We start from the raw sequence: 71,375 nt of genomic DNA on the forward strand, positions 1-71,375 counted from the left end.
TTAGCTGAACAACCTATCAGGAGTGGACACATGGGCAACATGCTCTACGTCAGCTCGGAATCCTTGATTGCCTCACATTCACACATGATGAGACGTCTGCCCATGCCTTGTAGCTACTTAAACAGTCAAACATTAAGGATCTTCAATTCCATGCCTCAAGGGACGATGTTTCATCATTCTCCATTCAGTTGCATTCTCTTTTTTACTTCTTGTATTTTCACAGCTAAACCATTATACAGTGTAATTGACCGTATTGATTTCGATCATAGTGAAACCACTAGCAAGCTACCGTGACGTAGCCCTAAGCTCTAGGCTCTAGCTGAGTTTTGGGTGAACACGTAATTCTCTAGTGTTATTTTGTGTGATTGTCTTTTAATTGTAGTTAATATTTCAGCAAACCATTCTTTAACATCAGTGTAGTGATTCTCATTGGCATGATGATCATTTTTGCTACGTATATTTACAAATTAGAAAATTTTGGAAATTTAGTCAAAGTAAATTGGGTGAATTCTCCCATACTCACAATAGCCAGAACGAAAACATGATTTGCTTGACAACTAATTTGAGTTGATCAAGTTTGTTACCGTAACAGACACTACCTCCTTTCTGCTAATTGCATCTTTATCGAAGTAGGAGTAAGTTTCCCTCCACACGTTTTGTCCTTAGGTTAGGTCGTAAATTGCAATGATTTTGTTGGTCCAGCTTTTTTTTATTTTTTAATAATTAACTAAAATTGCGTTCTGTCACTAAGCAAAAGTATCCCAGTTTATTATTTATTCTATTCTTTATAAGAAAAAGACTAGAACAATGCTTGCTAAATACAAAAGCCAGAGCATATCTCTTTGGTTTTACTACCTAAAAGCAAAAGCATCTCTCTTTATTAGCTAAAATTGCACTATGTCACAGAGCAAAAGCATCTCTTTTTTTATTATGAGTTTTTATCACCAACGGTGTCTAAATTTTTTTGTACAAGACAGAATGATACCCAACTTTCAAAAATGATCAAAATGATACCTAAACTTTTAAAAACAAATCAACTTAATACATTTTCCATCACTTCTTTGTTAAAATTGATCACGTGCGGTGCATGTGAGGTGTTTTTTGGGGTCATAATAGTATTTTCACACAAAAATTAATTTTTAATTTAATTTTATTGATTCTCTTCTTTTTTCAGAAGGTGGGAAACATCCCAACCTTATTTGTTTCTAGCGAAAATCGTCCGTACAGTAACTGACGTTTGCCCCATTCTAAACTTCAGTACCTCACGTTCAGAAAATATCAGAACGGCACCTGATGTTTTGACCACGACTGAAAATTGGTACCTGGAGCCGTTAGCTCAGTTACAAAAACTGACAGATGGCATTTTTTTATCACTAAATGACCAATTTACCCTTTAAACCCTAAGAATAAATAAATAAAGCAAAAGCAAATTTTTTTTTTCACTGAAATTTTTGCCTTCTGCTTTCATATTGATCATCATCTCTCTTCACTTAAGAGTAAGCTCCAAAACTGGTTCTCAATGGCCTCTGTAGCTTTCTTCACTCCACCGGCTCTGAAACTGGTCACCTGAAATGGGTCTCCTCGGAATCAGAGTTCTTGCTCGGAATTCTCAAATGGGTACCCTTCCTTTTCTTCTTCTTGTAGACTATTTAAAGCTGGTCAGAAGCTCCGATCCAGCGGAGCAAGCTGGTCAGGACTATCCACAAGGTCATCAGCCTCCAAGTCGCAACCAAAATCGCTTCCAACAATGGCATTTGCAAGCTCAAGCCCAACGCCAAACGTGGACGAGCTGAAAGCCATTTCAGAGCTCAAACGCAGCTTCTTGAAGAAAGAGCTCGATCTCTCGCCGCAAGTGACCCTAATGCTGGAGGAGATTCAAGAACAACATGGCCTAATGAAGACATACGAGATCACGATCAAGGAGCCCAAAGCTCACCGCAAAGGTTTAGGCATTTCCACACTCAAATTCGAACTCGAAGAGGTACCTAATTCATGAGAAGCATGCTGAAGAGGTGGGGAGTGTGAAGGAGAAAATTGAAGCTTTTCTAGGGGAGAAGAGAGCCAGGATATGGAGAATTGGGGATTGAGGATATGTGGATTTGGTTTTCGGGAGGATTTGGTTTCGATGAAGCAAGAGTCGAAAGTGGAGATTGATTTGGATGACGATGATGAGGAAGAAGAGGAAGAGGATGGTAGTGGGGATGTGAAAATCGATGATGTTCAAGGAGGAATTGCGTACTGTTCCTCTCTCTCTCTCTCTCTCTCTCTCTCTCTAAAACCCATAAACCTCCCAACCTCAACAACACCCAGTTCATTCTTCAAGCTGTTGTCTTTCATTGGCGGTAAGGATTCTGGGTGCATGTTGATGATGCAAGAATTTTCTTCTTGATGAAATTATCCTCAGTCTACATTTGAACTGGAAATTTTATTGATTTGATGCTTGCTAAACCAATCAAGATTGTATAATTTTTTTTTCCTCTTTTTGATCAGTTATGGGTGATTGTATTTGAATATGATTAGAATGTGTAGCAATTTTGGGTGATGATTCAGACGTGTTATTATGTGTAGGTAAATATCAAGCATCATGGTAAAGCTGGAAACCATGGTGTTTCTGGGTTTTAATGGGGACGAGAGAGAGAGAGAGAGAGAGAGAGAGAGAGAGAGAGAGAGAGAGAGAGAGAGAGAGAGAGAGAGAGAGAGTATGAATTAGATAAAAAAAAAATAGGGAAATGGACAAGACTAGGGTAACAGGATACGGTTAAGGGTTAGGGGTTCTGTTTAGGTGAATGGACCAGACTACCCGTCAAAATTTGAATTTAGATACGCTCCGTAACGAAGCTAACGGCCCTAGTTACCAATCTTCGGTCAGGGTCAAAACATCGAGTACCGTTCTGATATTTTCTGAATGTGAGATACTGAAGTTTAGAATGGGCCAAAAGTCAGGTACTGTACGGATGATTTTCCCTTGTTTCTAAGATGGTGGAATTGAAATTGAATAAAGTATTTTAATTTTATAGAAGAAGAAGATTGAGTTATTAATGGTCGATTACTCCTTTGACCACAAATCACTTCAATTTATGGGTTTGATGTTGCATCTCTATATTCAGTCTCGGATTCCAATTCTACAAAACTTTCGAATTCGAATTACAATTTTGTGGTGTCATCGGCGGTGGCAAGACCATTGTATTTTCACATAGTTTTATTGCTTAATAACCATAGATCCAACTACTTTCACATAAACAAGAAAAAAGAGTGAAAGGTTGTATATACCCTTAGTTTGAACTGAGATGTGGCGGAAAATGGACGGAGGTATGAAATTGATCAATTTCTAAAAGTCTAGGTCCTTTTGGATCACTTTTGAAAGTTGGGAATAAAATTGATCAATTTTTATAGGTCTAGGTACCTCTTTGATTACTTTTAAAAGTTGGGTATCATTCTGTTCAGTGCAAGAAAGTTTTGCCCCTAGTGGTGATAAAGACCCTTTTAATATTATTATTATTTCTTCTTTATAAGAAAAAGACTAGAACAATGCTTGCTACATACAAAAGCCAGAGGATATCTCTTCTCTTTGTTATGTTATCGCATAGAGAAAAAAAATTTCCAGAGCTCCCCAACATATATCATTTCAATTGAAAGCACTTCAAATTTTGCTCATTCAAATGTTTAAAAGATCCTCCAACATGTACAATTTGATTATAGGAAGCCCCATTATGAGTACTAACTACTATTTATCAAAAAAAAAAAAAAAGAGTACTGACTACTGAAAAATTCTTTTTTAGGAGGAAAAAGAATTTCGAATTTGGCACTTCACTATATCTTCTACTTTTCTTGTTATGTCCAACTATACAAAATTTCAAGGCTTATTTTTTAGGGAAAAAAATATCACTTTGGTACCTCAAGTTCGGACCACGACCCAACATTAGTACCTGGAACATTGTTGGCCGTTACGGCGTTTGCAAACTTTGAGGGGTATTATCATCCCTTCACTCAATCTCTTCTTCTTCCTCACGCTCTCTTCGTCTTCTTCTTCCTCACAACTCTCCCATCATCTTTTCCAAACCATTGCCAAAAGAATGAAACCCGAAACCCAGAATTGGGGCAAATTAACGTCATTCCTTTGATGTCTGGATAATGGCATCGTTTAAGTAAATAAGCTATTTGGAATAGCTAGCAAACAAAACAGATAGCTGGATCACAAGGGAGACTAAAATATCTCTAGCTAACAATTTGTTGTTAGACTAACACAACATGCCAGAATGCAAAAGAAATAGAGGCAATGCAACTATGCTCCTTGGATCTCATTGCTGCAAGCTCAAAAGCATATGAAGGATCACAAAGTTCTCTCTCTCTCTCTCTCTCTCTCTCTCTCTCTGATACCTATCTCTCTCCCCCCTTATGTGATTAATTTTGATACGATATTATAGCGAAGCTGACAAATCTATTGTGAATATACATGAACATCATGATGATTACCATCTACAAGAGCTACCTACCCCTTTTTCGATCTGTCAGGAAGATGATTTTATATATAACATTGAACAGTGCTTTCATCTCCTCCATGGCCGACCCTCCAAAAAACCCAAACCAGAGAGAAACACTTGCCCAGCCACAAAAACCAAACACCAGAATTTCAAAACATACCACAATTCCAGAATCAAAACTAGCTAAATGAACCTTAAAGTCTCAATCTTTGTTTCTTCTTCTTCCTCCTTGTTCGGTTTCATGTGTTGGGTCTGTTTCACATATGTGATGCAAAAGAAGAAATTAGAAGCTCAGATTGGATAAGAAAGCACCGGCCTCTCTTCCGATTTCAAAGCCATAATCTCAGCCCCACCTTCCTCCCACCCTTCGTCTCTCGCTTGAATCTCCCACCAATTCTTCCATTTCGCTCACTACCCATCTCTAAATGATGCTCCTATTCCTTAGACCATACCCAACAAGCGACCCCTTCTGACTCAAACTCACTGCTCTCTAGTCAAATCCCTGACTCTTTTGCAAACTCCAACATGCCCCTCAAAACCCACCTCTCTTTTCCCCCTCCTTGGCCGCTAAGTCCGCCTTCTTCTTACTCCTCTCTCTCTCTCCCTTCTTCTATTTTCACGTCTCTTACCCAAGTCAAATTCTATTTTGCTGAAAAATGATGAGATGGGTGCCCATAGCAAATTTCTGGGTGGATTTGGACCAGAGAGTGGAGGAAAAAAAAACAAATAACATTAAATACTCAAATTACCCATTTATCCTTTATTATATATCAGTTTACTAACGCTGTAATGGCCAACAATGTTCTAGGTACTAGTGTTGGGTCGTGGTTCGAACTTGAGGTACCAAAGTGATATTTGTTTTTTGTCAGGTACTAAAGTTACTAATGGGTCAAATGTCAAGTACTGTTTGCATTTTTGTTTTTTTTTTTTTTTTTTTTTCATTTTTTAACTATTTTAAATCTCAAGTTGGTCCATGCCCCTATTTGACTCTGACGCGTAATCGGGCTCTCCAAACCATGGTTGGAGGGGGGTGCCAAATGTTAGCTGTTATAACAAAAGAGTAGACCAATAGTGTAGGGCATGGTAATGGTGATGGTGCTAAAGACATCGGCTCATTGCCCCCTTTTATGAACTCGGCCGACAAAAATCAAATACATAATTTAGAGGGAAAATTCTCATACACCCCACCAACTTATTTTTATTCCCACTTACACAAAACTTTCCACTTTTTCTCCCTACTTTTCAAAACCACTCACTATTCATCCCACTAATACCCCTCTCCATCATCTTTTTCTTCCTTTTTACATCTTTATTATTTTTGATGAAGCGTGGTGGGTCCATATTGAATTTATTTGTTTAGACTATAATTGCAGCTATATTTCATCCTCCACATTCAAAGGTAAGTAGTTAAAATTTCACTATTCAGAATTCCGATCGCTGACAGACTTGAGTTAATTGCTATTTGTAATAGTACTAGCAAAGAATTGAAAAAAGAAAAAGAAAAGTTGAAAAATTTTAGAGACAATCTTATTAGAGCAACTCCCGATTACTGGGATATCATTTATAGACTTCAAACAAGAATCTATAAAGTTGAACAAATATAGAAGATCTCTTATATACTCTTCAAGAGGAACAAAAACCTCTTGATTATTTGAGCATTTGTTAGATTCGCACATCACTGGTATCAGAGCTTGCAAAGAGCTCAAAAGGAGAATCCCCTAATGGGGACAATTTCTGATTTAATATTAGAGAAGTTAAATTCTCTACTGAAATTCTCTGATGAGAAACATCAGATCTTGCTAAAAGAACTATCTAGATGTCATGATAATCTAAAAAAATTACCTGCTATAATCTACCAATTAGAAAAATTGGAAAACAAAATCCCTAGATTATATCAAGGAACTTCCAAAAACGGAAGAAGAAAAGCTAACAAGTGTTAGTAGAAAAATCAATCAACAGCAAAAAATGCTGGGTTCTATGAAGAATATACTGAAGGAAAAGAAAGTGTCTACAGTAAAACCAAAGAAAGCTAATGGATTTAAACCATTAGAAAAATCAGAGAAGAATCCTGTTCCAAACATGATTTTTCTTGGACCATCTACTAGTCAAACTAGTATCTGATATGAAGACCCGAAAAAAAAAAGAAGAGATGTCAAAATGATGAGCATCTTCGGGAAAAAGAAAGGAGAAAGAAAGGAGTACAACTCCTCAATGCAGAAGAATTCGAATTCAACAAAATTGAACAAGAGGTAAAAAACGCCTCAATTCCAAAATTAGATTTCAAGCAAATCTATAAAAGGGGAAAGTTTGATATGTTGGATAGCCTCCACTTCAAATTTCTAGAATTTGCAACCCCCTCCACAACAAGAGAAACCGATCTTTTAATGATCACTCCTGAAGAAGTTGCCCGAGCAAGAACAAAAAATTATCAATTTATGCATATTGGAGCAGTCCAAGTAGGCATAAAACTTCTAGCTCGAGAAGGCATAAATTTTTCAGTTCTATGTGTCCTCCAAGACAATAGACTAACAGATTTTCAAGCTAGTCTGCTGGGAACCCTTGAGGCATCTTTATGCAATCAAGTGGCTCATTTCAACTGCTTCCCAAATTTCTCTACCAGCTTGAAAGATGCAGCTCACTGTCTAAGACTGAGAGTCAAGACAGATGACATATCCATGAAAAAATATATGAAAGAATTGGCTATAGTATACAGAATATACTATAAATTGATGAGTACCACAGTGGAGCCTAAAACCAGGATATCAAATATCCCAGGTCTCACTACTGGTTTCCTCACCAACAAAAAAAATCATTCACAAAAGATTCACAAGGTTACTTGGAATGAAGTAACTTTCCCAATTGAATGGAAATTGTCTGGTCCGAAAAAACCAGCAGAAAATGCCAAAGCGGCAATTTTTGAAAGCAGAAAGACTAGAGATATCAGTCTAAAATTTGACGATCACAGAAAAAGTGACGTCTGTCCTGAGAACATCAGAGTAAACAAAAATCTTCTCAGAAGAAGCTACAGCACTAGAGAAGCTAGTGTTAGTGGTACAACTTACTCTGAAGAACCAACAGAGTCCATCACTGAAGAAGAATTAGAAGCTGATTTGAACAAACCAGTCAATATGCTTAAAGCACAAAAGCTCTATGATCTCTATGATGAAGCAGAGTCCTGCGAAAATCCTGAACGATTAGAAAAACTAATCGAATAAATGAAAAAATTCAAACCAGGAAAGGAAAGAAAACTCCTTCCCTATCAGGCTATTGAAATGGAAGAATGAGATAGCTCCAGAACTTTCATCACAAGAGAAAAAGGAAAAGTAAAACTTCCTTTATAGAAGGCCCCTACGGGCAAAAATGGAGAAAGAAATTCTCAAAGATTTGTCCCAGAGGACAATATACCCAGAATACCAATTTCCACCCATGGAATTTGGCTAAATCTAGACAAAGCTCTAGACAAGAGAAAAACTCTTGACCAATGGGTTGATAGCCTGATGATGGCTTCTGCTCTAACCCTTGGAAAATTTGAAACATCAGATCTTCAGGTGTATTATGAAACTAGTCTCACTGGAGTAGCAAAAAAGTACTATTTCTCTTTCAAAGAGACTGCCAGAGGGAAAGACTGGCTTGAAGAAATCAAAATTCAAACTAATCTCCTTATGATTTTGCAGTACCCCTGTACGATCAGTTCTGTGGAGACCTCTCAACTTTGAGTGAAAAGGCTAAAGAAACGGCCAAATCAAATATCTATGCTCTCAAAATCTGTGACAGGAGATATTTTGAAGAATACTTGAATGAGTTTCAAGAATATTACTGTACAATTGGTGAACTAGAAAATACTTATCTAGTCAACCTGTTGCACAGGAAACTCCCAGAACCATGGAGAACGGCTGTAAGAGAAAGCATAGCTGAAAAACCAATTGAACGATTTTCAGTTGGAGGTATTGCCGACAGAATAAGGCAATTACTGAAAGAACAATGTAAAGCCAATCTTAGAGCAAAGATGGCTAAGAAACAACTCAAAGGAGTTGAAAATTTCTGTTATGGAATACTGGATATGCCAACCAACTGGGGATGTCATGAATCTAAGTTCCACAAAAAAAAAAAAAAATTTACTCGAAAAAATTCAAAAAGAGTAATAAGAAAAGATATTGGAAATTCAAGAAAAGTCCCAATTTCAAGAAACAACAGGATGAAGATCCAAAAAAGAAATTCTTCAAGAAAAAGAAGAATACTCATCAGCATAAACCACAACCAAGCAAAAAAGCTTGCAGATGTTGGTTCTGTAAAGCTGAAGGGCACTATGCCAATGAATGCCTGGAAAAGGGTAAAAGATCTACTAAAGCTCTATTTGAAGAATACGAGCCTATAGTAGAAACAGCAAACCTGAAAGGCTACGAAATAGCCTATTCTGATGATGAAGAAGACAACAGGTCAGTTTACTCTGCCTGGTCTGAAGAAGAAAATTCATTTGAGTCTGAAACAGATTCTGAAGTAGAGTACTTAGAATCTAGACAGATGAATGTTCTGAGAATCAAAAATTGTGAAGAAAGTAAGACAGAAGCAAAAATGTCTTCTTACCAGGTGAACCCTGGTACATTCGTTTGTGACTACTGCTTGTGTCACGAAAAGAATGGTCTCCCCATGTTTTGTGAAGAGTCGAAAAAGACTTATCACAAAGAATGCTTCATAGCTGAAGCAAGAAGAAAAACCAAGAATGACCTTGTAAGCCAATTGGTAGAACAAGAATATGAAGAATATTTCTCTGAACAAAAAGAGAGAGAAGAAGAAAAAGAGGTAGAAACTCTGTTCCAAAAAATCATTGAACCTTCTCCTCCATCCTCCTAAAAAATAAAGGAAGAAAAAATCGATGAAGAAAAAGTCGATAAAAATATAGAACTGGTAGAACCACCAGAACATGTTCCAAAAGAATGCAAACCATTCATACCATAGGAACAAGCTCAAGAAAATGAGCCACATCAATTGAAAGTCGTCTCTACTAGTAGATACAGCAACTGCATAGAGATTGGACTCAAATTCCCTGATCACAAAAAATATCATCTACATGCATTTGTAGATAATAGATCGGGATTTACAATTGTAAAGAGATTTGCAATTCCAGAAGAACTCTGGAAAGAAGATAAGAAAAGAACAGCTATTGGAGTTACGTTTGATGGAAGCCATCTTACAATGAATAAAGTAGCACAAAATGTTCATATCACCATTGGTGGAGGAACATTTATAATCCACAATGTTTGGCAATCTGAAGGCCAAGGATCAGATTTCTTGTTGGGAAATGATTTTATTCTCCAACAAAGATTCATCCAAGATGAAGAAGCGATAGGCTTCAGAAAAGGAGAACTGGTGTTCTGGGCGGACAGGCTTACTCAAGACAAAAGTGTAGTCGATCCAAATTTTACTACACAATATCATAGATAGCAACCGAATAGTGGTGATCTTACCTACAAACCCAAATTTGAAACCATACTCCAAATCAAACAACAAGAAGAACTACTTGTTGAAGAATCTTCTGAAGAAGAAGAAGAAGAAACTAGTGAAGAAGAAGAAGCTAGTTTTATCCATGAACATAACCTCAAGCACTTTCAGAATAAGCTTGAGTTTCAGAAAATTCCCACTCTTGACAAAATCAAGAAACTACTCAAGCAGAACATCGATGTAGATCCCCAGAAGTTTTGGGAAAAAGACCTAGTGGTCTGTGAATTAAGATTACATGATATGAATGCCAGCTGTCATGTCAAAGTTATTCCTCAGTACAAAGAGGAAGACCAGAAGGAATTCAGAAAAGACATTGAAGATCTCTTGAACAAGAGATTAATTCAACCATCCACTAGCCCTCATCATGCTCCAGCATTCTACGCGAGAAACCACGCAGAAAACCTCAGAGGAAAAGCTAGAATGGTAATTGACAGAGATGTCAATAAGAAGACTGTCAAAGACGGTTATCAAATTGCTCAAGTAAGAGTACTGATCAACCAGCTCAGAGGAGCTAAAGTCTTTTCGAAATTCGATGCAAAGTCGAGTTTCTGGCAAGTCAAGATGCATCCTGAGAGCGTTCCTCTCACTGCATTTGGAACACCACAAGGCTATTACGAATGGTTAGTAATGTCTTTTGGTCTAAAGCAAGCTCCCTCAATCTTCCAAAGAAAGATGGACAACATCTTCAAACATGTTGCGGAGTTCTGCGTTGTCTATATTGATGACATCCTTGTCTTCTCCAAGAACAGAGAAGAACACATGAAACACCTCTACGAGGTTGTAAAGCTGATAGTTCAGCATGGAATTATCCTAGGAGAAAAGAAAATCTTCTTTATCCTCGATGAAGTTGATTTCCTAGGAATAAACATCAAGAATGGAGTAATAAAACTCCAGCCTCACATCCTCGAGAAGATCTGGAATTCCCAGATAGAATTCCTGATGCCAAGAGTCTAAAGAGATTCTTAGGAGTCATAAACTATGGGAGAGATTTCATTCCCAAAATCTCAGGACTAACAGAAATGTTATCTCCTAAAACTAGTTCCAAAAGAAATGGAACTTCATAGAAGATGATGAAAAACTTGTGAAGCAGATAAAAAATCTCTACAAAAATCTCCCTCCTCTACAACAACCAGAGGAAAATGATGAAATTATCATCCAAACAGATGCGAGTGATAATTACTGGTCCGGTGTTGTTCTGGCAAGAACGCCTGGAACTAACATTGAAAAGATCTGCAAATTTTGTAGCGGCAAGTTCAGCCCTGCAGAACTGAATTATCCCACAGGGGAAAAAGAAATTTTGGCAGTCAAGAAAACAATTTTAAATTCTCCAGCTTTTCTTGGAAAACCCTTTACTATTCGCACCGATTGTGCTAGAATAAAGAATTTTAAAAATTTTAAACTTGATAAAGCTACTGATATAGGAAGATTAGCCAACTGGCAATTGTTTCTTAACCAATATGATTATATTGTTGAACTAATTGCAGGAAACAAGAACTATCTTCTAGATGCCCTAACCAGGGAAATGGCGATGTTCAGCCGATAAGATGACGACGAAGGTCGTAATCCCAGAAGCAGAAGACCTGGGAAAGAACATGAACCTGCTGAGGATCCTAAAGAAAAAATCCTCAAAAGATTCCTGCTAGGTCAAAAAGGACTAGCTTCAACTGATCAATCCTAGGGTAAAGGATTGACTAGCCAGTCTCAAACGGCAGACGATAAAGGCTCATCAAGACCGTTGATGGCTGCTGCTTTGCCAAAAAGCAGACCAACTCCAACTGGAGTTATAAATGTTTTTAATTATGAATTAAGAACCTTTGTTGATCCTGTGTTCAGAACTGGCAGGAGGCTAGCTTATCACCAGAAGGTAATCCTGGATAATCTCTTATTTGTCCTTCAAGAAAGAAATAGTCGTATCATGTTCCCTGCTTTGTTCGCCTTAGCTGAAGAACTCTATGAAAATGCTAGACCACAGCATAGAGAAAATAAAACACATCAGAGTGTTGTTAGAAGTGAAAAAATTCACTATCTTGAAGATCCAGAAAGTGCTCGAATTCCTATCATAGCACTAAAAGAATCAGATTGGTTCGATTTTCATAATCTGATAGGAAAGCATAATTCCGAGGCCTGTATTCCTCCAACGCTCTTCATTATTACTGGACCTTATGTTGGAAGATACTTAGTCAATGTTCAGAGTGAACATCCTCAAGAACACAAGCTTTGGCTTGTTGAAAATGGTTTTGTCCATAATCTATGGACTAAAACAAATGATAATCTCAAGGGACTGCCCCTATCATTGTCAACACAGTCAAGAATGTCAGAAAAAATGAATGTATGCTGAGACTAAAGTTCAGATCTACTCCTCCAGAATGGATTCAGAAAACGAACGGTGAAGTTGAATATATTTCCCCATATCATTATGTAAGAATCATTCAAAGAAGATATCTTCAGCCCGCCTGTGTTGCTTATAATGGCCAGCCAAACTCAAGCATTCCATGGATGAAGGCCATGTCACTGGAGTACATCAAGAAGATCATCTCTGAAGATACCAAGAACACTTTCCTGGCAGTAGGAGAAAAAACAATTATCACTGCTTACGATCATCCTGACGTAGTCAGTATTGACCTGTTCCTATCTCTTACCATAAAGGAGATAGATTCGACACTGGCATGCTTACAGTGGGTTGAAAAGCTTGAAACAGACAACCACTACAAGATGTAAGTTGATACAGATGTCGAAGACAATGCAACAACTGCTCGTATGGCCCAGGCAGACAACAACTCGTTTGTCCTTAGTCACAATTCAAAAACAGACGAGAACATGTGAAGCAGCAGGTGTAGAAAGCACCGAAAGTACTTTTGGACTTTTTCCAAAAGTTGCTTTTTGCTTTTCAAAAAGAAAGGAGAAAAACATTTCACCAAAAGAAATCTGCTTTTCCCCCGTCCGACCTCCACCAGCAGGAGCACTCAGGAAAGCAGGAAATCACGGGGTCGTCCTGTACATTTTGTTATTTTGAATTGTAATTTGAGGTCCGCTTCCTATAAAAGGAGCTTTAGCTTCCCTTAGAAGATATTCGAAAAATTTCCATATCAGTTCTAGATTAGAAAATTGAGAAGAATGAGATTCTCTCAAGAAATAAGAAAGCTATAGTAGCAGTGTGCTCTTTCCTTCTTGTCTAAGAGTGAAGTGTGCTTTCATTACAAGTAAGTAACTATAATCATTCTTATGGATAGCTAAACAGCTTCTTAGCGGTTTACCTGAGAATGAGGCTCTGAATTTTAGTCTGTAAATTATGTTTGAATAAATAATTTCAGATTGCTCATCCACCTTGTCAATTATGTTTTAAATTTTACTTTGATATTTTAAAATGTTTATAAAAGTTTCTGCCTTAGTCCTGTACTATTTTTTAGGCTTGGACTTTCTTTTCCCTAAGAAAAAATGGACTCAACTTAAGATCGAAGCAAGCAGCAGTGATTCCGCCTGTTAAAGTAACCGTTAGGCAAGGAGCCGTTTGGTGAAAATTGGGCATGTTGAAGGCTAGTTTTGTTTTTCTCAAAAGTATGAACAGTTTTTCTAAAGGAAAAGCAAAGGTTAAACCCAAAAGTCAGCATAGGACATATTAGGCACTAGTTTAAAAAAGACTACCCCTATAGGTCTTTTCCTCCAAGATTTGTGTAAATGGGCACAATACAAACTTGTTGGTGTAAGTGAGCAAAATACATGTGATTTCTGAGTAAACAGGAATTAACCCTAATTTAGATAGCATGTGGAAAAATTCACATCTAAATCCAAGTTATGGAATTGGGTTCAGCGTGATGTGTACAGGTACTAGTTTTGCCATTGTCGTCAGCCAAATGACGCTTACATATTCACAGATATGTAAGTATTCCATTTAAAATTCACACAATCACAAAATAACCATATAATGTAAATTTCATCCGGTCACCATCTACTCTAGCCTAAGCGCATGCTGGGAATGCTTCTAGTGTTCTTGTGATTTAACATAAATCAAAACATGCTTTGAATAGAAATAAAATTTCCAGAAAGGCCTAACCTTGAATCCTTATAATTTGCTGCATAATACTTAGCGAAAGCATGAAATTTAAACAATAAACAGCACCCAATTCATTCACCTTCTTAATCCGCAGCATGTGGAGTTTGAATTCCAAAAGATGAGTGCATCTTCTACACCTCCGAATCAAGACCAAAAAACTCTAAAACCCCAAAAAAAATTTTTTACCGTAATGAGACAACGGTCACATCCCGTAGTGAGTTATTGAATGGGTATTGGACCTGGATCAGTGCTGCTGCGGGTTTGGCCCAAAATCTCTTTTCTTAAGTGGCCCAAACATGGTCTGATTCTTAAACAAGGTTAGCGTTCAAAAGTATGTTACACAAAATAAAGCCCTAGTTCTTTCAAAACTTGATTTATCAAAATTGATTATGTTTTGTGAAAACCTGAATGCTCTTATACCAATTGTAAATTTCAATGAGCCAGTCCAAACACAAGGATCAATCCACAATAACATAAACACACATGAATCAAACAATGACAATATGAACTAGTGCTACATGGCTTAAGATCAAATACCTATTTCTTGGATAGAAGACATCTTGAACGGCTTCTTGGATAAAATTTGTACAGCTTCACAAATCAAGGTATTCTGCTCTTCTCTGATCTCAAGCTCCTTCAATAGGGCAGGAATGAATGCTACTATGTTACAGAGAGAACAGGGACCTCAAGCACCTTATTTATATTGGATGATTAATCCTAAGAGTCCTCCCATAAAAAAAGTTGTTAAGGATCAAGTCACCCTATTTAATAACAGTGTTCTAAAACTCGGCCGCCTAGGAGCTGGGCGGCAGCTCTCCGAGTCGACAAATACCAAATCGACTTTGTTGGGCAGATGTGGGTTTGGCGGCCGCTTAGGTGGCCTAGGCGGGCGACTGGGCGCCTGGGCGGTGGTAGTTGGGCTCTAGGCGGCCTTTCTAGGCGGCGGATATGCAGGTTGACGGCTCATAGAGGCAGATATAAAGGTTGTTTCATGGAGGTTGACGGCTTGCAGAAAGAGAATGGAGGAGTCGACTCTGATCATGGAGGTCAACAGGTCTTCGTTATGGTTTCCGGTTCTTCAGCGTGGTTATTGATTGAATAATGAAAAAACCGATGAAAAGAGAAGGTGGAGATGGTGGCTACTGGTTTCACAAAGGAGAGAAAGAGAGAGACCCGTGAAAATGAATGGGGTGGTTAATTGTGGAGAGTATAATTCGTGACTTGGAGAGAGAAGAGGGATAGGATGGGCATGTGTGTAGGGCAACAAGAAGCATAATTGCTGCTACTTTTGTCTGTTGGACAATTGAATACAACTTCAGTTTTTTTTTTTCATGTAAAGAGTGGCTTTTTGAAGATTAACACCAACGGTCATGATCATTAAGACCAAGCTTTAGTTAAACATGGAGATACCTCTCCCAAACACTGCCACAACACATGAACACTTTCTTAAATAGCTCTCTGCTACCTCTAGTTAATTAAATAAATATGTAGTTAGTTTTTTTGTTAGGAGGATAAATATTTAGTTTATTACATCTTTATAAGTTTATGGGGCCGTGACCACTTACCCAATTTCAGCTTCAAAATTGCTCGCTTACTCCACTAAGAGTTTTTTAACCCCATTTACCCAATTCAGTGTTAAATGACAATTTCAACCTTCAATTGATTAAAAAATTACTTGTTCACTCTCTCTCCTCTATCTCTCTCTGGAGCTGCTGACCGATCTCTCTCTCTCTCTCTCTCTCTCTCTCTCTCTCTCTCTCACATCTCTCATCTCTCTCCGGCGAGGAACATCCCCATTGATTTTGCCTGCGCAAGTTCGGATCCTAATGGCGACGGAGACAGCGACAACACTGTGAGGCTGAGTGACGCCGACGACGCTGCTCTCAATGAGGATATGACCCAAAACCAAATCAGAATCCGAATCGGATAAATGCAGGTTAGACTCTTCAACGTCCTCAAAGCTATGCGAGAATGAAATTGAAGACGACGACGAGCTTTTCCCTTGGGGCTTTCCTTTCCCGGACAGAGGCGATCTGGACAAACGACGCCGGTTTTGTTTGTGAGAGGTTCGGGAAGCTTCAAAGCTCCACGCTCCAAGTTCGGGTCTGGGCTTTGTTCAAATGACGAGTCCTTGGGGCTTTCCTTTCCCGGACAGATGACGCCGGTTTTGTTTGTCAGACGTCCGGGAAGCTTCAAAGCTCCACGCTCCAAGTTCGGGTCTGGGCTTCGCTCGGACGACGTCACTCTATTGGACGGCTTCGTTCTGTTTTTTTTTTTTTTTTTTTTTTTTCGGTATTTGGCAGAAGGCTTATACATGTCTAAGGAAAGGAGAAAGAAGAATGAAAAAAAAAGGTTTTATTGAGGAGTTATGCATGTCTATTGCGGGTCAATAATATGATTATCGGGGGGCAATAAAATGTTTATTGGGGCAATAATAAGATTATGGGCTAAATACAAATTACTATCCTATGGTTTAGGTCCAAAATCAATTCAGTCCCTGAACTTCTAATTTCATCAAAAACACCCCTACACTTTCAATTTTGATCTAATAAGTCCAATTTGTTAGTTTTCTGACAATTGAGTTATTTAACTTGTTAATGTGGCTCATATATGGCCTATGTATTATGATGTGGTGTCGAGGTGGTCTGCATAGTCAATTTAGGAGTGAGTCCTACTATTAAAAATAAATAGTTTTTCAACAAATAATCCAACTATAACTTGAACCCATAACATAATATTAACGAATTGGACCTATTAGATCAAAATTGAAAGTACAGGGGTGTTTTTGATGAAATTAGAAGTACAAGGACTGAATTGATTTTGGACCTAAACCACAGGGTACTAACTAGTATTTAGCCCTAAGATTATTTATTTGGATAAACCTACAAAAACTTTCAAAATTATAAACATTTCATTTTTCATTAATTATTGATCCCTAATAAACTTGTTACTGGGGGGCAATAATATGATTACTGGACATTATTAGGGGACAATAAAATCAGACACCGGAATCCAGTCACCAGTCTGGTAGTCGGATTCGGGATTCCGGTGACCGGTTGCAGGAGTCGGTCACCGGAGTCGACGGCCGGCCACTGGTCACCGAAGTCCGACAAGGTCACCGATGACTTCTCTCTCTAAGTGAGAAAGAATGAGAGGGCAAAAAAGTCCGAAAAATAAATAAAAAAGAATAAAAAAATAATTAATTGGGTATTAGGGAAATAATCTCTTAGAGTGTTTGGATAAGTGGGCAATCTCTTAGAGTGTTTGGGCAAGTGGGGTTAATTAACTCCAAAATTGGGTAACTGATCATTTCCCCTAAGTTTATATATTTTTAATTACATAAATAAAAGTTATAAAAATAAAATTAAAAATAAAAAATACAAAACCGCCTGGGCGCTCCTCCCGAGCTCGCCGTCCGACTAGCACCTAGCGATTTTTCGAACTTTGTATAATAATGTCCTAATGTATCACTGATTCCAGATTACCTTGTAATCTAAGTAATAGATTCCTAACCAATGAGCTTGATATACTTAGCTTATTTGGTCTCTAGGTATGTTACTCCTTTTACATCTCCTATTAACTAGAATGATGTTTTAATCAGAATTGTTTACTCATGCTTAGATAATGATAGGTCCATTATAGTCATCAAATCCATAATTTAGATAGCATATTATGGTATGACCTGTGAACAAATTCACATTCAAATCCAAGATAAGTAATTGGCTTCAGCATGATGTGTACAGCAACTAGCTTTATCATTATTGTCAGCCAAATGACATTTACAATTAAGCAAAATTATCTTCTACTTTTCGTGTTATATCCAACTATACAAAATTTCGAGGTTTATTTTTCAATAGTTTTGGATCTCAAGTTCTCAAGTTGGTCCATGCCATTATGTAAATCTGATGCATAATCGGGCTCTCAACAATGATTGGATGGGGGGTCGCAAATGCTAGTTGTTATGGCAGTAGACCAATAGTGTAGGGCATTGTAATGGTGATGGGTGCTAAACTCAGTCCTCTAAAGTCATGGCTTATGGCCCTCTTTATGAACTTAGTCGACAGAAATCAAATCCATAATTTAGATAGCATATTATGGTATGACATGTGGCAAATTCACATCCAAATCCAAGATAAGGAATTGGCTTCCGCATGATGTGTATAGCTACTAGCTTTTCCATTGTTGTCAATCAAATAAAGTTTACAATTAAGCTAAATTATCTTCTACTTTTCTTGTTAGGTCCAACTATACAAAATTTCCGTGTTTATTTCTCAACAATTTTAATCTCAAGTTGTTCCATGCCACTGTGTGACTCTGATGTGTAATCAGGCTCCCCAACCATGATTGGAGGGTGGGCAAATGCTAGCTGTTATGACAGTAGATAGAACATTGTAGGGCGTTGTAATGGTGATGGGTGCTAAACTCAGTCCTCTTAAGTCATGGGCCCATGGTCCCCTTTTACGAACTTGGCCGACAAAAATCAAATCCATATTTTAGATAGCATATTATGGTATGACATGTGGGCAAATTCACATCCAAATCCAAGATAAGGAATTGGCTTCCGCATGATGTGTATAGCTACTAGCTTTTCTATTATCGTCAGCCAAATGACATTTACAATTAAGCCAAATTAACTTCTACTTTTCTCAGTCATCTAGAGTCATGGGCTCATGGCCCACTTCTATGAACTTGGCCGACAAAAATTAAATCCATAATTTAGATAGCATATTATCGTATGACAAGTGGACAAATTCACATCCATATCCAAGATAAGGAATTGGCTTCCGCATGATGTGTATAGCTACTAGCTTTTCCATTGTCGTCAGCCAAATAAAGTTTACAATTAAGCAAAATTAACTTCTACTTTTCTTGTTATGTCCAACTATACAAAAGTTCGAGGTTTATTTTTCAACAATTTTAGATCTCAAGCTGTTCCATGCCATTATGGGACTCCGATGCGTAATCGGACTCCCCAACCATGGTTGGAGGGGGGGCGCGGCAAATGCTAGCTGTTATGACAGTAGACCAATAGTGTAGTGCATTGTAATGGTGATGGGTGCTAAACTCAGTCCTCTAAAGTCATGGGCTCATGGTCCCCTTTTATGAACTTGGCCGACAAAAATCAAATTCATAATTTAGATAGCATATTATGGTATGACATGTGGACAAATTTCACATCCATATCCAAGATAAGGAATGAACTTTAGCATGATGTGTATAGCTTCTTGTTTTACCTTTGTCGTAAGTCCAATGTCGTTTACAATTAAGCGAAATTATCTTTTACTTTTCTCAAAAGTCATCTAAAGTCATGGGCCCTTTTATGAACTTGGCCGATAGAAATCAAATCCATAATTTAGACAGCATATTATGGTTTGACAAGTGGACAAATTCACATCCATATTCAAGATAAGATATTGGCTTCAGCATGATGTGTATAGCCACTAGCTTTACCATTATCATCAGCCAAATGACGTTAACAATTAATCTAAATTCACCTCTAATAAAAGTCCTTGCCATCTGCTATGTCTCTATATATTCATAATAACTTTGAGGAGAGATACACTGCATCTTCAATTTACTTCTTGTTTCCTCAACTACCTAAAGCTCTCTTTGCTTAATTTGTCGTGAGTTCTGAAAGATATGGCAGAATTTCTCCTTACTTTTTCTGCCAAGGAAATACTGACCAAGGTTATTTCGCTTGCTACTGAAGAATTCACTCTCGTATTGGGTTTCAAAGGAGATCTAGCACAGCTGCATGCATCATTCCTCAAGATTCAAGCTATGCTACTTGATATCGACCATTCACATGGTCGAGGGGTGACTTTGGAAAATTGGGTGAAGGATCTTGAAGACATAGCTCACAAAGCCGATGATGTTTTGGATGAAATTGGGTATGAAGTTCTCCGACGCAAAGTAGAACTCCGTAATCAGATGAAGAAAAAGGTGAAATTTTTCTTTTCACACAACAATCCCATTGCATTTCGCTTTAAAATGGCACATAAAATTAAAAGAATCAACAAATCTTTGCTGGATTTGAACGATGAGGCAGCTGGCCCTATTGGGTTAGTTGCTAGGATACAAGCAGATGCAACCTCACAAGATGTTGAAGTACCCGACAGGGAAACCATCTCCAAATTTTATAATGATGAGAAGCTCATCATTGGAAGGGAGGAGGTCGTGTCAGATATAGTCAAAACCTTGACCAAGTCAAATTACAGTGCCGAAAACTATCCTCCAGTTTTGGCTATCGTGGGAATGGCAGGCTTGGGGAAGACAACTTTGGCTAAATCAATATTTCATGAATCTAAGATTGATAAACACTTCCATGTAAGAATATGGGTGTGTGTATCTACTCCTTTTGAAGTCAAGACAATCTTAAGGAGGATTTTAGAATCTCTAAAATCAGAGGAAGCTGCAGTACAAGGCAAGGAAAAGATTTGTAATCTCATTCAAAAAGAGTTGAAAAAGAAAAGATACCTTCTTGTACTTGATGATGTTTGGAGCGAAGATCCTCAAAAATGGGAAGAGTTGAAGAATTGTTTGTTAACTGTTGAAGATACTCAAGGAAGTAGCATCATTGTTACTACCCGTAGTGACAATGTTGCAAAAGTCTTGGAGACCCTTCCTAGGTGTGATTTGAGAAGACTATCAGATGATGAATGTTGGCTCATAATGAAGGATAAATCATTTTCAGTTGAGAGTGCTCCTATGTCCAAAGAGCAAGAGACAGCTGGTAAAGAGATTGCTAAGAAGTGTGGTGGTGTACCATTAATGGCAAAGGTATGTTAATTATATCATTCATTGTTATGCTTAATTGGTAATCTAATTTTCATCAATAATAATCATAAGTTATCCAACGTCGTTTGCATTGTTAGAAAACATATTTCAAAGGATCATAATATCGTACTTAGTGGGTGTAAGTTGCGTAATATGGTAGCACTATGTGTCCCTAAAAGTAATTTGGTATATTCTCATAAACATCAAACGGAAGAAAGGAACTCCTTATATATCTCTCTGTGAAACGAATGACTACAATCATCATGAACCAATAACGCAAAAACTCTAACCATAATAACTAGCATTTCGTAGGCACTACTAACAAACCACTAATCTCGGGAACCATGATACGTCCTCATAGTCAAAATCAAGAAAAACATTATCATATTCCCCAGATTGTCCCAAAACAGTCAAACCAAATGCAAGAGTAGCTCACCAACACACAAACGACAAGAAAGTACCTTGAATACAACATATGGTAAAAACCTCTGTTGATACAACATAACAATGGCACAATATCAAGACTCTAAACCATAGTTTAAGACTTTGCCAAAAAAAAAAAAAGCTCAAGAGATTAGACTTACCAAAAACCTAAAAATGAAACCCTTTCAAAATTACAAAAAATGCATATATTGCCACAACCCGCATTCTACCTCCAAAAGTCTAATAGTGACCTAACAAATTGAAGTTCCTTGTCACTAGGCAATAAATCTAGAATGTGCAAAGATCATATAAGTAGCAACTGAGCTGCTTATCAAAAGGACATTTTAAGAAAGTGTAATTGACAAATGAATCCATTTGAGAATAAATTTATAGTATTAAGTTGTTTTAATTTCAACATTTGAATTTAATACTTTTGACTAAGATTCACTTGTTTTCTTCAAAAACAAACCAATAGTTATTGATCTTGCGGCATCAGAGGCCAAAAAACCTCTGTTTCAATTGATTTTTTTTTCAAAGAAAACCAAACATGAGATAACAAATACATGCTTGCATTAAGATTTCGACCAAAAGAAAGAGGTTAATTATATGACTTCAAACTAAAATTTTTGTTAATTATCATTTTTATTTTTTTCTGCCCCCAGCTATGCAGCTCTTTTGTGTGGACCATTATTATCACTAGCTCTTCTAGTCATTAGATTTCAAAATTTTCAGAAATTGCAATAGAAAATAAAAAAAGGAAGGTTTGTGATGATTTTAAAATCTTTTATACTAGGCCATCCACTTCTTTTCTATTTATTTTATACAACAACATTTCTCCATTTTGTTGTTGTTTTTTTGGTTACTACCACAGAGATTAAGTAAAAAACCTTGCTTGATCAGAGCGAGTAAAAAAGAAAATAGTGTAACCATCTTCTTCTTTTATTTATAGAAAAGTCAATTGATGTGCACATAGTGTATGTTAAGTAGCTAGTATTGTATTAACATTACTATGTGATATAAATCTAATAGATAATCCACTGATAATAGGTTTTGGGACCTATGTTGCGCTCCAAAACAACAGACGAATGGCGGTCAATTGTAAACAGTAAGATATGGGATTTACCAGAAGGAGAAAAAAGAATTTTGTCAATTTTGAAGTTGAGTTTTGATGAATTGAAACCTTCATCCTTGAAACAATGTTTTGCATATTGCTCGATGTTCTTCAAAGATTTTGATATTGAAAAGGATGACTTGATCCAACTATGGATGGCTCAAGGATGGCTTCACCCTTGTCCTGACAAAGGCCTAGACATGGAGGAGAGAGGTAATGAATATTTTAAAATCCTATTGGCGAAGTCGTTTTTTCAAGACGCTAGAAAGGATTATGGTGGTAATGTTACCAAATGTAAGATGCACGATCTTGTGCATGATCTTGCAGAAAGTGTTTCAAAATCAAGGAACTTACACTCACTTTTTCTCAATGGAGAAGTCCTTGACCTTGAGAGCAACTTACTTAATTTTAAATCTTTACGTGTCTTAAATTTATACAATGCAGACATTATGGAGTTGCCAATTTCAATTGGGAAGATGAAACATTTGAGGTATCTGAATGTTTTGAAAACAAGAATCAAAACATTTCCCAAATCAATTGGTCAGCTTTACAACTTGCAAACATTGAAAATAGCCTATCAGCTTGAAGAGTTTCCAAGAGAAATTGCTAATTTGATCAACTTGCGGCACATTTATTTTGGTAGATATATGAAAGTTCCAAGTGGAATATTGGGACGGTTCACTAATCTTCGGTCATTACCTTTTCTCAAGGTGGGTAAAGAGACAGGTCCGAGAATTGAGGAATTGAGTGGTTTAAACCAGTTGCAGAACACCTTGTCTATTTATGGATTGGAAAATGTAAGAGATGGAGAAGAAGCACAGAAAGCAAACTTAGTTGAGAAGAAACATATACGCAAGTTAATCCTTGAATGGAAGCTTGATAGGCCAAGCCACAATGTGGAGAATGAAGACGATGTACTAAAAGGCCTACGACCACATGATAGTTTGGAATTTTTGGAGATTCATGAATTCATGGGCGTTGAATTTCCATCCTGGTTATTGCTAGCCAATAATTTGAAAGAGATTGAATTATTAGGCTGCAACAAATGTGAAGGAGTTCCAGTACTTGGCCATTTACCCAGTCTTAGTTGTGTTAAGATTAGGAGCATGGAGAATCTAACCTGTATGGGATCTGAGTTTTATGGTGATATCCATGTTAACTGTGGAAATGGATCAAGTAAGGAGGCCCGGCCTTTGTTCCCTGCTTTGAAAACATTGCATATTGAGGAGGCACAGAACCTGATTGAATGGATGGAAGCGCCAACAGAGGGAGGAAGTAGGGTGGTGTTTCCTTGCCTTGAGGAGCTGACCTTGATTCACTGTGACCAACTGACAAGTGCTCCCAGTCATTTTCCATCTCTTAAGAAGTTGGTGATTAGAGAAATGGATAGTGGAGGCATGCCAATAGCAAGTATTCTAAGCAATCAACTCACCACTCTCACTTATCTCAACTTATGGGATGTGGGGGGACTTACTTGTCTGCCGGAAGGCATGTTGGAAAACAACAAGAATCTTGCACATTTACACATATCTTCATGTTCGGAGTTGACTCATATAGCAGAAGAATTTGAGCACTACTGCGCATCTCTTTCTCATTTGGATATATATGATTGCAATAATTTGAGATATTTACCTGATGGGATACTCACATCTTCTCTTAAAACGCTGTCGTTGTGGCATTGTGACAATTTAAAGTACATCCCGGATGCTACACGCGGTGGTCTCACAACCCTTGAAACATTGGATGTGATGAGGTGCCCCAAAATAACATCCATTCCATTTTCACAAGGCCTCCCATCTCTCGGTGTATTAAGTATAGAAGACTGTCCGGAATTATCAAGTCTACCGGGTGGGCTGGAATTATGCACCTCTATTCGGAGGTTGAGAATAACAAGGTGCCCTAAGGTACCATCCATTTCAATCGAAAGTCTGAGTACATCCCTCCAACAGTTGTGTGTAAGTAATCTAGACTCTCTTCCAATTTCACGAGGAGGCTTCACATCACTCCGTGACTTGGAAATCTGTTACTGCGAAAGTGCACAATTTGGGCCAGAATTTAGTGCCTTTTTTCAAACCCTTGAATCTCTTCAAAAATTGAAGATATGGTGGTGCGATAATCTAGAAACTATTCCAAGTTCAGACAAGCTCACATCCCTCCGCAGCTTGGAGATTAGTTGGTGTCGTAAATTAAAATGTCTACCAGATGGGTTAGCAGCATCGTCACAGTCCTGCAGCCTCACCCGTTTGAAGGAATTGACAATTGGTCGTTTCTGCGAGAAGCTCCATGCATTCCCGGCTTTTCAGGCTATACCACAGCTTGAATCATTAACCATCTGTGGGTGGCGTAAGCTCAAGTCTCTCCCTGAACAAATTCAACACTTGCCTTCTTTAAGACATTTGGAAATACGGTCCTTTGGTGGAGTGCAGGCTATTCCAGAATGGTTGGGAAACCTTGCATCTCTGGAGGACCTGACTATTAGGTCGTGCAGTAGTCTGAAGTATCTACCTCCTGTGGAAGCTATGCAACGCCTCACCAAATTGAAAGAGATAAACATCTCCAACTGTCCCCGTCTAGAAGAAAGATGCACGGAGGAGAGCGGCTCAGAGTGGCCTAAGATTCGTCATATTCCATTAATCAAGAGTAAGACTTCTTTTCATCTATTACTAAACTAATTGTTAAATTGGACCATTTGATTCTTCTCTTCTCTTTTCTTCTAATTTTACTTAATCTGTCTATTAGTTCGAAAAGGCAAACTTAACTGAATAGTTTATACTTATAGTGTGTAATTGTTGCTGTGAAAATTCATATTTCTTGTTTTAATCTAGCACTGACCAAACTTCTTTTCTATTAGTTGGAGATATAAAAATCGAGAATTAACGAACATCGAGGCGAATAAGGTATGTTCTTCAAACATGCTACCACCTGCCTTTTCAATGCATTAAACCCTTCACTTTCCTTATTACTTGGCAATGAACTCATATGAATCCTTTTGTTTGTGTGGTTAATAGGATGTATGAGGAACAGATAACAGATAATACACCACATGCTGAAGAATTGTGTTGCATAACAGATTTCATTTCATTTTCTCATCTTAGTAAGTGTTTTCCATTTCTCCCACGATTCTATAATGTAGTGCATAACAGATTGATACTTCTTGTGATTGAAAAGGTGTGTAAATGGAGGCTGATATGCTTAAGACCATGAAATTTGATTTAGGCAATCCTACATTAAAGACAATTTTAAGGTACAGAGAAAGGCAATCCTTCTTGCTGTGCATTTATTATGCTGTTTGATAAAGCATTGGACTCATTTATGTTTCTTCTCATTTGGGTTTGCAGGAGATTCAATAGAGTTGCTGAAGAGAGCAAAAGAGTAAGTTAGTCTCTTTATCATTCTCTCTGTCTTTTCTATATATATGTAATCACTGTATCACGAGCAATTAAATTATATAAATAAATCCATTCAATATGTTGTTTTTGCATGGGCATCTAGTTTGTTTTTGACAAACAATTTCGGGAGGTTTTTGCTAAATTGGAGGAGTATCTGTTTTGCAAACAGAGTCCTGGCACTTCTCATGATCCATAATTTCCCTTACATGGTTTTTGTTTACTCATTCCTATTGAGAATGTATAGCATAAGTATCGAGCATAGATAGAGCATGAATACATGCATACAAATTGTGTTAATTGCGCTAAAAAGTTTATGACCGGGTGAAGTTTATAGAATCGTTTAGGTCTTTGTTATTGGGGATTGAAACTATATGTAGAAGACACACACTTCCTACAACTTGGTGAAGTCCTTGGTATTCGACATTATTACTTGAAAGCAATAGAGTAGGGTTGGGATAGTTTTCCATAGTACTATAGCATCATTCAAGAATGGAATTCTTTGATTTACTTACATCCATTTACGTTATAAGCACTAAGCAATCCCTTAACTTCATGAAGTTCCGCACCAAGGCAAGGTAAGCTTTTCAAATTATTGGTTAATTTTGTACTGTCTCTTTAACAGCTTTATAGGATTTATTCATATGTGAAAGAAAATAAATTGTTGTTGGTCTTCATTGCTTTATTGTCGAATTGTTAAGGAACATACATTCTTCTCTGTTTATACTTGAAGCCAAATAACAATTAAAACCTACAGCAAGATCTATCAACTTACTGCATGTGTTGTCTAATTTCTTGAATTGCTTGAAGGAAAATACATACAACTTAGTGAAGTTTCTATGTCATTCAATAGATTGTTGTAAATTTGAAATATTTATAGATTTTGCCCACCAAAAAATTAAAGACTTGCATAATAAAAAAATTTAGTGGAAAGCATATACTGTGAGAAAATCTATAACTTATTGACTAGCCGGCTCACCCACAGGTTTCCTGTCAGAGCTTTCAGTTTGTGCCTCCAAGTTGTCCTCCAAAGTGGTGGTGCAAGATTATTGGGCTAACTCTATTTTCCTAAACTCTTTTAAAATCGTTACTAGCATGGAAGGAGATGTATTGAAAATTCTTAATGGCTTTCACAATACAAGTATAACCCTCTGTTTAGTGTTGCACTCTTTGTAAATAGGCAAAAAAATACCAACTCTTGCTATTCTTTTGCAGCAAGCCAAGATTTTCTCCTTATTTTATTGTCAATATTGGGGATTTGGTTTCTCCAAAGCAACTGCTAGCCATCTAGTCTGAGATCTTTGGATGATAATCATGATATGGAATGGAAAAAAGCAATGTAAGATGAAGCCTGTGTTGAATTGAACTTTTAAGGTATGTAGTCCCAGCTAGTGTTCAAGGTTTTCCAGTTTTGAAAATAAATTTCGATTATGTCTGTGTTGAGTTGAACTTAATTGTCCTTTCAGATTTTAGTCTCAGATGGTGTTGGTCTTTTTAGTGCCAGCCAAGCTGAGATGTTCCACTAGAGTTGGGAGTACGTACGGATGCCATTGTTCTTTCGGTTACTGGGCAAAAGTTTGGATATAGGCTCATCTGTGCTTGTGGATACTTAGCTGAACAACCTATCAGGAGTGGACACATGGGCAACATGCTCCACGTCAGCTTAGAAAACTTATCAAGGAGCCTCACATTCACACATGATGAGAGGTCTGCCCATGCCTTGTAGCTACTTAGACAGTCAAACATTAAGGAGCTTCAATTCCATGCCTCAAGGGACGATGTTTCATCATTCTCCATTCAGTTGCATTCGCTTTTTTACTTGTATTTTCAAAGCTAAACCATTATACAGTGTAATTGACCATATTTATTTCAATCATAGTGAAACCACTAGCAAACTACCGTGACGTAGCCCTAAGCTCTAGGCTCTAGCTGAGTTTTGGGTGAACACGTAATTCTCTAGTGTTATTTTGTGTGATTGTCTTTTAATTGCAGTTAATATTTCGGCAAACCATTCTTTAACATCAGTGTAGTGATTCTCATTGGCATAATGATCTTTTTGCTACGTATATTTACAAATTAGAAAATTTTGGAAATTTAGTAAAAGTAAATTGGGTGAATTCTCCCATACTCACAATAGCCAGAACGAAACGATGATTTGCTTGACAGCTAATTTGAGTTCATCAAGTTTGTTACCGTATCAGACACTTCCTCCTTTCTGCTAATGTTGTTGTCTGCATCTTTATCAAAGTAGGAGTAGGCTTCCCTCCACACGTTTTGTCCTTAGGTTAGGTCGTGAATTGCAATGATTTTGTTGGTCCATCTTATTAACTAAAATTGCATTCTGTCACTAAGCAAAAGCATCTCTGTTTATTATTTATTATTTATAGAGAAAAATGCACCATCAGTGCCACAACTCTTGTGCATCGGCCAAGTTGATACCCGGACTCTCAATTGTATCAATGTGATACCTGAACCTATATTTTGCTATCAACGAGGTACTTCCGTCACATTTCACTGACGGCTCCGTCAGATGTCTGACGTGGCAAACATGCGGACCCCAAAAATGCCATGAAATGACTTAAATGACCCCAGACTCTACCAGACCTTGATTTCCCGCTATTTTCCATAGGGGATAAACACCATTCCCTCCATCGTCATTTTCCAGAACCGCCTGCCTCTCCGACCTCCACTACCTTAGCTCTAAGTTTAAGCATACAAAATGTTCAATGTGATTTCGATTTCAGCTCAATCCAAAGTTCCAAACTTTACTAAAGCAATGCTCCATTAAACCAAAACCCAGTTCTCTAATCACAACCAAAACTCAACAAATTGCCAAAACTCAGTTCTCCAATCACAACCAAAACCCAACAAATTGTACACAAACCTTCAACAGGGTACGAAGCAAATTAATGAGGGAAAGTGAGGTTGAAGAAGATAAAGAAAAGGGCCCATAATGCAGATGGTATAAATGCATTGCCATTGTAAACCAGACGCAAACAGATGTAGGTGTTCCACTATCCCAAAAATCTCAAAGCTTCAAATTAAATTGTAGCAATTCCACTTGCAAGTCTTGACCAAAATTAAAATTCGATAACAAACCAAAACCAAATCTGGAAAACAATATATTATCCAATCAATTGGCATTTGACATCATTCAAAATCAAAACACCATCTGTTAAACATAGACTCAAGCTTTATGCTTTCTTTCCTTCGGAGCTAGATCAAAAACCCATTAATCAATGCTTGCCCATAAATCACTTACAACGACTTGACGGTGAACTCGACGCTCTGGTGGGGCGGAAGCGGAGACGTACTGGCAACTTGTACCAGTTGAAAACGCCGACGACCGGTTCCAGATCAAGATGGAGAAGTCGATCTACGACACGGTCGACGAGGACGAGTACGACGCTATCATCGCCAAGCGCCGCGAGGAGTTTGGAGACTTCATCGAGGACGTCGACGGCCTAGGGTACTGCGACGACGGCGAGGAAGAGGACTGGACCAGCCTCGGGCTTCCGACGTCGTCGGATGAATCAAATGGCGATATGAGGCCCAGAAGGAGGAAGAAGGTGGAGAAGAAGGAGAAAGAGCCGCAGCCCAAAAAGCCCAATTCGTTGCTTACGGCGGCGGCGGTGATGATGGGGAAGCAGAGGCTTTCATCGACTGAACCACTAAACTGAGGAGGAGAGAGAAAATTATGTATAAAAAAAAAATTGGGCTGCATTTGGGCAAAAAGACGTATTTGCCCTTTTTTTTTGGGCCCATGTGATTGGCACGTGACTTTTTTAACGTTCCCGTTTGAGAAATGTGACGGAAGTACCTCGTTGATAGCAAAATATGGGTTCAGGTATCACATTGATACAATTGAGAGTCCGGGTATCAACTTGGCCAGTGCACAAGAGTAGAGGCACTGATGGTGCATTTTTCTCTTCTTTATAAGAAAATGACTAGAACAATGCTTGCTAAATGCAAAAACCAGAGCATATCTCTTTGCTTTTACTACCTAAAAGCAAAAGCATCTCTCTTTATTAGCTAAAATTGCATTCTGTCACAAAGCAAAAGCATCTCTCTTTTCATTATGAGTTTTTATCACCAACGGTGTCTAAACTTTTTTGCACCGAACAGAATGATACCCAACTTTAAAAAATGATCAAAATAATACCTAAACTTTTAAAAACAAATCAACTTGATACCTTGGCTTATTTTCCATCACTTCTCTGTCAAAATTGATCACATGTGGTGCATATGAGGTGTTTTTTTGGGTTATAATAGTATTTTCATACAAAAACTAATTTTTAATTATTTTTTATTTTATTTTATTGATTCTCTTCTTTTTTCAGAAGGTGGGAAACATCCCAACCATATTTGTTTCTAAGATGGTGGAATTGAAATTGAATGTAGTATTTTAATTCTATAGAAGAAGAAGATTGGGTTATAAATGGTCGATGACTCCTTTGACCACAAATCACGTCAATTTACGGGTTTGATGTTGCATCTGTGCATCTTTGTATTCAGTTTCGGATTCCAATCCTGCAAAACTTTCGAATTAGAGTTACAATTTTGTCGTCTCATCGGTGGCAGCAAGACCATTGTATTTTCACGTAGTTCTATTGCTTAATAACCATTGATCCAACTACTTTCACATAAACAAGAAAAAAAGTGAAAGATTGTATATACCCTTAGTTTGAACCGAGATGTGACGGAAAATGGATGGAGGTATGAAATTGATCAATTTCTAAAAGTTTAGGTACCTTTTTGATAACTTTTGAAAGTTGAGTATGAAATTGATCAATTTTTATAGGTCTAGGTACCTCTTTGATCACTTTTAAAGGTTAGGTATCATTATGTTTGGTGCAAGAAAGTTTTGACCCTAGTGGTGATAAAAACCCTTTTATTATTATTATTTCTTCTTTATAAGAAAAAGACTAGAACAATGCTTGCTACATACAAAAGCCAGAGCATATCTCTTTTCTTTGTTATGTTATAGCATAGAAAAAAAAATTCTCTAGAGCTCCCCAACATATATCATTTCCTCCAACATGTAAAATTTGATTATAGGAAGCCTCATTATGAGTACCAACTACTATTTGTCCAAAAAAAAAAAATAGAGTATTGACTACAGAAAAATTCTTTTTGGGGAGGAAAAAGAATTTTGAATTTGGCACTTCACTATATCTTCTACTTTTCTTGTTATGTCCAACTATACAAAATTTCAAGGCTTATTTTTTAGGCAGCAAAATGCAAACAGTACTTGACATTTGGCCCATTAGTAACTTTAGTACCTGACAAAAAAAATATATCATTTTGATACCTCAAGTTCGGACCACCACCCAACATTAGTACCTAGAATACTGTTAGCCGTTACAGCGTTTTCCATGTGACAAACTTTGAGGGGTATTATCGTCCCTTCACTCAATCTCTTCTTCTTCCTCACGCTCTCTTCGTCTTCTTCATCCTCCCAACTCTCCCATCATCTTCTCCAGACCATTGCCATAAGAATGAAACCCAGAATTGGGGCAGATTAACTTCATTTCTTTGATGTCTGGATAATGGGCTCGTTTTAGTAAATAAGCTATTTGGAATAGCTAGCAAACAAAACAGATAGCTGGACCACAAGGGAGACTAAAATATCTCTAGCTAACAATTTGTTGTTAGACTAACACAACATGCCAGAATGCCAAAAGAAATAGAGGCAACGCAATTATGCTCCTTGGATCTCATTGCTGCAAGCTCAAAAGTATATGAAGGATCACAAATTTTCCTCTCTCTCTCTACCATTGAAAAGTCAACTCACTTAAGTGACTTTTCTCCACTAAGAAAGCCTTCTTTTGCTTCTTCTCCATCCCTTACATGTTCTAGCTCAGAGATAATTAAGTGGCCTCTCTCTCTCTCTCTCCCCCTATATGCTTAATTTTGATACGATATTACAGCGAAGCTAGCAAATCTATTATGAATATACATGAACATCATGATGAGTACCATCTACAAGAGCTAGCTAGCCCTTTTTCGATCTGTCAGGAAGATGATTTTATATATAACATTGAACAGCGCTTTCGTCTCCTCCATCGCCGAGCCTCCAAAAAACCCAAACTAGAGAGAAACACTTGCCCAACCACAAAAACCAAACACCAGAATTTCAAAACATACCACAATCCTAGAATCAAAACTAGCTAAACGAACCTTAAAGTCTCAATCTTTGTTTCTTCTTCTTCCTCCTCGTTCGGTTTCATGTGTTGGGTCTGTTTCACATATGTAATGCATCAGAAGAAATCAGAAGCCCAAATTGGAAAAGAAAGCACCGGCCTCTCTTCCGATTTCAACCCCATAATCTCCGCCCCACCTTCCTCCCATCCTTCATCTCTCGCTTGAATCTCCCACCAATTCTCCCATTTCGCTCACTTGTTAAAGTTAATGCTTAGTTACTTTCCTAACCTTATGCTAGTTAGTTTCTTTAACTCTAGTTAAATAAGTTGTTGTAAGTTATTTAAGTGTCTTTGACTTTTTTGTCTATGGCATGGGTTTGTCATATAAGCCATGCTGCTCTGCTAGAGTCAGTAAGAGAGGAAAATCTGAACAAAGAAATATCAGAAGGAAACAGAGGACTGAGTATCAGAGTACTACAGCCCCTTTCTCAACAATATCAGCTTCTTCTTGTATCTTTGTTAATATACATCACTTCTATATCAAATATATATATATTGGTGTATGTGTGTGATTGAGTGGAAGGAGAAAAAGATCAACTGATCTAAGAAGCTAATCAAGGCAACGTACCTGATTGGAGTTGTGAAGAGCAGTTGCATGACAGGACAGCAAGCTTGGATCAAAGGAGGTGAGTAATAGCTCAACCCCAACATCTGGTATCAGAGCTTAGTCTGATCAAGGCTAAGCTGGGTGCTGTGATTTCTGAAAAAAGAAGAAGGAGAAATTAATCAAGTTTCTTGAAGAATCAACCATGGCAAGTTCAAGCTCAAGTGGTGATCTTCGAACTCCAATATTTGTTGGAGAAAAGTTCGATTTCTGGAGAATCAAGATGAGGATAATCCTCAAATCCTATGATATTTGGTATCTAGTTGAAGATGGTTTTGATAATCCTGCAAATACAGAAGGTTTGACATAAGCTCAGAAGATGGAGCTGAAATCAAACATGAAGAAGGATGCTAAAGCTCTTGCAATAATCCATGGAGCAATCTCAGAGGAAATCTTCCCTAGAATCTCAAATGAGGAGACTTCAAAATCTGCGTGGGATGTTCTAGACGAAGAGTACAGAGGTACTACTGAGGTTAGAGCTGTGAAACTTCAATCTTTACGTAGAGATTTTGAATATACTAGAATGAAAGATGGTGAATCTCTTGAAGATTATCTCACTAGGCTAACAGACATAGTGAACCAAATGAAAGCTTATGGAGAAACTCTAGATGATAAGAGAGTAGTTAAGAAAATACTTATTAGCTTATCGGAGAAGTTTGATCCCATAGTTTCTGTTATTGACATGACAAAAGATATTGAAACTTTAGGGGTTCAAAAGGTCATTGGTTCTCTAAAAGCCTACGATCAAAGGTTGAATAAGTGTGCTGAAAGTGCAATGGAGAGTGCATTTCAAACACTTAGCCTTAGTTCAAAGAACTCTAATCAACCTAGTTCTTCTCAAGGCAAAAGCAATGTGCCTAAGAAGAATTGGAAAGAAAAAAACAAGAAGTGGGAAAAGAAGAACAGCAATGAAGAAAAGGGTAGTCCAAGTTATAGTGCTATGGTGAAATGCAAAACTTGTGGAAAGTTTCACATTGGTGTTTGTTGGTTTAAAGGAAAGCCAAAATGTCAAAACTGTAATAGGTTTGGACATGTGCAAAAGGATTGCGATCTGAACAAGCATCAAGCAAACTTCACTGAAGAGCAAGACAATGATGGCAACATGTTCTTTGCTTGTCAAGCAGCAACTATACCGAAAAATGAAAATGTTTGGTTTGTTGATAGTGGCTGCAGCAATCATATGACAGCAAATCAGTCCATTCTTGTGGATATTGATAAATCTGTGATCAAAAGAGTTAAGATGGGCAATGGTGATCTAGTACAAGCAAGAGGAAGAGGAACACTTGTTGTTGAAACAAAGAAAGGAAGAAGATTCATAAGAGAAGTCTTGTTGGTTCCAGAATTGGATCAAAACCTTCTAAGTGTTGGGCAGCTGCAAGAGAATGGTTACCCAGTACTTTTTGATGATAATTTGTGCACAATCTATGAAAAGAAAAAGAAAATGCAGATTGTGGCAACCATCAAGATGGAGAAGAACAGAAGTTTTCCTATCTCTTTCAAATATCCAAGCAACATGGCTTTGAAGGTTGATGTTCTAGATGACTCTTGGCTTTGGCATAGGAGGTTTGGGCATCTAAATTTTCAGAGTTTGAAGCAACTACAACAGAGGAATATGGTGCATGGTTTACCAACAATTCAAGAAGCCAATGAAGTGTGTGAAGGTTGTGCCATTGGGAAGCATCATCGAGAATCATTTCCTAAAGGGAAAGCTTGGAGAGCATCTACACCATTAGAGCTTGTCCATACTGATGTATGTGGACCAATGAAGACAAAAACTCATGGTGGCAACAGGTACTTCATAACCTTTATTGATGATTTCTCTAGAATGACTTGGGTGTATTTCTTGAGACAAAAATCAGAAGTGTTCATTGTGTTTAAAAAGTTCCAAGTGATGGTGGAAAGGCAAAGTGGGCATCTTATCAAGGTCTTAAGAAGTGATAGAGGTGGTGACTACAACTCAAGGGAGTTTGATAAATTCTGTGGAGACATTGGGCTCCAAAGGCAACTCACAGTGGCCTATACTCCACAACAAAATGGAGTAGCAGAAAGGAAGAATAGAACCATAGTCGAAATGGCTAAGTCTATGCTGCATGAGAAGGGGATGACACATGAATTTTGGGGTGAAGCGGTGTATGCTGCTGTTTACCTAATAAATAGGTGCCCTACTAAAGCAGTGGAAGATAAAACACCATTTGAAGCATGGAGTGGCAGGAAACCATCAGTGAATCACTTCAAGGTGTTTGGTTCTGTTTGTTTTGCTTATGTTCCAAAAGAAACAAGGCAAAAACTTGATGATACAAGTGAGAAGTGCATTTTTGTGGGTTATAGCACACAAAGCAAAGGCTATAGACTCTACAATTTGAAGAAAAAGAAGGTGATAATCTGTAGAGATGTTATCTTCAATGAAAAAGCCTCTTGGGATTGGAAGCAAAATGCAGTCCAAAGTCCCAACATTGAAATGGAAGAAGAGGTAGAGAATCAAGAAAATGAAGTTGAAGTTGTTGGAGGAACTCCACAACAAGTGACTCCAATGGGTAGTCCACAATCACAATCATCCGGATCTTCATCACCAAGTTCAACTCCTAGAAGAATGAGGGATTTGAATGATGTCTATGCAAGTTGCAATTTCTGTGTCATAGAACCAGAAAACTTTGAAGAAGCAATGCAAGATGAAGCTTGGAAGAAAGCAATGGTGGAAGAGATAAATGTGATTGAGAAGAACAACACATGGGAGCTTGTGGACAGACCAAGTGACAAAGAAGTCATTGGAGTGAAGTGGATTTACAAATCAAAGTTGAATCCAGATGGTTCCATTCAAAGGAACAAAGCAAGGCTGGTTGCAAAAGGGTATGCACAACAACCCGGAATTGATTACAATGAAACATTTGCACCGGTAGCAAGGCTTGATACAATAAGGAGTGTGATCTCCTTAGCAGCTCAAAAAGGTTGGTCTCTACACCAACTTGATGTGAAATCTGCATTCCTAAATGGAGTCCTAAAGGAAGAGGTCTATGTTGATCAACCGGAGGGCTTTGTTGTTAAAGGAGAAGAGATAAAGGTGTATAAGTTGAAGAAAGCTCTTTATGGCTTGAAACAAGCACCTCGAGCATGGTATGGGGAGATTGACTCTTATTTCATTGGGAAAGGCTTTCAAAGAAGCCACAATGAACCTACTCTCTACATCAAGATTGAAGGTAAATCTAACATCCTCATTGTCTCATTATATGTTGATGATTTAGTTTTTACTGGAAGTAATGAGAGTTTGATTAAGAAGTTCAAAGAAGAGATGATGAAAAAATATGAAATGAGTGATTTGGGTCTGCTGCATTATTTTCTTGGAATTGAGATTTGTCAGAATGAAGATGGCATATTCATATCTCAAAAGAAGTATGCAAAAACTATCCTGAAAAAGTTTGGGATGGAAGGATGCAATTCTGTTCCTACACCATTGGTGATTAATGAAAAACTTCAAAAAGAAGATGGAAGCAAAGAAGTGGATGCGTCAATTTATAGAAGCTTAGTTGGAAGCTTGTTATACTTGACTGCAACAAGGCCAGATATCATGTATGCTGCAAGTTTACTATCAAGATTCATGCACAAGCCTACTCAAATTCATTTTGGGACAGAGAGGGTACTAAGGTACATTCAAGGTTCAATAGATTTTGGTATTATGTTTGAAAGAAATGTGGTGCCAAAACTATATGGATTTTGTGATAGTGATTGGGGAGGCAGTGTTGATGATTCAAAGAGTACTTCTGGCTATGCTTTCACTCTTGGAACAGGTGTGTTCTCATGGCAGTCCAAGAAGCAAAAGACAGTTGCTTTGTCTACTGCTGAAGCTGAGTATGTGTCAACATCATTGGCAACCTCTCAAGCAATATGGCTGAGAAGTATCATGGAAGATGTTGGTGAAAAGCAAGGAGAACCTACTCCTATACTTTGTGACAACAAATCTGCAATTGCGATGGCTAAGAATCCGGTGTTTCACAACCGAACCAAGCACATAGCTCGCAAACATCACTTCATCAGAGATGCTGTTGAAGACAATGAAATTGATGTGGTATATTGCAAGACGGAAGATCAAGTGGCTGGCATTTTCACCAAGGCATTGCCAAAAGAAAAGTTCCAGTATTTCAGGGAGCTACTGGGAGTCAAGAAACAAAGCATTAAGGGGGAGTGTTAAAGTTAATGCTTAGTTACTTTCCTAACCTTATGCTAGTTAGTTTCTTTAACTCTAGTTAGATAAGTTGTTGTAAGTTATTTAAGAGTCTTTGACTTTTGTGTCTATGGCATGGGTTTGTCATATAAGCCATGCTGCTCTGCTAGAGTCAGTAAGAGAGGAAAATCTGAACAAAGAAATATCAGAAGGAAACAGAGGACTGAGTATCAGAGTACTATAGCCCCTTTCTCAACAATATCAGCTTCTTCTTGTATCTTTGTTAATATACATCACTTCTATATCAAATATATATATTGGTGTATGTGTGTGATTGAGTGCAAGGAGAAAAAGATCAACTGATCTAAGAAGCTAATCAAGGCAACATACCTGATTGGAGTTGTGAAGAGCAGTTGCATAATAGGGCAGCAAGCTTGGATCAAAGGAGGTGAGTAATAGCTCAACCCCAACATCACTACCCATCTCTAAATGATGCCCTGATTCCTTAGACCATACCCTACAAGCAACCCCTTCTGACCCAAACTCACTCCTCTCTAGTCAAATCCCCGACTCTTTTGCAAACTCCAACCCGCCCCTCAAAACCCACCTTTTTTCCCCCTCCCTGGCCGCCAAGTCCTCCTTCTTACGCCTCCTCCGCCGCCTCTTGTTACTCCTCTATCTCTCTGTCCCCTTCTTCTATTTTCACATCTCTCACCCAAGTCAAATTCTATTTTGCTGAAAAATAGTGTCAAAAGAAGTAATTGTCGAGGAAATAACACTTTTCTCGTTATAAGTTTGGTGGAAAATTGTGTAAAACCCCCCAAATTCAACAGCGATAAAAGTGTGGTTTCCTCGCAAAAGTCTGTGTTCTACGAGGAACTATTTTGTCATCAAAAGAAGCCATTAGCGAGGAAATAACACTTTTATCGTTATAAGTTTGGCTGAAAATTATGTATGATCTGCCAAATTCAACGGTGAGAAAATTATTGTTTCATCACTAAAAGTTTGTGTTCTACGAGAAACCATTTCCTCATTAAAAAAAAATTAGCGAGGAAATAACTGTTGTCATTATTAGTTTGGCGCAAAATTGTGTAAGACCCACCAAATTTAATAGTGATAAATGTGAGCATTTCTCACTAAAAGTCTCATTTCGCGATAAATGATTTCCTCGCCCTTAATACATTTAGCAAGGTTATAATTATTTCGTTGTTGTAAAGAGCAACCTCTATCAATTCAAAGAAAATGAGAAAACTAACCGTTGGATGTGATCATTACAATAAATTATGAGTGTGGTAAAAAATTTAGTTAATTTCACCATATTTTTGAATCCGATCGTATTAGTCAACCGTCGTCACTTCTATGTCTTCTTGGTTGATCGATGGCGTGACAACCGCGAAACATGCTTATTTTTTTACATCACGTCTATAAGTATTTCATCGATGGATATGCGTGGACATATGATAAAATTTTCAATTTTAATTATAAAGACGTTGACCTATACCAATTTGCCTCCTAAGGTTGTATGACTTATATATTGCATTTAAATTGTTAAGGTTCACTCTAAAGTAACCATGAAGTGGAAAATGAATTTAGAGAAACCAACCGCTCGATAGAGAGATTGTAATGTTTTATGGTGGTTGTAAAAAATCCAGCCAATTTGGTTCTCGTTTTGAATTTGATCAACTAGGTCAAACTTAATTAATCTTATAAACCTATATTTATATAGCATACACTCCAAAGAACAACCCTTATCAATTCAAAGAAAATGAAAAAACCGACCGTTGGATGGGATTATTATAATAAATTATGAGTGTGGTAAAAAATTTAACCAATTTCACCATATTTTCGAATCCGATCGAATTGGTCAACCGCCGTCACTTGTATGTTTTCTTGGTTGACCAATGGCTTGACAACCGCAAAACGTTCTTATTTTTTCACATCACGTCTGTAAATATCTCATTGATGGATGTGCGTGTACATAAGATAAAAATTTCAATTTTAATTACAAAGACGTTGGCCTATATCAATTTGCTTTTTAAAGTTATATGACTTGTACATTGCATTTAAATTGTTGAGGTTCATTATGAAACAACCATGAAGTGAAAAATGAATTTAGAGAAACCAACCGCTCGAATCCAATCGAATTGGTCAACCATCATCATGATACGTAGAATATATATGCACATATTCTATATAGAAGTATGAGAACGTTGTTTCTATCTTAAGCCAGCGGATTTGTTTATTGTTTCATTTATTTATTTGATCATAACCATCGTCGGTATATTCTAGCCTCTATCTTAAGCAAATTCTTATAACATATATACATGTTTTGAATTTTTCTTATTCCTATTATATGAAGGAGATTTCAAATTGATGATCAATTTAGAACTTTCTATTCCCATTAGATTGAGGAGTTTTCACATTCCCAATAGATAAATGGTAAATGCTCTATAAGAGGCACACCAACATGTACTACAAGTAAGACTACCAATGAATGACATATGCTAGCAGTTTATATTTGTAGAAATCATTTTTCTTTTTTCTTTTTAAGTGTGCAATGCGCTATTGATGTATCTGATTTCATAATCATTATTCATAATTTCATATGCATAAGTATTATTCATATATTTACTTTTAAAATTATAATTGAATATTATGAAATTGAAAACCGTTAATATATTCACAATAATAAGATACCTAAGCCCATTTTTATTTTTATTAGTACTTTTTTATATATAAATGGCATTTTTTATTTTATCTTATTATACTTTTTTTTTATAATAAGATAAAACCTAAAGAGTTTTCATCTTTTAGCCGCTTTCTGTTTCTCACGCGTTCTCACTTCTCAGTAGAAGCTCCATCTCTGATTCTCCCATCTTTGAAGCTCTTATCTCTGTGAGTAAGATTAGATTCATCTTTCTTCCTTCCTATATATCATTCTTGTATAGCTTGATTGATCAAGAACTTATTTTCTGCTAAATCTAAATGTGAGATGTCGTAGTGTATATAATTTGGGGTAATTTCAATTGCCCTCTTATTCTGGATTTGATTATTTGTACAATTGGTAAACCCTGAATTGAAAATATTTTCCTATAATTAGTTTTCAAGAACAGAACAAACGTGTGATCAAATTGAGTCTGTTCTACCATATTTTTGGTTTTACGTTTCAGGTTGGAGTTTCAACTTACACGAGGTCAGTTCGCATTCTCACACTCTAATTTTGTGCCTGCATTTTGGGGTTTTTGATATTGGTGTGGTTTGGGTGATTTCACTTAAGTTCGAAGAGTAATTCACAAAAGGCCTCCACAAGATCTCTTTAGAATATACTGAGTAAGAGACATTGTTTCATTTATTTATTCACTCATTGTTTCTTAATCTGCTTATTTAGAATATACTGAGTAAAAGTCTGAAACTATTACCTTTTAACTATATATCTCTGGGTTGTATAATTTCCTGTAGGTTTGACTTGTGAAATAATTATACTGAGGCATTATCTACTTGATGATTTGATTTTCAAATTGACTGATATCGTAGGCTGTTGCTGCTAGAAGCCTGATCAACCTTGCAACAATCTTGTATATTAATTCCATTCGAGTAAGCTATTAAGTTTACCATTAATTTTTATGATATTATGTGACGCCAGGGTGCTAGTTTTTATTAATGTTTTCTGGTGACATGTATATCTTTTCAGCTGCCTGCTATTGCAGCATATATCTCTTGTGCATTTTTTGGTGTTCAAGTTCTTATTGGCATCATAAAGGTCAAAAAGTTTGATAAATGGGAGCGGTTGATAACAGGGAATTCTTAATCAATTAGTGAGTAAACTTATTATATTTTGTAATCTATGCTTCTGGTACTCATCCTAGATGTAGAGAAGCAAGGTTTGGTGGTGAAAATTCAAACTCAAAATAGATTAGTGAGCTGTGCATACAAACTGTTTGATTTAAGTCCTGATTGAAATTCTATTAGAATTTATCTGCATTGGTGCTGCTCTCTTGGACTGAATTCCATCTGAGAAGGACCGTATTCTGCATTCCTATTTCATTATTTAACTTACATTCTATGTCTCTATTACAAAATTGATTGTAGTTTACTCTAGCTTCAACCAAATCATGTGTATGGAATTCATTCGCTCAGATAAGAATAGTATCTTTGCATACAATTTTCAGTTTTTGAAATTTTGGTTTGGTACAAGCTTATATTTATCATTCTTCAAAGTAACAAAAAAAATATATATATATAGGAAAGAGGTTTCTTGATCTGTTCCTAGTTGTTTATTCTTCTTTTCCAAACTGCTTTGTTTTTGTTAGGTAGGTAGTAGTTGTATTCTTCAGCCTATTTACTGAAACAACCTTATGTGCCTCTGGGTCCACAATATTTAATCACTTGTGCCTGACGGTGGTGATGTATGCTTTTGCTATTCCTAAGCTTATTTGGGGTTGTCTTTATTTATTATTGCTCTTCTTTACTTTCTGCTTTCTTGTTCTTTGTACAATTTAGTCTCTTTCATAGCTGTATTTGTTTCAGTGAGTAAAATTTCTCCAATCTGCTATGAGCACTTTAGAGTGAGACGTTTTTGTCAAGCTTTTGGGTCATATGTAAAGTTCATACAGAGTATTATGTGTAGCTGAAATTTAATTCATCATCTTCACATCTTAATTGTAGAGTCTGATTCGTAAGTGGGCTCTTGTTACCATGCTCTGCAGGTGCTAAAGCTCTCTACAAAACCTTCAAAAGAAACTTTCATTTCTAGTGACAAGTTCCAAGTGCAAGAGTAGAAGAGATTCCAAGATTTGGGGAATTGATTAGGAGGATGCCAAAGGAAAAAATGTAGTTCAGCAATAACAAAGTGGTTTAGTTAGTTCTATATTGGATTTAGTACAGGAGGAACCCTAAACTCTTTTGAATTAGTATATATTATTGATCTAATTACTTTGAATTAATACTTATTGTAAGGGAATACTTTGAGTTATTACTTTAACTTTAGGGTTATTATCACAAATGGTACCTGAACTATACCTCAATCTTATCGATGGTACTTGAACTTCAATTTTGATCACAACCAGTACCCGAACTTTTCGATTTCATTTTAAATGGTACCTAGAGCCACCTCCGATCACTATTCTGACTAAAAACGGCATGGGAGGCGATCATAGTGAAGATTTTTGATGATTTCGAGGGTTGCGAACATATATAGTGATGATTTTTTGGTAATAGACTTGCCTTGAACTTGTTTTTTTATTTTTTGTTTTTTTGGATTTGGTTTTTTTGGCCGAAATAGTGATCGAATGTGGCCTTAGGTACTATTTAAAATGAAATCGAAAAGTACAAGTATTGGTTGTGATCAAAATTAAAGTTCAGGTACCATCAATAAAATAGAGGATAAGTTCAGGTACCATTTGTGATAATAATCCTTAATTTTAATATATATTTCTTTTGTCTACTATCTGTATTATTTACATTATTATTCCTTGCCATAACCAAACAACTGCAACAATAATGAATTTTCTCGTTATGGACACAAGAGAACCTACAATGACAAAACTAAAGTTCCTTGTAATTGAGTATGTTTAGGGAGGAATGGTTTTCTCGCTAAAAATATACATAGTATGAGGAAAACAAAATTTCCTCGTTGAAGATAGCTTATAGCGAGGAAAAACTTCTTCACCTAGAGCTATCTACAATGACAAAATTATTTTCGTCCCAAAAGGTATATTTTATTTTATTTTATTATTTATAATTTCTAAATTGTTACTTATCATTAGCGAGGAAATAATAGTTCAGCGATGAAAATTATTTTATCAAAAAATATATTTAACGACTATTTTCAGGGCCTTCAGAAAGTTTTACTGAGAAAAAAGTATGAGTTTAGGCGAGGAAAAAAATTGTAGCTAAAAAATAACGGCGAGAAAAAAGTATTTTCATCGTGAAAAGAGTTTGGCGAGGAAATAGTATTTTCCTCGCGGAAAATTTTCTTGACCACCCTACTATGAGGAACTAATGACCAAAATATTTTCCTCATGAAAACACTATGGCGAGGAAATTTCAATTTTTAGCGACAAACTTGTTCCTTGCAAAATAGCTTTTTTGTTGTAGTATATATAACTTATGCGCAATAAGGGCACGATCATCAAAGAAGTGGGAAATATTTTGACCTGAAATTATCATACCACGGGGATTGAAAAGCTAACTCCAATCCTTGGTTATGCCGATCACTAAGTCACCAACAATTTAACAAACAAAACCTAAAAATAGCACCAAGCTATTTACATGCTCGGCTCGGACAACCAAGCCTAAAATTGGTAAAGAGAACCACAAATAAATGTGGAAGCTCACAACCAAATGGTATGGACAGTGAAAGTGGTTTGTGAAATTTGATTTTTTTTTTTTTTAATTGCGAAGAAAATAAAATTGACAATTGAAAATTAAAATTGCAACTAAAAATTAAGATAATAGAAACATATCAAGAAGTGGAAATTAGATTACTAGAGTATCCTTCTAGCCAAATTTAATGCACAAATATATTCCGACAATGGTCATTCAATTCATAGTGGCATCAAAAACCGTACCCAAGGCTTTTCAAGTCTTATGGGTCATTATATTCCTTAAAAGGTATTCCTATTCCGGATCAAGGGTCGTAGAAACTCAATTGGGACAATGTAGAGCCTTGTTAGGGCCTCTAGTTGCACCGAAATGCGAAGAGTCCTAGAATCAAGGTTCCCAAGCTAGCCAATACGGCAATCGAAATTGGTATTGTAACTAACCATGTTCTAAACAAGTGTCCTAACCATAAATTAGAGAAGTGATTAGGTTCCATAATTTGTTCTAGACATGCTCATCTACACATTCAAGAGTTAATCAAGCTCCTAAACATGCATCTAAGCCAAATATTATAGATCATAGAACATATGCCAAACACGAAATTGAAAACCATTAAATCAAAACATATTTATTACATTAAATCCATGCTAGGGCTCAAACCCTAGCTTCCTAAATAGACTACTCACAACTCATCCACAAATCAACAACAATATACATCAATTAAAGAGGTAAAGGTGAAGAAGAGTGAGTAGTAACAAGAACAAGTCACAATTGCTATAGAGCAAATATGTCAAGCCTTGACTTATGGCTTCTCACTATACCCAATCTCAAATCTTGATGCCCCTTGAAATCCTTTGAGAAATTGATGAGGATTTGATGGAATTTTAGTGAGGTGGATTTTGGTTATTGGTGAGGAGATTCTTAGTGAGGAGGAAAATTGATCTTGGTGAGGAGATTCTTAGTGAGGAGGAATAGGGATCTTGGTGAGGAGAAGAAATGGTGTGTTGGAGAAGAAGAAGAGAGAGAGAGAGAGAGGGTAATGGGGTGGATCTTGGTGAGGAGAAGAAATGGTGTGGAGGGGTGGTTTTGGGTGTAGGGTGAGAGAGAGAGAGAGAGAATGAAGGGATTCTGGTGGCGTGTGGCCGTTCAAGAGTATAATGAATATATATGGAATGAGGTAAGGTCGGTTGCTTTCGTTTGGGTGCCGAGTGGATGGTCTATTTTGATTTGGAATTAAAGGTGGTCGAGATGTGTGGCTGTAGAATTAAACCGTGCATGCTTGCATTAATTAACCAATGTTAATTAAGCAATGCAATTTGACACTATTTTTTTTTTCTTCTCTTTCCTCTACATGCCCACAACTATGTGTAATTGCTTTATGCTTCTTTCTTGGCTTTGACGGTGGTTGATCCATCAAGAATTTTGTCTCCTTCTCGGAAACTCTATTTTTGCTTCAATTCCACATCATTTTACCTTGTTTCCGCAATTCCGCTTATTTCCTACAAAATAAATAAAAGTGGATTAATTACATTACAATTGACTCAAGGATTAACATATTTCTAGTGTTTAGAACGTAATTACGCGCATAGAAATGCGTGTAATCATATGACAAGTGGACAAATTCACATCTATATCCAAGATAAGGAATTGGCTTCCGCATGTTGTGTATAGCTACTAGCTTTTCAATTGTCGTCAGCCAAATAAAGTTTACAATTAAGCTAAATTAACTTCTACTTTTCTTGTTATGTCCAACCATACAAAAGTTCGAGGTTTATTTTTGAACAATTTTAGATCTCAAGTTGTTCCATGCCACTATGTGACTCGGATGCATAATCGGACTCCCCAACCATGGTTGGAGGCCGGGGGGAGGGGGCAAATGCTAGCTGTTATGACAGTAGACCAATAGTATAGCGCATTGTAATGGTGATGGGTGCTAAACTCAGTCCTCTAAAGTCATGGGCTCATGGTCCCCTTTTATGAACCTGGCCACAGAAATCAAATACATAATTTAGATAGAATATTATGGTATGACATGTGGACAAATTCACATCCATATCCAAGATAAAGAATTAGCTTTAGCATGATGTGTACAGCTACTAGTTTTACCTTTGTCGTAAGCCAAATGTCGTTTACAAATAAGTGAAATTATCTTCTACTTTTCTCAAATGTCATCTAAAGTCATGGGCTCATGGCCAAGGGCGTAGCCAATATAGGGTGAGAAGGGTCAGATGACCCCTCTCAACTTTTGAAAATTGTTCCTGATTGACTTAAATTTAAGCATCTTTGATATAAAACAAAACTTGATTGGCTGAGATTTTGGATTTTAGTTGACCTTTTGTGGGAAGATCGGCTCATTGGTCTAGCTGAACTTTGGGCCCACTTTCTTATGATCAGCTTCACATATTTTAATACATTTATTCTCCGAACAAAAAAGATCAAGACTAACTTACCTTATTCAAAACAAAAAAAAAAACAAAAAAAACAAAAAACCTTCACACTAGACCGAGTACAATAACACATTAGACTATTCTTTTTCTTATATTTTTGCTAGGCATCTCAAAATTTTTTGGGATAAATCAATTCAATGTAATATATTCATCTTTTAAATTGAAGCTATTTTGGTGGACAATTGTGACTAAATGAAGTATTAATTATCCGATAATTCTTTAACATATAAGGTAATTTGGCTATTAAAATTTTGACCCTCCTCAATATAATTTCTAGCTACGCCACTGCTCATGGCCCCCTTCTATGAACTTGGCCACAGAAATCAAATTCATAATTTAGATAGCATATTATGGTATGACATGTGGACAAATTCACATCCATATCCAAGATAAAGAATTAGCTTTAGCATGATGTGTACAGCTACTAGTTTTACCTTTGTCGTAAGCCAAATGTCGTATACAATTAAGCAAAATTATCTTCTACTTTTCTCAAATGTCATCTAAAGTCATGGGCTCATGGCCCCCTTTTATGAACTTGGCCACAGAAATCAAATTCATAATTTAGATATCATATTATGGTATGACATGTGGACAAATTCACATCCATATCCAAGATAAAGAATTAGCTTTAGCATGATGTGTACAGCTACTAGTTTTACCTTTGTCATAAGCCAAATGTCGTTTACAATTAAGCTAAATTATCTTCTACTTTTCTCAAATGTCATCTAAAGTCATGGGCTCATGGCCCCCTTTTATGAACTTGGCCACAGAAATCAAATTCATAATTTAGATATCATATTATAGTATGATATGTGGACAAATTCACATCCATATCCAAGATAAAGAATTAGCTAGCTTTAGCATGATGTGTACAACTACTAGTTTTACCTTTGTCGTAAGCCAAATGTCATTTATAATTAAGCAAAATTATCTTCTACTTTTCTCAAATGTCATCTAAAGTCATGGGCCCATGGCCCCCTTTTATGAACTTGGCCGGCAGAAATAAAATCCATATTCAAGATAAGGTATTGGCTTCAGCATGATGTGTACAACCACTAGCTTTACCATTGTCATAAGCCAAATGACGTTAACAATTAATCTAAATTCATCTCTAATACAAGTCCCTGCCATCTGCTATGTCTCTATATATTCATAATAACTTTGAGGAGACATACACTGCATCTTCAATTTACTTCTTGTTTCCTGAACTACCTAAAGCTCTCTTTGCTTAATTTGTTGTGAGTTCTGAAAGATATGGCAGAATTTCTCCTCACTTTTTCTGCCAAGGAAATACTGACCAAGGTGATTTCGCTTGCTGCTGAAGAATTCACTCTCGTGTTGGGTTTCAAAGGAGATCTAGCACAGTTGCATGCATCATTCCTCAAGATTCAAGCTATGCTACTGGATGTCGACCATTCACATGTTCGAGGGGTGACTTTGGAAAATTGGGTGAAGGATCTTGAAGACATAGCTCACAAAGCCGATGATGTTTTGGATGAAATTGGGTATGAAGTTCTCCGACGCAAAGTAGAACTCCGTAATCAGATGAAGAAAAAGGTGAAATCTTTCTTTTCACACAACAATCCCATTGCATTTCGCTTTAAAATGGCACATAAAATTAAAAGGATCAACAAATCTTTGCTGGATTTGAACGATGAGGCAGCTGGCCCTATTGGGTTAGTTGCTAGGATACAAGCAGATGCAACCTCACAAGATGTTGAAGTACCCGACAGGGAAACCATCTCCAAATTTTATAATGATGAGAAGCTCATCATTGGAAGGGAGGAGGTCGTGTCAGATATAGTCAAAACCTTGACCAAGTCAAATGACAGTGCCGAAAACTATCCTCCAGTTTTGGCTATCGTGGGAATGGCAGGCTTGGGGAAGACAACTTTGGCTAAATCAATATTTCATGAATCTAAGATTGATAAACACTTCCATGTAAGAATATGGGTGTGTGTATCTACTCCTTTTGAAGTCAAGACAATCTTAAGGAGGATTTTGGAATCTCTAAAATCAGAGGAAGCTGCAATACAAGGTAAGGAGAAGATTTGTAATCTCATTCAAAAAGAGTTGAAAAAGAAAAGATACCTTCTTGTACTTGATGATGTTTGGAGCGAAGATCCTCATAAATGGGAAGAGTTGAAGAATTGTTTGTCAACTGTTGAAGATACTCGAGCAAGTAGCATCATTGTTACTACCCGTAGTGACAAAGTTGCAAAAGTCATGGAGACCCTTCCTAGGTGTGATTTGAGAAGACTATCAGATGATGAATGTTGGCTCATAATGAAGGATAAAGCATTTTCAGTTGGGAGTGCTCCTATGTCCAAAGAGCAGGAGATAGCTAGTAAAGAGATTGCTAAGAAGTGCGGAGGTGTACCATTAATGGCAAAGGTATGTTAATTATATCATTCATTGTTATTCTTAATTGGTACTTTAATTTTCATCAATAATAATCATAAGTTATCCAATGTCATTTGCATTGTTAGAAAACATATTTCAAAGGATCATAACATCATACTTAGTGGTGTAAGTTGCGTAATATGGTAGCACTATGTGTCCCTAAAAGTAATTAGGTATATTCTCATAAACATCAAACGGAAGAGAGAAACTCCAACCATAATAACTAGCATTTCTTAGGCACTGCTAACAAACCACTAATCAAAAAAAAAAACCATTAATCTCGAGAGCCATGATACGTCCTCATAGTCAAAATCAAGAAAAACATTACCATATTCCCTAGATTGTCCCAAAACAGTCAAACCAAGTGCAAGAGTAGCTCACCAACACACTAACGACAAGAAAATACCTAGAATACAACATATGGTAAAAACCTTTGTTGATACGACATAACAATGGCACAATATCAAGACTCTAAACCTTAGTTCAAGACTTTGCCAAAAAAAAAAAAAAAAACCTCAAGCTTACCAAAAACCTAAAAATGAAACCCTTTCAAAATTACAAAAAATACATATACTGCCACAACCCGCATTCTACCTCCAAAAGTCTGATAGTGACCTAACAAATTGAAGTTCCTTGTCACTAGGCAATAAATCTAGAATGTGCAAAGATCATATAAGTAGCAACTGAGCTACTTATCTAAATAACATTTTAAGAAAGTGTAATTGACAAATGAATATCACATTTGAGAATAAATTTATAGTATTAAGTTGTTTTAATTTCAATATTTGAATTTAATACTTATGACTAAGATTCACTTGTTCCTCACAATTCTTCAAAAACGAACCAATAGTTATTGATCTTGCGGCATCAGAGGCCAATCATCATTGAGGTACACTTAATTATAATATTTAATAGGACTAAATTCAGTTTGCCCATTCCAACTTTGGGGCAAACATTAGTTTGGTCCCTGATATGTTTTGGTTTAATCACGATGGATCCTGCACTTCCAATTTCCATCACCCGCATCCAAATTTCAAATTTGACTCCAAACATGACGTCACAAGCCGAGTTGGCCCCGAAAGCATGGCCTACAAGAAGGGCAAAACATAAATTTTCACAATAAAAATATTATAAAAAAAAAAGGAGGACATTACTTCAATCCGTATCAAAAAAAATAAAAAATCATTAGGCTTTAATCTCTTCTTCCTCTCTCCCTTCAAATTCACCACCAAAGATGAAGGAAAAACTTCTTTGACGGTGGACGCCGTCATCAAGTATTGAGTGTGTTCCTCAGCATCTCCTTCTCCCTCTTCAACCTCGCCGTCGTGTCCTCCAACTCCAGCAAGGCCTGCTGCTCCCTCAGCACGCCTTCAGAAGTGCTTTCGAAGAAGAACGAAAATGAGGTCATAAATAGGTTCCGCTTCAAGAAGAACGGGTCATCAACGAGCTGCTTGTGCTTAACGACATCGCCAACGTAGCCGACGTCCTCCGTGGCAGAGATGACGTCGTTGTAGATGACACCGAATCAGAGATCGGTCTGGAGGAGCGAGTGCATCATCATCCAGTATAGGAACTCGAAGATCTGCAGCGGCAAAATCGCTCCAGTCTTCATTATAGGAACTCGAAGATCTGCAGCGGCAAAATCGCTCCAGTCTTCATTGATGATAGACTTAGTCCTAACCCCCAGAAGAAAAACCAAGAAATTTGAAGCATCAAGTTTTTTTTTCCTTGTTGTTTTAGCACTGGTACTACAATCATTCAACCGATGAACTCTATTGTTAGCTTCGACCAAACTCGAAAGAACAATTGAATTCAAGGATTAGATTGGAGGGTTTGGGCGATGAAGGTAAAATCACTGATATGAATCTAGTTTTAATGGTGAAGGTGAATTGAATTTTGGTTTTGATGATTTGGGTATTGAAGGTGAAGGGAAATCTGGTTTTGATGGTTTGCGTGGTGGTGGGGATGCCTCTGGGATTACAGAGAGTGTGGGTTTGGGGAGATTGGGAGATGAGGGACAGGAGAGGGACTTAGTAGTTGAAGACTGGTTTTGATGGTGAAGAGGATTGAGGGTGGAAGTGAAGTAGGAGTGGATGGTTGGGTTGTGCTCATGGTGGCGGTTGAGTGGGGAGGTTGCTCTCATGGGGGTGGTTAAGTGGAGCTGCGAAGGGATCTGGGTTTTTGGGGTTAGAGAAAGGATTGTAGGATTTAAGAGAGGAGGAGAGTAGTTTGAACATTTTGTTCAAATTGAGGGTCAAGTCTGAAAAGTGGGTCATGCTGTCGGGGCTAACTCAGCTTGTGACGTCATGTTTGGAGTCAATTTGAAATTTGGAGGCCGGTGATGGAAATTAGAAGTGCAGGGACCATTGTGATTAAAAAAAAAAATTAGAGACCAAACTGATGTTTGCCCTAAAGTTGGAGGGGACAAACTGAATTTAGTCATATTTAGTAAAATAAAGTCAAACTGAAATAACCAAAATATAAGCTTTAGTATTCAGACCACATTTGATTGAATAGTTGACCCAGCTCCTTATTGTTTGAAGAAAACCTCTGCTTCAATTGATTTTTTTTTTCAATGAAAAGCAAACATGAGATAACAAATACAGGCTTTCATTTAGATTTCGACAAAAAGAAAGTGGTTAATTATATGACTTCAAACTAAAAATTTTGTTAATTATCATTTTTATTTTTTCTCCCCCCAGCTATGCAGCTCTTTTGTGTGGATCATTATTATCACTAGCTCGTCAAGTTATTACATTTCAAAATTTTCAGAAATTGCAATAGAAAATAAAAAAAAGGAAGGTTTGTGATGATTTTAAAATCTTTTATACTAGGCCATCCACTTCTTTTCTATTTATTTTGTACAACAATTTTCTCTATTTTTGTTTTTTTTTTAATACTACCACAGAGATTAAGCAAAAAACCTTGCTTGATCAGAGCAACTAAAAAAGAAAATAGTGTAACCATCTTCTTCTTTTATTTATAGAAAAGTCAATTGATGTGCACAGTGTATGTTAAGTAGCTAGTATTGTATTAACATTACTATGCGATATAAATCTAATAGATAATCCACTGATAATAGGTTTTGGGACCTATGCTGCGCTCCAAAACAACTGACGAATGGCGGTCAATTGTAAACAATAAAATATGGGATTTACCAGAAGGAGAAAAAAGAATTTTGTCAATTTTGAAGTTGAGTTTTGATGAATTGAAACCTTCATCCTTGAAACAATGTTTTGCATATTGCTCGATGTTCTTCAAAGATTTTGATATTGAAAAGGATGACTTGATCCAACTATGGATGGCTCAGGGGTGGCTTCACCCTTGTCCTGACAAAAGCCTAGACATGGAGGAGAGAGGTAATGAATATTTTAAAATCCTATTGGCGAAGTCGTTTTTTCAAGACGCTAGAAAGGATTATGGTGGTAATGTTACAAAATGTAAGATGCACGATCTTGTGCATGATCTTGCAGAACGTGTATCAAAATCAAGGAACTTACACTCAATTTTTCCCAATGGAGAAGTCCTTGACCTTGAGAGCAACTTACTTAATTTTAAATCTTTACGTGTCTTAAATTTATACAATGCAGAAATTATGGAGTTGCCAATTTCAATTGGGAAGTTGAAACATTTGAGGTATCTGAATGTTTTGAAAACAAGAATCAAAACATTTCCCAAATCAATTGGTTAGCTTTACAACCTGCAAACATTGAAAATAGCTTATCAGCTTGAAGAGTTTCCGAGAGAAATTGCAAATTTGATCAACTTGCGGCACATTTATTTTGGTAGATATATGAAAGTTCCAAGTGGAATATTGGGACGGTTCACAAATCTTCGGTCATTACCTTTTCTCAAGGTGGGTAAAGAGACAGGTCCGAGAATTGAGGAATTGAGTGGTTTAAACCAGTTGCAGAACACCTTGTCTATTTATGAACTGGAAAATGTAAGAGATGGAGAAGAAGCGCAGAAAGCAAACTTAGTTGAGAAGAAACATATTCGCAAGTTAATCCTTGGATGGAAGCTTGATAGGCCAAGCCACAATGTGAAGAATGACGACGATGTACTAGAAGGCCTACGACCACATGATAGTTTGGAATTTTTGAAGATTCTTGAATTCATGGGTGTTGAATTTCCATCATGGTTATTGCTAGCCAAGAATTTGAAAAAGATTGAATTATTGGGCTGCAACAAATGTGAAGGAGTTCCAGTACTTGGGCACTTACCCAGTCTTAGTTGTGTGAAAATTAAGAGCATGGAGAATCTAACTTGTATGGGATCTGAGTTTTATGGTGATAACCATGTTAACTGCGGAAATGGATCAAGTAAGGAGGCCCGGCCTTTGTTCCCTGCTTTGAAAACAATGCATATTGAGGACGCACAGAACCTGATTGAATGGATGGAAGCGCCAACAGAGGGAGGAAGTAGGGTGGTGTTTCCTTGCCTTGAGGAGCTGACCTTGATTCACTGTGACCAACTGACAAGTGCTCCCAGTCATTTTCCATCTCTTAAAAAGTTGGTGATACGAGACATGGATAGTGGAGGCATGCCAATAGCAAGTATTCTAAGCAATCAACTCACCACTCTCACTTATCTCAGGTTATGGAATGTGGGGGGACTTACTTGTCTGCCGGAAGGGATGTTGGAAAATAACAAGAATCTTGCACATTTAAACATATCTTCATGTTCGGAGTTGACTCATATATCAGAAGGATTTGAGCACTGCTGCACATCTCTTTCTCATTTGTCTATAGGGAATTGCAATAATTTGAGATATTTACCTGATGGGATACTCACATCTTCTCTTAAAACGCTGTCGTTGTGGCATTGTGACAATTTAAAGTACATCCCAGATGCTACACGCGGTGGTCTTACAACCCTTGACACATTGAATGTGAGGAGGTGCCCCAAAATAACTTCCATTCCATTTTCACAAGGCCTCCCATCTCTCGGTGTATTAAGTATAGAAGACTGTCCCGAATTATCAAGTCTACCAGGTGGGCTGGAATTCTGTACCTCTATTCGGAGGTTGAGAATAACAAGGTGCCCTAAGGTACCATCCATTTCAATCGAAAGTCTGAGTACATCCCTCCAAGAGTTGTGTGTAAGTAATCTAGACTCTCTTCCAATTTCACGAGGAGGCTTCACATCACTCCGTGACTTGGAAATCTGTTACTGCGAAAGTGCACAATTTGGGCCAGAATTTAGTGCCTTTCTTCAAACCCTTGAATCTCTTCAAAAATTGAAGATATGGGATTGCGATAATCTTGAAACTATTCCAAGTTCAGACAAGCTCACATCCCTCCGCAGCTTGGAGATTCGTTGGTGTCGTAAATTAAAATGTCTACCGAATGGATTAGCAGCATCGTCACAGTCCTGCAGTCTCACCCGTTTGAAGGAATTGACAATTGGTCATTTCTGCGAGAAGCTCCATGCATTCCCGGCTTTTCAGGCTATACCACAGCTTGAATCATTAACCATCTGTGGGTGGCGTAAGCTCAAGTCTCTCCCTGAACAAATTCAACACTTGCCTTCTTTAAGACATTTGGAAATACGGTCCTTTGGTGGAGTGCAGGCTATTCCAGAATGGTTGGGAAACCTTGCATCTCTGGAGGACCTGACTATTAGGTCGTGCAGTAGTCTGAAGTATCTACCTCCTGTGGAAGCTATGCAACGCCTCACCAAATTGAAAGAGATAAACATCTCCAACTGTCCCCGTCTAGAAGAAAGATGCACGGAGGAGAGCGGCTCAGAGTGGCCTAAGATTCGTCATATTCCATTAATCAAGAGTAAGACTTCTTTTCATCTATTACTAAACTAATTGTTAAATTGGACCATTTGATTCTTCTCTTCTCTTTTCTTCTAATTTTACTTAATCTGTCTATTAGTTCGAAAAGGCAAACTTAACTGAATAGTTTATACTTATAGTGTGTAATTGTTGCTGTGAAAATTCATATTTCTTGTTTTAATCTAGCACTGACCAAACTTCTTTTCTATTAGTTGGAGATATAAAAATCGAGAATTAACCAACATCGAGGCGAATAAGGTATGTTCTTCAAACATGCTACCACCTGCCTTTTCAATGCATTAAACCCTTCACTTTCCTTATTACTTGGCAATGAACTCATATGAATCGTATTGACAATCCTTTTGTTTGTGTGGTTAATAGGATGTATGAGGAACAAATAACAGATAATACACCACATGCTGAAGAATTGTGTTGCATAACAGATAATACATACACCAAGGAAGAGGTAAGTTTCAAATTTCATTTTCTCATCTTAGTAAGTGTTTTCCATTTCTCCCACGATTCTATAATGTAGTTCATAACAGATTGATACTTCTTGTGATTGAAAGGTGTGTAAATGGAGGCTGATATGCTTAAGACCATGAAATTTGATTTAGGCAATCCTACATTAAAGACAATTTTAAGGTACAGAGAAAGGCAATCCTTCTTGCTATGCATTTATTATGCTGTTTGATAAAGCATTGGATTCATCTATGTTTCTTCTCATTTGGGTTTGCAGGAGATTCAATAGAGTTGCTGAAGAGAGCAAAAGAGTAAGTTAGTCTCTTTATCATTCTCTCTGTCTTTTCTATATATATGTAATCACTGTATCACGAGCAATTAAATTATATAAATAAATCCATTCAATATGTTGTTTTTGCATGGGCATCTAGTTTGTTTTTGACAAACAATTTCTGGAGGTTTTTGCTAAATTGGAGGAGTATTTGTTTTGCAAACAGAGTCCTGGTACTTCTCATGATCCATAATTTCCCTTACATGGTTTTTGTTTACTCATTCCTATTGAGAATGTATAGCATAAGTATCGAGCACAGATAGAGCATGAATACATGCATACAAATTGTGTTAATTGCGCTGAAAAGTTTATTACCGGGTGAAGTTTATAGAATAGTTTAGGTCTTTGTTATTGGGGATTGAAACTATAGGTAGAAGACACACACTTCCTATAACTTGGAGAGGTCCTTGGTATTCGACATTATTACTTGAAAGCAATAGAGTAGGGTTGGGATAGTTTTCCATAGTACTATATCATCATTCAAAAATACCATTTGCAGGCTGTCCAAAACACCAGATGAGGAGGAGTTGAGTCAGCTAAACTAGTAGTGCCATCTCCCAAGTTCAGTTTGTTACTCTGAATTGTCCTCCAAACCAGTGGTGTAACATTATTTGGCCATCTCTTGACATATTGCAGAGTACAGGTGGATTCTTTTGACCTATTTTTTATGTTGCTCTATTTGCCCAGATGGAACTGAATATGTAAACCAACTCTTCTTATCCTAGCTCTTTGCAGCAGGGATTGGGGGACAAGGTTTTCGTCATTTTTGGCTCTGTTGTGCTAAAAGCAATTTATGCCATCAAATTGGACGTCTTTGGATGGCAACAATGTGTGATGTCTGATGGATTATAGAAACAAACTAATTGGTGAAGCATGTAGCTTTCTTTGTCTTCTTTTTCTTCCAATTTCAAGAGTTGGTGCTCACAAAAATTGCCGATATTTTATGAACCTTTTGGTTTGTACCTTGCCAGATGCTCTGTAATATTTGAGATTATGGCTGTCATGTACCCATAAGCAGTCATTTGGTGCAGGCAAAGGCATTCTCAGAGCCCAAAAAAAATTCAAAGGTGAATTTTGAAAGGCTTTTACATCTGTAAGTTATAAGTTACTTCTCATTCTTAAGACATCTAAGTCATGAAGCTGCCATGTTCAATTTAGAAGTTTATGCAAATCCATGTCACTTGTCATATGAGGCATCAATTAGCTAAAATTTGTTTTTCTTTTTCTTCTTTCTTTTGCATTGATTAGTTCATTGACACGCACAGAAGAAGGCGAGTTTCTACGGAGGTTTACTTACATCCATTTACGTTATAAGCACTAAGCAATCCCTTAACTTTATGAAGTTCTGCACCAAGGCAAGGTAAGCTTTTTAAATTATTGGTTAATTTTGTACTGTCTCTTTAACAGCTTTATAGGATTTATTCATATGTGAAAGAAAATAAATTGTTGTTGGTCTTCATTGCTTTATTGTCCAATTGTTAAGGAACATACATTCCTCTCTGTTTATACTTGAAGCCAAGTAACAATTAAAACCTACAGCAAGATCTATCAACTTACTGCATTTGTTGTCTAATTGCTTGAATTGCTTGAAGGAAAATACATACAACTTAGTGAAGTTTCTATGTCATTCAATAGATTGTTATCAAATTTGAAATATTTATAGATTTTTCCCACCAAAAAATTAAAGACTTGCATAATAAAAAAATTTAGTGGAAAGCATATACTGTGAGAAAATATATAACTTATTGACTCGCCGGCTCACCCACAGGTTTCCTGTCAGAGCTTTCAGTTTGTGCCTCCAAGTTGTCCTCCAAAGTGGTGGTGCAAGATTATTGGGCTAACTCTGTTTTCCTAAACTCTTTTAAAATCGTTACTAGCTTGGAAGGAGATGTATTGAAAATTCTTAATGGCTTTCACAATACAGGTATAACCCTCTGTTTAGTGTTGCACTCTTTGTAAATAGGCAAAAAAATACCAACTCTTGCTATTCTTTTGCAGCAAGCCAAGATTTTCTCCTTATTTTATTGTCAATATTGGGGATTTGGTTTCTCCAAAGCAACTGTTAGCCATCTAGTCTGAGATCTTTGGATGATAATCATGATATGGAATGGAAAAAAGCAATCTAAGATGAAGCCTGTGTTGAATTGAACTTTTAAGGTATGTAGTCCCAGCTAATGTTCAAGGTTTTCCAGTTTTGAAAATAAATTTCGATTATGTCTGTGTTGAGTTGAACTTAATTGTCCTTTCAGATTTTAGTCTCAGATGGTGTTGGTCTTTTTAGTGCCAGCCAAGCTGAGATGTTCCACTAGAGTTGGGAGTACGTACGGATGCCATTGTTCTTTCGGTTACTGGGCAAAAGTTTGGATATAGGCTCATCTGTGCTTGTGGATACTTAGCTGAACAACCTATCAGGAGTGGACACATGGGCAACATGCTCCACGTCAGCTTGGAAAACTTATCAAGGGGCCTCACATTCACACATGATGAGACGTCTGCCCATGCCTTGTAGCTACTTAGACAGTCAAACATTAAGGAGCTTCAATTCCATGCCTCAAGGGACGATGTTTCATCATTCTCCATTCAGTTGCATTCACTTTTTTACTTGTATTTTCATAGCTAAACCATTATACAGTGTAATTGACCATATTTATTTCGATCATAGTGAAACCACTAGCAAACTACCGTGATGTAGCCCTAAGCTCTAGGCTCTAGCTGAGTTTTGGGTAAACACGTAATTCTCTAGTGTTATTTTGTGTGATTGTCTTTTAATTGCAATTAATATTTCAGCAAACCATTCTTTAACATCAGTGTAGTGATTCTCATTGGCATAATGATCATTTTGCTACGTATATTTACAAATGAGAAAATTTTGGAAATTTAGTAAAAGTAAATTGGGTGAATTCTCCCATACTCACAATAGCCAGAACGAAAAGATGATTTGCTTGACAGCTAATTTGAGTTCATCAAGTTTGTTACCGTATCAGACACTTCCTCCTTTCTGCTAATGTTGTTGTCTGCATCTTTATCAAAGTAGGAGTAGGCTTCCCTCCACACGTTTTTGTCCTTAGGTTAGGTCGTGAATTGCAATGATTTTGTTGGTCCATCTTATTAACTAAAATTGCATTCTGTCACTAAGCAAAAGCATCTCTGTTTATTATTTATTATTTATAGAGAAAAATGCACCATCAGTGCCACAACTCTTGTGCACCGGCCAAGTTGATACCCGGACTCTCAATTGTATCAATGTGATACCTGAACCCATATTTTGCTATCAACGAGGTACTTCCGTCACATTTCACTGACGACTCCATCAGATGTCTGACGTGGCAAACATGTGGACCCCAAAAATGCCATGAAATGACTTAAATCCCCAGACTCTACCAGACCTTGATTTCCCGCTATTTTCCATAGGGGATAAACACCATTCCCTCCATCGTCATTTTCCAGAACCGCCTGCCTCTCCGACCTCCACTACCTTAGCTCTAAGTTTAAGCATACAAAATGTTCAATGTGATTTCGATTTCAGCTCAATCCAAAGTTCCAAACTTTACTAAAGCAATGCTCCATTAAACCAAAACCCAGTTCTCTAATCACAACCAAAACTCAACAAATAGCCAAAACCCAACAAATTGTACACAAACCTTCAACCTTCAACAGGGTACGAAGCAAATTAATGAGGGAAAGTGAGGTTGAAGAAGATAAAGAAAAGGTCCCATAATGCAGATGGTATGAATGCATTGCCATTGTAAACCAGACGCAAACAGATGCAGGTGTTCCACTATCCCAAAAATCTCAAAGCTTCAAATTAAATTGTAGCAATTCCACTTGCAAGTCTTGACCAAAATTAAAATTCAATAACAAACCAAAACCAAATCTAGAAAACAATATATTATCCAATCAATTGGCATTTGACATCATTCAAAATCAAAACACCATCTATTAAACATAGACTCAAGCTTTATGCTTTCTTTCCTTCGGAGCTAGATCAAAAACCCATTAATTAATGCTTGCCCATAAATCACTTACAACAACTTGACGGTGAACTCGACGCTCTGGTGGGGCGGAGGCGGCGACGTACTGGCAACCTGTACCAGTTGAAAACGCAGACGACCGGTTCCAGATCAAGATGGAGAAGCCGATCTACGACACGGTCGACGAGGACGAGTACGACGCTATCATCGCCAAGCGCCGCGAGGAGTTCGGGGACTTCATCGAGGACATCGACGGCCTAGGCTACTGCGACGACGGCGAGGAAGTGGACAGGACCAGCCTCAGGCTTCCAACGTCGTCGGATGAATCAAATGGCGATATGAGGCCCAGTAGGAGGAAGAAGGTGGAGAAGAAGGAGAAAGAGCCGCAGCCCAAAAAGCCCAATTCTTTGCTTACGGCGGTGATGATGGAGAAGCATAGGCTTTCATCGACTGAACGACTAAACTGAGGAGGAGAGAGAAAATTATGTAAAAAAAAATAAAAAATTGGGCTGCATTTGGGCAAAAAGACGTATTTGCCCTTTTTTTTTGGGCCCATGTGACTGGCACGTGACTTTTTTAACGTTCTCGTTTGAGAAATGTGATGGAAGTACCTCATTGATAGCAAAATATGGGTTCAGGTATCACATTAATACAATTGAGAGTCCGGGTATCAACTTGGCCGGTGCACAAGAGTAGAGGCACTGATGGTGCATTTTTCTCTTCTTTATAAGAAAAAGACTAGAACAATGCTTGCTAAATGCAAAAGCCAGAGCATATCTCTTTGCTTTTACTACCTAAAAGCAAAAGCATCTCTCTTTATTAGCTAAAATTGCATTGTCACAAAGCAAAAGCATCTCTCTTTTCATTATGAGTTTTTATCACCAACGGTGTCTAAACTTTTTTGCACCTAACAGAATGATACCCAACTTTAAAAAATGATCAAAATAATACCTAAACTTTTAAAAACAAATCAACTTGATACCTGGGCTTATTTTCCATCACTTCTCTGTTAAAATTGATCACATGCGGTGCATATGAGGTGTTTTTTTGGGTTATAATAGTATTTTCATACAAAAATTAATTTTTAATTATTTTTTATTTTATTTTATTGATTTTCTTCTTTTTTCAGAAGGTGGGAAACATCCCAACCATATTTGTTTCTAAGATGGTGGAATTGAAATTGAATGTAGTATTTTAATTCTATAGAAGAAGAAGATTGGGTTATAAATGGTCGATGACTCCTTTGACCACAAATCAGTAGAAAATAAGAATTCGATGTGTTTGGAATATTTTTCAATATTATTCATCTCCAAGTAGGAGGTTTATATAGAGCTACAAGTGTAATCCTAATAGGAAAAGATCACCTACAATTATACAGAATACTTAATCTTCACATACAAGGAAAGTAAATATTTACAGAATATTCTACACTCCCCCTCAAGTTGGTGCATAGATGTCGATCATGCCCAACTTGTCAATTGAGTTGTCAAAAACTTTCCTTGACACTCCTTTCGTAAGGACATCTGCTAATTGATCTTCTGTATACACGAAAGGGAAACGGATAATCTTTCTGTCCAGGTTTTCCTTAATGAAGTGTCGATCTACCTCCACATGCTTAGTTCGATCATGCTGAACATGATTATGAGTAATTGCAATAGCAGACGAGCTATCACAATGCAAGTCCATAGGTTTCTTGAGTTTAAAACCCAAATCTTTCAACACATTACGAATCCACAACATCTCACAAACTCCATGTGCCATACGTCGGAACTCAGCTTCAGCACTCGACCTAGCAACAACCTTCTGTTTCTTACTACGCCAAGTGACAAGGTTTCCTCCAACAAATGTAAAATACCCGGATGTAGACCGTCTATCAGTCTTATCACTGGCCCAATCTGCATCAGTGTACCCCACAACTTCCAATTCATCATTCTTTTTTAACAACAAACCTCTTCCAGGTGCCATTTTAAGATATCTCATAATACCATGCACTACATTCATATGCTCTTCACTGGGACAATGCATAAATTGACTAGCCACACTCACAGCATAAGCAATATCAGGTCTAGTATGAGAAAGATAGATAAGCCTCCCTACTAGACGTTGGTACCTTCCTTTATCAGTTGGGACCTGATCCGGATAGATGGCGAGGTTGTGGTTCATCTCGATCGGTGTCTCAATAGGTCCGCAGTCAAGCATTCCGGTCTCAGCTAACAAGTCAAGTACATACTTACGTTGAGACAAAGAAATCCCCTTCTTAGACCTTGCAACTTCAATTCCAAGGAAGTACTTCAATTGCCCAAGGTCCTTCATCTCAAACTCCTTAGAAAGATACTTCTGTAGAGCCTCCATCTCTTTTAGATCATCCCCTGTGATAATCATATCAGCAACATATACTATTAGAGCGGTAATCTTACCCTGGCTACGCTTGATGAACAAGGTGTGATCCGAATTGCTCTGTCTATATCCGAACATCCTCATAGACTTAGAAAACCTTCCAAACCAAGCTCTAGGAGATTGCTTCAAACCATACACAGACTTCTTCAACTTACAAACCTTGCCAATATCACAAGGCATATTTTTGACTCCTAGCGGTATGTCCATATACACTTCCTCCTCTAAGTTTCCATTGAGGAAAGCATTCTTCACATCAAACTGATGTAGAGGCCAATCTTTAGTTGTTGCTAGTGAAATCAAGATTCGAACAGTATTGATCTTTGCTACAGGAGCAAACGTCTCTTCATAATCAATTCCATAGCGTTGAGTGTATCCTTTGGCAACTAATCTAGCTTTGTACCTGTCAATACTCCCATCAGCTTTAAGTTTTACTGTAAACACCCAACGACACCCAACCGTCTTCTTCCCAGCAGGCATAGTCATAATATCCCAAGTTGAGTTTTTCTGCAAGGCCTCCAGTTCTTCATTCATCGCTTGAGTCCATTTAGTATCCGCCAACGCATCCTGTACACTATTAGGAATAGATACAGTAGATAATTGATCAACAACAAGTGCATGTGACCCAGACAACCTATGGTTAGATATGTAATTAGCTATAGGATATTTAGTTTTGGCTTTGATGTCTGGTTCATATTGTTTCTTAGGAATACCCTTGGTGACCCTTTGTGATTTCCTAGACTCAATATTATCTACCCCAGATGATTCATTTGAAAATAAAGGTACCTGAGGAGGAACATTCGCAGCGAATTCTTCAGTTAACGATGTAGAAAGGGGAAAAAACTCTAAGAGATGAGAACCCTGAACTCGCTGGCGTGTGACATCTTCTCTGTCCAACTTGTCAAGGCCACTTTGGGAATGTGAGCTGATGTCAAGGCATGCCCCATCTGTCCCTTGGGACTGGTCACGGCAGGATGAGGGCCCCACGGGTGCTGCCTCATGTTGGAACTGGTCATGGCTGGATGAGGGACCCACGACATGTTGAAATTCATGGCTGGGTGGCAGACATTTGTCCTTGCAGTAGGTTGGGGGCCCTATGGGTCCACTGCCAACTACTTCATCTTTTCTGTTTCCTATTGTCCCAACGTCAACATCAGTTTCAGTTTCGTTCCCAATGTCAACGTCAGTTTCGTTTCTAATGCCAGTTTCGTTCCCAATGTCAGTAACGCCAATGTCGACGTCAGTTTCGTTTCTAATGCCAGTTTCGTTCTCAACCGGTGTTGGAGGATTCCCAACTCCAAATCTAGATTCCAGAGCTTCTAATTCCTCAAATTCTTCAAATGCAAATAAATCACGAGGATTTCCTTCACAACCTCTCTCCCCCTGAAGGGAAGACTTTGAATCTCCCCCTGAATAATAAGGCTCAGATTCACGAAACGCAATATCAAGAGAGACATGTATAGTGCCAGTAAGAGGATCATAACGTCGATAACCCTTCTGAAATTCAGTATAACCAACAAACATACACTTACGAGCACGAGGATCAAGCTTGCTGCGTTGAGGCTTGGGAATATGAACATAGGCTACGCATCCAAACACGCGAGGCTCCAGGTTAGGGAACGATGGAAGTGAAAGAAGTTTCTGAAGTTGCTGCTGAGGGTTGTGAAATTCAATAACCCGAGAAGGAGTATGATTAATGAGGTAGGCAGCGGACTGCACAGCTTCTCCCCAATATTCACGAGGTACATGCATGCCAAACAAAGAGTTCAAGTAACTGTCGATTCTTTCTTTCTGCCAATCCATTCTGTTGAGGAGTATACGAATTTGAAGTTTGATGTCGAATGCCATGAGATTGCATAAACTCCTGCATAGGGCCATTAATATACTCTCCGCCATTGTCAGATTGGAAGACTCGAATAACCTGTTGGTACTGTGTCGATACCATCTTGTGAAAGGTGTTGAACATGCAACACACATCACTCTTGCTCTTCAATAGAGACACCCAAGTCATACGAGTACAATCATCAATAAAAGTTACATAATATCGAGCTCCAGAGAGAGAAGGAATCTTGGCAGGACCCCAGATATCAGAATGAATTTTCATAAATGGAATAGGACTTTTATTAAAACTAGGTGAATATGAAATTCGATAACTCTTAGCCAGTTCACATACATCACAGCGAAACTCTGAATCACTAACCAATGAAAACAAATAAGGTTGCAATTTCTTAAGATAACTAAAAGATAGATGACCCAAACGACGATGCCACAGCCACACTGTTTCCTTAGCATTCTCTACTCCATTGACTTGATTTACTTGTCCTAACAACTGTTGCTCTCCACTTTCTGTCAGATCCAAGTAGTAGAGTTTCCCCCTTCTAACACCATAACCAAGAATCCGCCGAGTCAGAATGTCCTGAAACACACAGAAAGAGGGATAAAAGGTCACAATACACGCTAGTGCTAGAATAATTTGACCAACAGATAGGAGATTATATGCCAATGAAGGAACAACCAACACATAATCAAGGGTTAATGTGTCAGACAGGACAACAGATCCTTCTCCGGTAACCGGAGTTGGAGTACCATCAGCAGTAGAAACAATATTTTGAGAGGAGGGTTTCAACTTTTTCAAGAGGCTAGGGTCATTAGTCATATGGTCAGATGCACCTGTATCAATTATCCATGAACTATTCATAGATACCTTACCCTTCATACCTGACTGTGCTACATTAGCAGAGGCATTAGATGGCTGTTTTTCCTCTGTAGTAGCGACTGCTATTTTTCCAAGATTCTTCCGCGGTCTCTTAGTGAAATCCCACCAATCAGGGTAGCCAATTACTTCATAGCACCGTTGCTTGCTATGACCCAAATCTCCACAGATCAGACACTTGGTATTTGCATATGGATTTGTTTTACCCAGAGGGCGGCGTTGTGGAAGAGTTGGGAAGTTCAGGGAAGGACCCTGTTTGCGTTGGACAGCCATGACAGAGGACTCAGAGGTGTATCCCATTGCCTACCTCTCAGAATGCACCTTCCGAACATAGGCATAACTTTGCTCCAATTCAAATTTTGGGTCTTTGCGCAGAATCTCACCACGGACTTGATCATATTCTGAATCAAGTCCACTAAGAAACATGTGAACTCGCATCCTTGCCATGGCAGTAGTTTCTTGAACAACTGCCGCCACAGTGTTATTTTGAGAGGCCATACGCTGATCAATCTCCTGAAACATTCCCACCAATTCATTGTAGTAGGTAGGAAGAGTCTGACCATTCTGTTTCGCTCCAAAGCACTTCTTGTTTAATTCAAAAATCCTGGTTTCATCAGAATCATCATAGAAGGTCTTCTCAACAGCTTCCCAAACATCTTTGGCAGTTGGCAGTAGGATATACCGATTCATGAGTGATGGCTCCATAGAATCAATGAGCCAACTCTTCACTTTTTCATTGTCTGTGGCCCAAACTTCAAATTCAGCTGAGTTCTCCTTTGGTGCAACTCTAGCCCCAGTGAGATAGCCGACCTTCCCTCGTGCTCCAATTCTCATCTTCATAAGAGGTGCCCATATGGTATAGTTTGATTCATTCAAGGCAACGCCTGTTGGAAAAGCCGAATTATCTTGAGCGGTGGTGTGATAATGATTGATGATTGGAGGCATGTTGTGGAGTGCAAGAGTGGCAGTGTCGTCTTCCATTGAGCAAAGAGCTAACAACCTGTACGTGACCAAAAAATAAAACAAAAAAGGTATGCAGCAAGATTTTGTCGGCTAGTACTCAATCAAAGAAGGTGCAGCAATTTCAGTAGAGTGATGTCAGCGTGACAGCTACCCACGTGATGCTACTGTGCTACGGTGTTCGATGCTGCTGTGATGTCGGCGTGGCAGCTACCCATGTGGTGCTGCTATGCTACGATGTTCAAGGCTGAAATAGCCATGTGATGATTGTGGCAGTTTAGAGATAGCCTTGGGATGGAGGAGAAAATCAATTTGATAAGGTAGAAATTTGGGTTTCGGGTTTCAGAGGAATACAGTGCAGGTATTGAACCTGGCTCTGATACCAAGTAGAAAATAAGAATTCGATGTGTTTGGAATGTTTTTCAATATTATTCATCTCCAAGTAGGAGGTTTATATAGAGCTACAAGTGTAATCCTAATAGGAAAAGATCACCTACAATTATACAGAATACTTAATCTTCACATACAAGGAAAGTAAATATTTACAGAATATTCTACAAAATCACGTCAATTTATGGGTTTGATGTTGCATCTGTGCATCTTTGTATTCAGTTTCGGATTCCAATCCTGCAAAACTTTCGAATTCGAGTTACAATTTTGTCGTGTCATCGGCGGCAGCAAGACTATTGTATTTTCACGTAGTTCTATTGCTTAATAACCATTGATCCAACTACTTTCACATAAACAAGAAAAAAGAGTGAAAGATAGTATATACCCTTAGTTTGGACCGAGATGTGACGGAAAATGGACGGAGGTATGAAATTGATCAATTTCTAAAAGTCTAGGTACCTTTTTGATAACTTTTGAAAGTTGAGTATGAAATTGATCAATTTTTATATGTCTAGGTACCTCTTTGATCACTTTTAAAAGTTAGGTATCATTATGTTTGGTGCAAGAAAGTTTTGACCCTAGTGGTGATAAAAACCCTTTTATTATTATTATTTCTTCTTTATAAGAAAAAGACTAGAACAATGCTTGCTACATACAAAAGCCAGAGCATATCTCTTTTCTTTGTTATGTTATAGCATAGAAAAAAAATTTCTCCAGAGCTCCCCAGCATATATCATTTCCTCCAACATGTAAAATTTGATTATAGGAAGCCTCATTATGAGTACTAACTACTATTTGTCCAAAAAAAAAAAAGAGTATTGAATACTGAAAAATTCTTTTTGGGGAGGAAAAAGAATTTTGAATTTGGCACTTCACTATATCTTCTACTTTTCTTGTTCTGTCCAACTATACAAAATTTCAAGGCTTATTTTTTAGGCAGCAAAATGCAAACAGTACTTGACATTTGGCTCATTAGTAACTTTAGTACCTGACAAAAAAAAAAAAATCATTTTGGTACCTCAAGTTCGAACCACCACCCAACATTAGTACCTAGAATACTGTTGGCCGTTACAGCGTTTGCCATGTGGCAAACTTTGAGGGGTATTATCGTCCCTTCACTCAATCTCTTCTTCTTCCTCACGCTCTCTTCGTCTTCTTCATCCTCCCAACTCTCCCATCATCTTCTCCAGACCATTGCCATAAGAATGAAACCCATAATTGGGGCAGATTAACTTCATTTCTTTGATGTCTGGATAATGGGCTCGTTTTAGTAAATAAGCTATTTGGAATAGCTAGCAAACAAAACAGATAGCTGGACCACAAGGGAGACTAAAATATCTCTAACTAACAATTTGTTGTTAGACTAACACAACATGCCAGAATGCAAAAGAAATAGAGGCAATGCAATTATGCTCCTTGGATCTCATTGCTGCAAGCTCAAAAGTATATGAAGGATTACAAATTTTCCTCTCTCTCTCTACCATTGAAAAGTCAACTCACTTAAGTGACTTTTCTCCACTAAGAAAGCCTTCTTTTGCTTCTTCTCCATCCCTTACATGTTCTAGCTCAGAGATAATTAAGTGGCCTCTCTCTCTCTCTCTCTCTCTCTCTCTCTCTCTCTCTCTCTCTCTCTCTCTCTCTCCCCCCCCCCCTATATGCTTAATTTTGATACGATATTACAGCGAACACTACAACAATAATGGCATCAGACAACATGCTTCAGACAACTGCAAAATTTTTAACTGTCGTCTGATACTTTGGAACGACAGCAAAAATTATTTTGTCGTCTGAATTTTTAAATCAGACGACAGTTGTTATATTGCTGCTGTACAATTACAAATAAGACAATGCTTGTTTTTTTTATGTTGTCTGAATCAATCAATTCAGACAACAGTTATTTCATTGATGTTGTCCAAGGTTGATTAACACAATAGTTGAGAAAATATGTTGTCTGATTGTTTTTAATCACACAATAGTTATTAATTCTCTATTGTGCAACTATTATTCAAACAATTGTGGCATTTTGATGTTGTCTGAGTAATTTAATTCAGACAATAGTTTTTTCTGTGTCTGTTGTGCGATTATTATTCCCATAATGTTAGTATTTGATGTTGTTTGACTATATCTTTAGACAATAGTTTTTTTTTTGTCTGTTGTGCGATAATTATTCACATAATGTTAGTATTTGATGTTGTATAACTATATATATTCAAACAACAATTTTTCTATGTCTGTTGTACAACTCTCCTTCAGACAATGATTGTGTGTGTTTCTGTTGTCTAAGTTTTTAAACCCGTTGCACTAATTGAATTCCCACACTTAGCCAAAATTCAACTTTTCAACTCCCTCCATTTCGATGGCTGACACAGAGTTGTTTTAGCACTTGGTCAAAATTTCCACACTCATACTCGTCTCCGCTCTCTCCCTCCCTCTTAGGGATGGCATTTGTACCCATTGGGTATTACCCGCTGGGTATTACCCACCCAATAATAATTCGTGGGTAATACCCATCAAATAATTAGCAGGTGTGGGTATTTACCCACCCATTTCTAAATGGGTAAAACCCATACGCACCCATTTACCCATTTTTAAAATGGGCAGTTTTTTTTTTTTATAAATACTTGCTACTATTTTTTTTAATTTCCGTAAAATATTTTTTTAAATACTCGCCGTAGAGACCTATGGGTACATGTCAATCAAATATTTATTTCCGTAAAACAATTTTCACAACTTGGCGATTAAATGTAAAATAATAAAATTCGGATCGTAAATGAACTATCCTCACAGATCGCCTTTTCACAATTATACGATGATCCAACGGTCGGATTCTCACATATCGCCTTTTGGAATCGTCTTTTCACAATTATACAATGATCCAACGGTCGGATTCTCACAGATCGCCTTTTGGAATCGTCTTTTCACAATTATACAATGATCCAACGGTCAGATTCTCATGGATCGCCGATAATCCAACGGTCGAATTTTCAAGGATCGCCTTTTGGAATCGTCTTTTCCCAATTATACGATAATCCAACGGTCGAATTTTCACGGATCGCCTTTTGAAATCGCCTTTTGAAATCGTCTTTTCACAATTATACGATGATCCAACGGTCAGATTTTCACGAGTCGCCTTTTGGAATCGTCTTTTCCCAATTATACGATGATCCAACGGTTTGATTTTCACGGATCCCCTTTCGGAATCGTCTTTTCACAATTATACGATGATCCAACGGCCAGATCCTCAAAGATGGCCTTTTGGAATCGTCTTTTCACAATTATATGATGATCCAACGGTCAGATTCTCACGGATCTCCCTTAAGATCATCCACTCAAAATTATACGAAGATCCAACGGTCAGATCCTCATGGATCGCCCTTAGGATCATCCTCTCAAAATTATATGAAGATCCAACGGTCAGATCCTCACGGATCCCTCTTAAGATCATCCTCTCAAAATTATATGAAGATCCAACGGTCAGATCCACACAGATCGCTCTTAGGATCATCCTCTCAAAATTATACGATGATCCAACGGTCGGTTCCTGATAGATCGCCTTTTGAACCAACTTTTCACAATTATACTATGATCCAACGGTCAGATCCTCATTCGAGACCACACAAAGTCGTCAGAACACCCCATATAGGTTTTCAGTTTTTTTTTTTTTTTAGAGTAAGAAAATTATAAAAATGCCCCATATGTTGGTTGAAAAATAATGGTTCTCAATTAAAAAAAAAATTTGGGTGTGGTCTACAATTTTATATGGGTATTTGGGTAAATTTGGGTACCCACGGGTATACCCATAACCCACCCATTTTTATACGGGTATTTTGTAATTACCCATACCCATACCCATACCCATAAACTATGGGTATTACCCATTAACAAATACCCAAAAGGAATAATTACCCGCGGGTACCCGTACTCGTGGGTTTTAATGCAAGTGCTGCATAATGTACTATAATGCATGTGCATTTATCTGCCCTAACGATAAAGCATGAGTTAAGCTGTTAAGATATGCGGATCCCATTTCCAGGAATAAAAACAATTCCCTTAAAAAAATAAAAACAATAGATATAAAACTAGAAAATGGGTGTAGAATGTACTACGGAGGAAAAATTATTTCATGCATTCTCAGCTTGAGGGAGGTAAATTGCAATATACATGTTTCCTAGTTTAAGACGTGTTATACTAGTTTGATTAGGATTTCTATTCCTAATAGGATAGGATTATGTTTTGTCTATAAATACCTACCTTCAAGATAGACTAGAAGAAGATTGTACATCCGTGACCACTTGATCTCATTCACCCCAGCACCAAAATAACCCTAGATATGGATGCTTCTGGAATCACAGTGAGACCAGCAGTGGGCAAGGAGAAGGAGAAGTACTCTGAAGAAGATCTAAAGGCTGCCGCCAGAGTCATCAAAAAAGAAGGATGGCAGATTTGTGGTGATGATCACCAACACATTATTAGTTGCCCTTATTGGAGTGTGTTCCACCTGGTGCAACTGTTGGCCCTGACTATCTAGTAATATGTGACTTGTGTGGTTATGAGTTATTGCAGCCTACAGCGGCTCACTGTTGGATGTGCGGTAAGTGGGGAGGACGTGCGGTGGAGGCGTCTACCTTTGATGAGAGCTATCGTAACCACCTAGAAGAAGATTACATAGCAGAACCAATTGTGTATGCAGAGTACATAGACCTAGACAAAACTAAAAGTCAGACTCTGAAGATCACATAAAGAAACATCATATAAAAACTAAAAGTCAGACTCTGAAGAAAAACAAAACTAAAAGTCGGACACTGCAGAAAAAGAAATGATTTTATGCCAGAGCCAGAGACCTTGGCACAGAAGATCTTTGTTATTGTTTATATGTTTGCGTGGGTTCTATACTTGTATGCATACTTGTCTACAATAGCAAGTGGGATGTTAAAGAGAATAAGCAAAACTATCAGCTCCTATTTCTAGTAGCCTGGGTTTAGGGAATGAGCGCCTGGTTCCTGATTGATTTCTACCTTAACATGACAAATGACACTGGTATTCTTATTCCTGAAGATGTAAAAAAAAAAAAACAAACAAACAAACCAAGCACATTCAAAAAATGGAGCTTCAGGAGAGGGACTTTGCGAACATAATGTACAATCAAAGATCAACAGTACCATTGCAGTAAGTAGATTTATTACCAGGGGGAAAAAAGGGAGGGAAAATACATGAAAAATCCAGAAGGGGCAGCATTGAAGCAACAACTATCCAAAAATTCCAGTACTGAGCCACGCTTCAGCCAGTAAACAGCAAGCCCCACAACAAACTTTAATTGCAGCATTCTACAGCCTAAGATTCAGCCTAAGATTCACTATGTCAGGTTTCACTCTTTAATCAACAGTCGATATAAATTCCTAGTCTGAATTGCAAAGATTTTATGCAAAAAGAGATTACATATGGCAGATCAGCTAATGATCATCTTGCTGAGGAACTCAGCTTTCTCAGGAAAATATTCCATCAATTCATCCTTGGTCACCCAAACAAAATCCTCACACTTCCCAATTTTTAACTTGTTTGTTGCAATCACTTGAGACTTGAAAAAGAATTGCTGAAAGAAAGGGAAGAAAAAGATGTAATTGTCAGTACACATATAAAATTATTATCACTATCAGCACAAGCCAGTGTAAAACAGAAAATGTTGCCAAAAGCCAACCTTGAAAGATGGAGAGTCGGTCACATTCGCTGATGACTCCATTGCAATATGTCCCATAGGAGCATTTCCAACAAAATATGTGTGGGACAGATCACCTAGGACAGACAGTAATGCAGATTCTGCACACTGAAGAAAAATGGTATTTATTTAGCAAACACAAATGTGATTTATATGGAAGAACAGGAAAAATAATATATATCATGTAACAGCCATCACCTTCCGCAATGTCTCCTCAGACTCGTACACTTTTTCTGGAAAATGCCAGACTGGCTTTCCATTAGGAGATCCATGTGTGTTACCATAGATAAGAAGATAAAGTCTACTGTCAAGTGCTCTCTGCAATGACCTAAAGAACAAGACAACTAACTTCAATACTAGGAACTTTTTGTTTTTGTGTTCTGACATCAAAATCATTCACATAAGTTTTATGTATAAAAGATCTAATGAGTTATCAATTCTTCTAATTTTTCTCTCAGCAATTAAGTTTCACCCACTACAATAGTTTTTTAACCATATCATAACTCCAAGGCACAGACACACATGATCTACTAATATGATATTACATACAGACCTCTGAAACACTACAATTGCAATAAAACTTAACTCACATTACATTTAACCCATAAAGAACAGCCAACTAAGAAGTAACCACTAAAACAAATTATCAATAGTAATCACTCAATATCCAACCATTACCAGTGCAAAACATTTATCCACCTTAAATCCAAGACGACTGTAGAATAGGTTTTTTAAGAAATTCATAGGCAATATTTAGGAGCTCTTTTACTTCAAATAAAGTGAAAAGTTGAGAT

At 37.4% G+C, this 71,375-nt stretch overlaps 5 protein-coding genes and 1 long non-coding RNA gene across 47 annotated transcripts in view; 5 read left to right on the forward strand and 1 right to left on the reverse strand.

The window, feature by feature from the left end:
* Window positions 1-365, forward strand: part of LOC112191952 (putative disease resistance protein RGA3) — a 9,879-nt gene extending 9,514 nt beyond the window's left edge. For all 11 annotated transcript variants that reach the window (XM_040515978.1, XM_040515975.1, XM_040515974.1 and 8 more), the window contains one exon: window positions 1-365. This exon is cut by the window's left edge and continues 143 nt beyond it. The gene's annotated coding sequence lies outside the window, so the exon portion shown is untranslated.
* Window positions 366-19,557: 19,192 nt separating this feature from the next.
* Window positions 19,558-27,747, forward strand: LOC112191951 (putative disease resistance protein RGA3). Of its 6 annotated transcripts, none has more exons than XM_040515968.1 (8): window positions 19,558-20,811; window positions 22,279-24,982; window positions 25,194-25,239; window positions 25,351-25,436; window positions 25,511-25,586; window positions 25,681-26,306; window positions 26,714-27,102; window positions 27,195-27,747. In XM_040515968.1, the coding sequence occupies exons 1-3, from the start codon at window positions 19,672-19,674 to the stop codon at window positions 25,217-25,219; spliced, it is 3,870 nt and encodes a 1,289-aa protein (XP_040371902.1). In that variant the 5' UTR covers window positions 19,558-19,671; the 3' UTR covers window positions 25,220-25,239; window positions 25,351-25,436; window positions 25,511-25,586; window positions 25,681-26,306; window positions 26,714-27,102; window positions 27,195-27,747. The 6 variants fall into 6 exon arrangements, with proteins under 6 accessions (XP_040371902.1, XP_024187215.1, XP_040371905.1 ...); XM_024331447.2 differs by having other exon boundaries at window positions 25,681-25,714; window positions 26,944-27,102; XM_040515971.1 differs by having other exon boundaries at window positions 22,279-22,555; window positions 22,787-24,982; window positions 25,351-25,586.
* A 12,123-nt stretch (window positions 27,748-39,870) lies between these two features.
* Window positions 39,871-41,660, forward strand: LOC112194872. The gene is made up of 3 exons (XR_002934173.2): window positions 39,871-40,021; window positions 40,226-40,285; window positions 41,398-41,660. It is a non-coding gene; the product is annotated as an uncharacterized LOC112194872 (long non-coding RNA).
* A 4,904-nt stretch (window positions 41,661-46,564) lies between these two features.
* On the forward strand, window positions 46,565-51,633 carry LOC121048846 (putative disease resistance protein RGA3). 2 transcript variants are annotated; one of them, XM_040516006.1, is made up of 2 exons: window positions 46,565-47,853; window positions 50,945-51,590. In XM_040516006.1, the coding sequence occupies exons 1-2, from the start codon at window positions 46,714-46,716 to the stop codon at window positions 51,551-51,553; spliced, it is 1,749 nt and encodes a 582-aa protein (XP_040371940.1). In that variant the 5' UTR covers window positions 46,565-46,713; the 3' UTR covers window positions 51,554-51,590. The 2 variants fall into 2 exon arrangements, with proteins under 2 accessions (XP_040371940.1, XP_024187362.1); XM_024331594.2 differs by having other exon boundaries at window positions 46,566-47,853; window positions 51,453-51,633.
* LOC112192067 (putative disease resistance protein At3g14460) lies at window positions 51,626-57,209 on the forward strand. Of its 20 annotated transcripts, none has more exons than XM_040515995.1 (12): window positions 51,626-53,648; window positions 53,860-53,905; window positions 54,029-54,113; window positions 54,217-54,292; window positions 54,387-54,420; window positions 54,541-54,613; window positions 54,940-55,083; window positions 55,166-55,507; window positions 55,689-55,800; window positions 56,209-56,364; window positions 56,439-56,597; window positions 56,690-57,209. In XM_040515995.1, the coding sequence occupies exons 1-2, from the start codon at window positions 51,656-51,658 to the stop codon at window positions 53,883-53,885; spliced, it is 2,019 nt and encodes a 672-aa protein (XP_040371929.1). In that variant the 5' UTR covers window positions 51,626-51,655; the 3' UTR covers window positions 53,886-53,905; window positions 54,029-54,113; window positions 54,217-54,292; window positions 54,387-54,420; window positions 54,541-54,613; window positions 54,940-55,083; window positions 55,166-55,507; window positions 55,689-55,800; window positions 56,209-56,364; window positions 56,439-56,597; window positions 56,690-57,209. The 20 variants fall into 20 exon arrangements, with proteins under 20 accessions (XP_040371929.1, XP_040371923.1, XP_040371931.1 ...); XM_040515989.1 differs by lacking the exon at window positions 54,541-54,613 and having other exon boundaries at window positions 55,166-55,315; window positions 55,412-55,533; XM_040515997.1 differs by lacking the exon at window positions 54,541-54,613 and having other exon boundaries at window positions 55,166-55,315; window positions 55,412-55,533; window positions 55,706-55,800.
* Window positions 57,210-68,966: 11,757 nt separating this feature from the next.
* Window positions 68,967-71,375, reverse strand: part of LOC112192709 (39S ribosomal protein L46, mitochondrial) — a 10,105-nt gene continuing 7,696 nt past the window's right edge. For 6 of the 7 annotated variants that reach the window (XM_024332560.2, XM_040516543.1, XM_040516539.1 and 3 more), the window contains 3 exons: window positions 70,780-70,909; window positions 70,564-70,689; window positions 70,006-70,458 (listed from right to left, as the gene is read on the reverse strand). In XM_024332560.2, coding sequence (XP_024188328.1) covers window positions 70,315-70,458; window positions 70,564-70,689; window positions 70,780-70,909 — 400 coding nt within the window. In that variant the 3' untranslated portion in view covers window positions 70,006-70,314. Of the gene's footprint in view, window positions 69,570-70,005; window positions 70,459-70,563; window positions 70,690-70,779; window positions 70,910-71,375 lie in introns of those variants that run through there. The other variant, XR_005808386.1, reaches the window with a different exon arrangement.

The sequence above is a fragment of the Rosa chinensis genome, chromosome 3 (genome assembly GCF_002994745.2).
Source record: "Rosa chinensis cultivar Old Blush chromosome 3, RchiOBHm-V2, whole genome shotgun sequence".
Classification (NCBI taxonomy): Eukaryota; Viridiplantae; Streptophyta; class Magnoliopsida; order Rosales; family Rosaceae; genus Rosa; species Rosa chinensis.

Coding starts and splice junctions, on each gene's coding strand:
- LOC112191951 (XM_024331442.2), top strand. CDS start 19,672: ATGGCAGAATTTCTCCTTACTTTTTCTGCCAAGGAAATACTGACCAAG. Junction 20,812..22,278: donor GTGTACCATTAATGGCAAAG/GTATGTTAATTA, acceptor CACTGATAATAG/GTTTTGGGACCTATGTTGCG. Junction 24,983..25,193: donor TCATATTCCATTAATCAAGA/GTAAGACTTCTT, acceptor CTTTTCTATTAG/TTGGAGATATAAAAATCGAG.
- LOC121048846 (XM_040516006.1), top strand. CDS start 46,714: ATGGCAGAATTTCTCCTCACTTTTTCTGCCAAGGAAATACTGACCAAG. Junction 47,854..50,944: donor GTGTACCATTAATGGCAAAG/GTATGTTAATTA, acceptor CACTGATAATAG/GTTTTGGGACCTATGCTGCG.
- LOC112192067 (XM_040515999.1), top strand. CDS start 51,656: ATGAAAGTTCCAAGTGGAATATTGGGACGGTTCACAAATCTTCGGTCA. Junction 53,649..53,859: donor TCATATTCCATTAATCAAGA/GTAAGACTTCTT, acceptor CTTTTCTATTAG/TTGGAGATATAAAAATCGAG.